At 55.5% G+C, this 72,089-nt stretch overlaps 1 protein-coding gene and 1 pseudogene across 1 annotated transcript; both read right to left on the bottom strand.

Annotated features, from left to right (window-relative positions):
- Window positions 1-9,517, bottom strand: part of LOC133358253 (arf-GAP with GTPase, ANK repeat and PH domain-containing protein 3-like) — a 15,501-nt pseudogene extending 5,984 nt beyond the window's left edge.
- Window positions 9,518-16,713: 7,196 nt separating this feature from the next.
- Window positions 16,714-54,878, bottom strand: LOC133358409 (uncharacterized). Its single transcript, XM_061576735.1, has 14 exons — window positions 50,735-54,878; window positions 29,396-29,451; window positions 26,609-26,737; window positions 26,241-26,324; window positions 25,765-25,866; window positions 24,257-24,463; window positions 23,471-23,579; window positions 23,229-23,336; window positions 22,416-22,621; window positions 21,157-21,247; window positions 19,323-19,695; window positions 18,778-18,973; window positions 17,759-17,866; window positions 16,714-16,966 (listed from the first exon to the last, which is right to left on the bottom strand). The coding sequence occupies exons 1-14, from the start codon at window positions 53,136-53,138 to the stop codon at window positions 16,844-16,846; spliced, it is 4,296 nt and encodes a 1,431-aa protein (XP_061432719.1). The 5' UTR covers window positions 53,139-54,878; the 3' UTR covers window positions 16,714-16,843.
- Between the last annotated feature and the right edge of the window lie 17,211 nt (window positions 54,879-72,089).

Here is a 72,089-nt window from a genome sequence, read left to right as displayed (position 1 = left end):
AACGGCGACCCCGGAAGAACAGCGACTCCGAAAGAACAGCGACCCCGGAAGAACAGCGACCCCGAAAGAACAGCGACCCCAAAAGAACAGCGACCCCGAAAGAACGGCGACCCCGGAAGAACGCCGCCAACGCGTAATGTTCATCGGGCTCAAAATCCCCTCCCAATCTCTCTGCATTGCCAAATGTGGAACCCTTTACAAGCAACAACAACAAAAACACGCAATCCGGACAGGTCCCGAGCGAATCTCAGCCTCTACTCGGCCTTAATTGAGTGCCTGGTGCGGTGTGTTCAACATCAGCGTTGGAGAGACAAAGACGGTCCGGCGTGGTGGCCTTCGTGGCCGGTTGCTCGTTCACTGAACTTGCCCCAACAGTCTGTTGTAGGTTCGATTTAAAGCTTCTTTCGTGACTGCAGGGATTCATCTCCTTGGTTCTTTCGGTAAAGTCACGTAGAAGGGAAAATAAAAACAATAAAAATAAAACATAATAAAATCATTCTCACGACGTTTCGGCCACAACGCAAGCAGCCGTCCTCGGGCGCTTGCGTTGTGGCCGAAACGTCGTGAGAATTATTTTATTATGTTTTATTTTTATTAGTTCATTATTTCCCTTCTACGTGACTTTACCGAAAGAACCAAGAAGATGAGTCTGTTGTAGGTCGGTTGTGTCCCCCGTGTAGGTTGTGTTGTGTGTCTGAGCTTGTGCGCGAGACAACTTAAGGCACATTTTCCCCCACCCTAATGAGCTCGGTGGCTTTGAAGTCGCGTTCAATTAATCGTGAGCGTGTGTGTGTGGATCCGAGCCTGTGTGTGTGTCCTAGTGTCTGGTGTGTTTGTGTGAGTGTCTGTGTGTGTGCGAGTGTGTGTGTGTCTGTGTGTGTCCTAGTGTCTGTGTGTGTTTGTGTGAGTGTCTGTGTGTGTGCGAGTGTGTGTGTCTGTGTGTGTTTGAGTGTGTGAGTGAGTGTATTTGTGTGTCTGTGTGTGTTTGTGTCTATGTGTGTGAGTGTCTGTGTGTGTGTGAGTGTCTGTGTGTGTGAGTGTCCGGGTGTGTGCGAGTGTCTGTGTGTGTGTGTGTCTGTGTGTGAGTGTCTGTGTGTGTGAGTGTCTGTGTGTGAGTGAGTGTCTATCTGTGTGTTTGTGTCTGTGTGTGAGTGTCTGTGTGTGTGCGAGTGTGTGTGTGAGTGTCTGTGTGAGTATCGTGTGTTTGAGTCTGTGTGTGTGAGTGTCTGTGTGTGAGTGAGTGTCTTTGTGTGTCTGTGTGTGTTTGTCTGTGTGTGTGAGTGTCTGTGTCTGTGTGTGTGAGTGTATGGGTGTGTGCGAGTGTCTCACCTGGTCTGTCGCTCCGAGCATCTTCGCCGGTTAGAATCATTTAGGCTGGCCTGCCTACGATCCATCCTGGGTTTAACCAGGCTGGATTGTGTGAATAGCTCACAAATCCTTGAAAGATCTGTGCAAAGTCCCATCGGTGAGCTCCTCCGGCAGGCAAGGCTGCGTTGGCTGGGCCATGTAGACCGCATGCCCAATCACCGCATGCCTAGACAGCTTTTGTTCGGCCGGATCGAGGGGGCTAAACGGGCGCGGCACGGGGGAGAAGAAATTGAGTGATGTGGTACAAGATGACGTGGAGCTGAGTGGACTTGCCGATGACTGGTACCAGCGGTGTCAAGATCGGCCTCTGTGGAGGAGGCTCATGAAGGACGCTGCTGGGCAGTTGGAGGCAGTCGCCCTCCAACAACAACAGAGGGCGAGGAGCGACGCTCATAACAACGAGCGGAGCGCCAGGTGACTAAAGCACAGCAAGTTGGCACAGTAGGGGGCACAGGTGGTGCATCAGCCAGTCATCTCGGTCATCTCAGTCAGTCGACCCGTGGCACCTGGGTCTGCCCCGTGCCCTCCTGCCAGCGGGCGTCGTGGTGACGTCACCGCCACTTAGTGGCGAATGGCGCTTGTTGTTGTCTGTGTCTGTGAGTGTGTGTGCGCAACGAACCGGGCGACCCGAGTTCTATTCCCGCTCACGGCCACCACCGGTGAAGATTATCTGAACCGGTCCTGGGCCTCTCCTAGGTGGACTCAGCCTCAACTGAGTACCTGGAGCATCTTTGCCGGTTGGAAACATTTAAGCTGGCCTGCCTGCGATCCATCCTGGGTTTAACCAGGCTGGATTGTGTGAGGAGCTCACAAATCCTTGACAGATCTGGGCAAAGTCCCATCGGTGAGCTCCTCCGGCAGGCAAGGCTGCGTTGGCTGGATCATGTGCAAACATCGTGTGCTCTATGCATGTACGCTGAACTTCTTTTGCACCGTACGTAGCCAGCCGCGCTAACCGGAGGTGCGGGGGAAGGAACAACAAACCAAACACGCAAAAAAAATCTCTTCTCAAGAGACGAGTTTTGTTCATGTGGATGACGACGATTTTAGAGTGCGTCACGGCTCCCACAGCGGCTTCCTAATATTGGAAGGGGGGGGGGAGAGCGTTCCAGACGGCCGCGTCGCGCATCTGACAGCGTTCGATTGGCTCGTCGGACCCCGTCGCATGCGCGGTAACTCTCGGCACGGCACCTGCCCCGAACAAAATTTTGACAAAAAATAAAAAGTCCGTTTCGGAATATCCGAGAGGGGATCTTTGTCCTTTGGTGCGAGCGAGCGAGGCTCAGGAATGTCTCTTAATTAATCCGTCCAGCGGAGGTAAGACGCAGACTCGCACGTGGCTCGCGCGTGTGTGTGTCTGTGTGTGGGTGTTGGTGCGTGTGTGTCTGTGTGTGGGTGTGTGTGGGTGTGTGTGTGTGGCCTAAGTGGGCTGTTTGTAGAAAACTCTCACGGAGATACGGTGCAGTCCAATTGATGTGTTCATTTTTTTCCCTCTCTCTCTCTCTGCGTGTGTTTCCTACGCAGACGTCTTAATTGGTCTCAACCACGCAAAAGATGTTTTGAGATAAAAGGCAGAAAAAGCACGCGGTGGTTTTTTGTTGTTGTCCGATTTATTTTCGCCTGCGTGACACTTGAAAGCACACCCACACACACTCACACACAGACGTACACACATACACTCACACGTACGCACACACAGAGACGTGCGCACACACTACACGTTGACACACTCACACGTACACACACACGTGTACACAGGTATAGTGCGTGTGTGTGTACACCTGTGTATATATGCCTCGGGGCTCTGCGTAATTGCCAATTTCCCTCGCACCACGTGGACGAGGTCCCAGCTGACGCGCGCAATGGACGCGAGCAGCACGAACGGGTGAGTGGTGACGGGTGCACCTAGCCTGGCACGCGGTTAGGGGCCAGTTCGCGTGTTGGTTTCGTGAACAGCGACCGAGCAGGTAGCTACCTAGTAGCTAACAACCTAACAGGTGCCAATGAAGACCTTTCACACGGCTCAATTAATTGGAAGCAGCGTTTGTAATGATCAGCGAACTCGCTCCACACCTGAGTTTGATCCCCGGTCGCGGCAAGCATCGGTGGTGGCGAGCTGGTTCTGGGGCCATTGACCCGTCTGGTGAAGTATGGTCAAACGACCCCCTCCATGACCGACACGCCGTGGTCGTGGGGGGAGGGGTGGCTTCATCCAGCAGTGGACTGAGAAAGGACTGCAAGTTAGCAATATCTAATTAGATAGAATGTCATTTGCATTTTCATCATCATGGTGGCTAGGAGATGTTAACTCCCTCGCCTGGTCTACAGGAGGTGGTGGGTTCGATCCCGACCCTGACGCCTGCTGCTGTATATTTGGAGTTTGCGTGTCTCTCTCATCATCATGGTGGCGAGGAGATGTTAACTACCTCGCCTGGTGTGCATGAGGTCGTGGGTTCGAACCCGACCCTGACGCCTGCTGCTGTATATTTGGAGTTTGCGTGTCTCTCTCTCTCTCTCTCTCCGTGTTCACGTGAAGTTTTCCCCGGTTCCTCCGGTTTTTCCCCTCCACATTTGGAATCGGCATCACCACGCGTGTTAGAGTATTTGGCTGCTGCTATACATGTCCACGTGATGACGATGATCGTGACTAAGCCACTTTCGTTGAGCCATCTTTTGCGGCCAGGTCGCTTCTGAGAAAGAGCTCCACAGGTGAGTGGGCCTTACCCGCTAACATGAAACATACACATTTAGCATTCTCAGGAAGAACGTAATCAACCAGGTAGGGTGTTGACTGTTATGTTTTCCGACTCTCTGTTGTATTACATTACATCTCTAAGTATACTAGATTTGTGTTTCTATTTCATTTTACCCGATGACGATTGCTTGCGTTGCAATCGAAACGTCGTATGCTCGTATTTCATTTATTATTTTCTCTTTATACGTGACTTTACCGAAAGAACCAAAGAGTAATTCCTGCAGTCACGAAAGCTCCAAATTAAGTTTACATTATGGTGCCAGTTTATAAAGTCAGCGAGCCAGTACAGCACGGCACCTTACCAAGTTGAAATTACGACGATTATCTCAAGACGCAGCGTGGAAGAGTAGGCCAAAGCACCCTCCATCTCTCGAGATATGCTCACCGCAACAACACGGCAGCAAACGAATCCGCGCGGTCGGCTTTGCGTACGGTGCGAAAGAAGTCCAGTCGGACCTAACGTTTCTCACCACGCACCAACTTTCACCCAGTGTTGAGAGTTAACCCCTACCTGGGTTCGCACCCTGACCCAGGTCGGCTGGCAGCTCGTGGTGTCCCGGGGTTCGATCCGCTCCCGGCGTCTCCTCGCCGTGGTGTCGGCTCTGTCTCTTCTCGTGCCCTCAACGGCAACATCAGCAGCAGCAGCATCATCATCATCAGCAGCGTCGTCATCAGCATCTTCCCAGCAACATCATCATCATCATCAGCTGCAGCTGCAGCAGCAGCAGACGCGTCTACTTAGCCCTGTCGTCGCGGCCCGTTCCGCCAGCAATGCCGGTGAGCCACGCGTACGGGTTCCGAGTCCTAGGCCGGGTCTAAGGCAATGTAATTGTTGATTTGTGTGTGTATATATAGATGTGTGTGTGTGTGGGGAGCGGTAGTGTAGTGGTTAGCGCGCTGCGCTATGAACCCGGCGACCCGAGTTCGATTCCGCTCACGGCCAACACCAGTGACGATTATCTGAACCGGTCCTGGGCCTCCCCTAGTCGACTCAGCTTCAAATGAGTACCTGGTGCGGTGTGTAAACATCGCCACTAGGGAGACAAAGGCGGTCGGGCGTGGTGCTGGCCAGATATTTGTGTGTGTATGTAGAGATAGAGATTTGTGTACGTGTAGAGAAACATTTGTGTGTGTGGGTAGAGAGAGATATTTGTGTATGTAGAACTAGATATGTGTGTGTGTATGTCGAGAGAGATTGTGTGTGTGTAGAGAGAGATATGTGTGTGTGTATGTCGAGATAGAGATTTGTGTGTGTGTGTATGTCGAGATAGAGATTTGTGTGTGGATATAGAACTAAAGATTTGTATATGTGTAGAGAGAGATATGTGTGTGTATGTCGAGAGAGATTTGTGTGTGTATGTCGAGAGAGATTTGTGTATGTATGTCGAGAGAGATTTGTGTGTGTATGTCGAGAGAGATTTGTGTATGTATGTCGAGAGAGGTTTGTGTGTGTATGTCGAGAGAGATTTGTGTATGTGTAGAGAGAGATATGTGTGTGTATGTCAAGATAGAGATTTGTGTGTGTATGTAGAAATAGATATTTGTGTGTGTGTATGTCGAGAGAGATTTGTGTGTGTGTAGAGAGAGAGATATGTGTGTGTATGTCGAGATAGAGATTTGTGTGTGTATGTAGAAATAGATATGTGTGTGTATGTCGAGAGAGATATTTGTGTGTGTGTAGAGATTTGTGTGAATGTAGAATTAGAGATTTTGTCGTGAATGTAGAATTAGAGATTTGTGTGAATGTAGAATTAGAGATTTGTGTGTGTGTAGAAATAGAGATTTGTGTGTGTATGTCGAGAGAGATATTTGTGTGTGTGTAGAGATTTGTGTGAATGTAGAATTAGAGATTTGTGTGTGTAGAATTAGAGATTTGTGTTGAATGTAGAATTAGAGATTTGTGTGAATGTAGAATTAGAGATTTGTGTGAATGTAGAATTAGAGATTTGTGTGAATGTAGAATTAGAGATTTGTGTGAATGTAGAATTAGAGATTTGTGTGAATGTAGATTAGAGATTTGTGTGAATGTAGAATTAGAGATTTGTGTGAGTGTAGAATTAGAGATTTGTGTGAGTGTAGAATAGAGATTTGTGTGAGTGTAGAATTAGAGATCTGTGTGAATGTAGAATTAGAGAGTTTGTGTGAATGTAGAATTAGAGATTGGTGTGAATTAGAGATTTGTGTGAATGTAGAATTAGAGATTTGTGTGAATGTAGAATTAGAGATTTGTGTGAATGTAGAATTAGAGATTTGTGTGAGTGTAGAATTAGAGATTTGTGTGAGTGTAGAATTAGAGATTTGTGTGAATGTAACTTAGAGATTTGTGGAGTGTAGAATTAGAATTTGTGTGAATGTAGAATTAGAGATTTGTGTGAATGTTAAAATTAGAGATTTGTGTGAATGTAGAATTAGAGATTTGTGTGAATGTAGAAGTAGAGATTGTGTGAATGTAGAATTAGAGATTTGTGTGAATGTAGAATTAGAGATTTGTGTGAATTGTAGAATTAGAGATTTTGTGTGAATGTAGAATTAGAGATTTGTGTGAATGTAGAATTAGAGATTTGTGTGAATGTAGAATTAGAGATTTGTGTGAATGTAGAATTAGAGATTTGTGTGAATGTAGAATTGTGTGATGTAGAATAGAGATTGTGTGTGTGTAGAGGTGTGTGTGTGTAGTAGAGATGTGTGTGTGTGTGTGTAGAGGTGTAGAGGTGTGTGTGTGTATGTAGAGATGTGTGGTGTAGAGGTGGTGTGTGGTAGAGGTGTGTAGAGGTGTGTGTGTGTGTAGAGGTGTGTGTGTGTATGTGTAGAGTGTGTGTGTGTGTGTAGAGAGACAACGCCTTCGTTTGAGTGGCACAGCTCACAAGAGCGGTGCACACGGAGCGATGCGAGAGAGAGAGAGGGAGGGGGCTAGCCGCGCTAGAGGTGCTGAGGGATCACGGGAGGGGCTACAGGGGGAGGGGAGGGGCTACAGGGGGGAGGGGCTACGAGGGGAGGGGAGGGAGGGAGGGGAGGGCTACAGGGGGGGAGGGAGGGGAGGGCTACAGGGGGGGCGGAGGGCTACAGGGGGGGAGGGGAGGGGCTACAGGGGGGGGGGAGGGGCTACAGGGGGGGGGGGGGAGGGGCTACAGGGGGGGGGGGGAGGGGCTACAGGGGGGGGGGGGAGGGGCTACAGGGGGGGGGGGGGCTACAGGGGGGGGAGGGGAGGCTGCCTTGATCCACAGACTGTAGCAGGAGGAGCGACGAGGCTGTTTGCGTGGCGCGGCTCAGCGCTGGGCTTGTCCACGTTACCATGTCCGAGGATGAGAGCGGGGACTGACTCTCGAAACGTAACAGAACTGAGGTTCATTTAAAGAGCAGTCGACCGACAACCTCCATGACTTTACATTTGAAGCGTCCCCTAGGTCGACTCAGCCTCAAAACGAGTACCTGGTGCGGCGTGTAAACATCGTGACTGGGGGAGACAAAGGCGGTCGGGCGTGGTGCTGGCCACCCACCCCCTCGTGTGCCGTTCCGGCCTTCATAGGTGCTCGCTAACAGCACTTGCCCCAACAGTCTGCTACAGGCTATACGGGGATCTTTGTCTTTGGGTGGGTGGGTCGGAGAGCGGGGGGAGGAGAGTGGGTGTGGGTTGGTGGGTGGAGCTGGGTTGGTGGTTGGGGTGGGTGAGTGGATGGGGGTGGTTGAGTGAGTGAGCGAGCGGGTGGGTGGGTGAGTGAGAGGCGGCGGGTGGGTGAGCGAGCAAGTGGGTGGGCGAGCGAGGGAGTGGGTGGGTGGTGTGAGCGGGTGGGGTGAGCGAGCAAGTGGGTGGGCGAGCGAGGGAGTGGGTGGGTGGGTGAGCGAGTGGGTGGGCGAGCGAGTGGGTGGGTGGGTGGGCGGGGCGGGCGGGCGAGCGAGCGGGTGGGTGGGTGGGTGGGCGAGCGGGTGGTGGGTGGGTGGGCGAGCGGGTGGGTGGGTGGGTGGGCGAGCGGGTGGGTGGGTGGGTGGGCGGGCGAGCGGGTGGGTGGGTGGGTGGGCGAGCGGGTGGGTGGGTGGGTGGGCGAGCGGGTGGGTGGGTGGGTGGGCGAGCGGGTGGGTGGGTGGGTGGGCGAGCGAGTGGGTGGGTGGGTGGGCGAGCGGGTGGGTGGGTGGGTGGGTGGGCGAGCGGGTGGGTGGGTGGGTGGGCGAGCGGGTGGGTGGGTAGATGAGTGAGTGGGTGGATGAGTCAGTGGATGGATGAGTGAGCGGATGGATGAGCGAGTGAGTGGGGGTGAACCTGTGCCTCTTGCCCACAGGCTCAGACATCAACCCCGAGTGGTATTTCGGGCGAGGTGTGAGACCGATCGGGGCGCTTCGGGAGGCGAACCGCCCCTCCACTCGGACTCCTTGGGGGTCTGCGAGGCCTCGGGGGGCCTGTGGGGCGACTCGTGGCGGGGGGCTCCAGTCCACGGACCCCGCTGGGGGTGCTGCTTGCCCCGGCCCCTGCGGCGCCTCGACCTGGGGTCGAACCCCGGCGGGCGGGGTCGAAGGGAGGTCGCAGGGTACGATGGGTAGGGAAGAGGGGCGACACCGGGGATCGACTCCCGACTCGCGTGCATGGGCAGTGTTGACCTGGGTGGGGGGGCCGTGTGGGGGGGGGGGGGGCTGTGTGTGGGGGTGGGGTTGTGTGGGGGGGGGGTTACGTGGGAGGGGAAGGCAATGTCCCTAGGGTGCACATCGAATCGAGGCGACCGCCCCGTGCCCCGCGCCTTGGGGGGAGGGGGAGCGTTTTGACGTCGCGGTGTCTGATGTACTACTTCCGGTTTAGTTGGAAGGCGTTGGGGGGCGGGGCACGCGGTGGGATTTGCCCCCCCCCCCCATGGACGGTCCTGCACACACCTGTACACAGGTGTACGCCTCGTCACCTGTACACAGGTGTGCATGTGTATAGGTGTACACCTGTACACCTGTACACCTGTACACAGATGTACACCTCGTCACCTGTACACAGGTGTGCATGTGTATAGGTGTACACCTGTACACGTACACAGGTACGCATGTGTATAGGTGTACACCTCGTCACCTGTACACAGGTGTGCATGTGTATAGGTGTACACCTCGTCACATGTACACAGGTGTGCATGTGTATAGGTGTACACCTCGTCACCTGTACACAGGTGTGCATGTGTATAGGTGTACACCTGTACACCTGTACACAGGTGTGCATGTGTATAGGTGTACACCTCGTCACATGTACACAGGTACGCATGTGTCAAGGTACGCTGGGGCGAGGATGGCCGGGGTCTGTGATGTTGCTTCGTGCTCTCGCTCTATATTTATATTCGCTCACTACTATTGTTTAGCCGGCAAGACCATCACCCAAGTCTCACTCATCGTCTAAAGGTTGCTGCTATAGCAAGTGGTCACAGTCGGCATGGGGGTATGGGAGCCGTGGGGGTCCCTGATCGAACGCCGCCGCCTCGCAACGGGGCAGCTCCTCCTCGAGGGGACGTCACGGGGGTCTTTAACGTGCAACGACGGCATAGGCCAGAGGTCGCAAACGGGTTTTGATTCCTTACCCGTACCCGGCCGCACCAGGGTCGCAAATGGGTACCCGTAGCCGTACCCGCGGGTACGGGTACCCGGTCCCTACCCTACCCGAAATGAGTGACAAACGGTTACTCACCAGTGACTCACGGCCTTTACCCGTACCCGTACCCGGCCGCACCAGAGTCGCAAACGGCTACCCGTACCTGGCCGGGTACGGGTAACCGGGTATCGGGTAGGGTACGGGTATCGGGTACCCGGTTGCGACCTCTGGTGTAGGTTTCGCCCCGTGAGAGTCACCCAATGCGTGTTGTGGGAATAGGAGCACTTGTTTAAACTGCAGGGGGAATCTGATGAGCTGCAAAGCTCTTGATTTCGTCACGGATGTCCAGTTGGGGGGGCGGCTAAGAACGTTGCCAACAACAAACATCAACAACAACAACTCGATAGGAGCGCGAAGTACAAGACGGGTAAACAGATCACCCAAACTCTTTGATTCTCGCTGTAGTTTTCACACCTGATGATGATTGCTTGGTTGCAGTCGAAACGTCGTGATTGAATTTAGTTATTTCTAATTTTTATTTTTCATTTTATTTTATTATTTTTGTCACCTACGTGACTTTTACGAAAGAGCCAAAAGACAAATATGCCCCGTAAACCCTCAACAGACTATTGGGGCAAGTGCTGCAAGCGAGGCAAAGCACATATGAAGGCCGGCACGGCACACGATGGGGTGGGTGGCCAGCCCCATGCCCGGCCGCCTTTGTCTCCCGAAGCGGCAGGTAGACTACTCGTGTTGAAGTCGAGTCGACCAACAAAGACAAAGATCCCCAGTGTAGTCTGCAGCAAACTGTAGGGGCAAGTGCTGTTAGTCGACCAACAGACACACACGCACACCCATCCGCATACAGACACAAAGACACAACAACAACAGCTCCCGGTGGACTTTAGAGTCGTCCTTGGAATCCTTGAACCTTCGCTTGGTGTTGCTTCCACCCACAACGGACCCCCCCCCCACCCCCTTCGCCCCCCCACTCGCCCCCCCCCCCACTCGCCCCCCCCCCCCCCCCCCCACTTGCCCCCTGTGCTTCGCCCTATGGCACTCGGACTCGATTCCACCTCTAAATAACGCAGCCCGTCCCGTTCATAGACGTCTGCATGTCCGTCTGTGTGTCTGTGGAGTGTCTTTGTCTTTCACGTCGCCTTGTGAACAATTGTCCATCAACCCACGGTACCTGCCCGCGGTCTGCCCCGTGACCTCCTGCCAGCGGGCGTTCGACACTTCACGTGGCCTTAAAGTGCACCTAGCCTGGCACAAGCTAGGTGCCTGCCTGGGTATTTTGCGCCATCGGACACTCCACCCCCACAACTCACAATCGGTGATGGGGCAGTTGTGGAGAGAGTGGAGAGTTTCCCATACCTGGGCAGTGTGCTCATGACCGGCTCCGGTTTGCCAGCAGAGGTCTCACTCCGAATCAGTCGAGCGGCATTCTCTTTTCATCGGTTGCGTAATGCTGTGTGGAAGCTACCTGGTCTGTCGCTCCACACGAAGCTTCAAGTCTTCTCGGCCACAGTCATTGGCCTCCCTTATCTACGCTTGCGAAACGTGGACCCCCCTAATAGAACATCTTCGCCGGTTAGAAACATTTATGCTGGCCTGCCTGCCTACCTACGATCTATCCTGGGTTTAACCTACAGGCTGGTTGTGTGAGAAGCTCACAAACCCTTGAAAGATCTGGGCAAAGTCCCATCAGTGAGCTCCTCCGGCAGGCAAGGTTGCGTTGGCTGGGTCATGTAGCCCGCATGCCCAGCCAATAGCCACGTGTCGTTTACGCGACAAACCTTTCTAATCGGGCTGTGTCCGACGGCGGTGGGTTTAACCACACGTTTATATTTACGAGATCGAAACCCCCACCCTCCCACTCCTTTCCAAAAAAACCCGTCCATGATGAAACCATTGTTGGGTTTGACGGCCGCCCAATGATGAAGATGATGATGGGTGGTGGTGTTTCCACTCGGTGTATTGTCGGAGGAGGCTCAACGTCAGAGGCCGGCACTAAAGGCCACCCGGGAAAACGCCCGTGGCCCCGTGGGGCCTTGCAGTCAATGCGAGACGGATCGCCGCGGTTGTGAGAGACACATTCCGACATTGTACGCAAATTTTATATGCAAAAAAAAAATGACCCAGACGCACAGCCGGACGCAACTCTCACTGCACAGTCAGGGCGCAGAGACGGCGAGAGGCAACGGGAAACAAAACATCGACAGCGAATCATCATCATCACCACCATCTCATGTCTACAAACCGCACGGTAATAATCATCATCATCACCATCATAATATAAAAAAAACGCGCATAAAGACGAGAATCGATTCCCCGGAATCGTGGCAACACGCCGTATCGCCGGAATCGATTAATTCACCAAGTGTCCCGATTAAAACAGAGATGTAGGAGCAGCCCTACAAGCGCTTCGCTCGCGCCACTGCTGGTCGGAGGGGCGCCCACGAGCGTTAAGCTCTGCGAGGAAAGCCTCCACCGGGGGGGGGTATTCGGCCTACTCTTTCCACGCCGGTCGGTACGTCGTGGAAGAGGTGGCAGTGCCCGCAGTGGACCCCCCACCCCACCTGCCAATACACTGTCAGTAGGGCACCCATTTCTACTGCTGAGCTGACAGAGGAGGTGGGTGAGTGGGTTGGATTAATGAGTGGGTGGATAAATGAGCATGGGTGAGTGAGTGGGTGAGTGAGTAGGTGGGTGGGTGGAGGGGGGGGGGGTGAATGAGTGGGTGGGTGAATGAGTGAGTGGGTGGATGAGTGAGTATGGGTGAGTGGGTGAGTGAGTGGGTGGGTGGATGAGTGGTTGGATGAGTGGTTGGATGAGTGAGTGGGTGGGTGGATGAGTGAGTAGGTAGGTGGGTGAGAGAGTGAGTGGGTGGGTGGATGAGTGGGTGGATAAGTGAGTATGGGTGAGTGGATGAGTGAGTGGGTGGGTGTGTGAGTGGGCGGATGAGTGGGTGGGTGGTTGAATGAGTGGGTGGATGAGGACATGGATGAGTGAGTGAGGGGATAAGTGAGTGGGTGGATGAGTGAGTGGGTGGGAAGGTGGATTAGTGAGTGAGTGAGTGTATGGGTGGGTGAATGAGTGGGTGGTTGAGTACGTGGGTGGGTGAGTGGGTGAGTATTTACAAAACTCGCACCATTGTTTCAACTGCCGCACCGGGAGATCGAATGGAGCCGGACTAAACCAAAGAAGCTCACGGCAGCAGCAGCAGCTGAATGTGCGATAAAAGTTAGACACCAACGGTGTTGTACAGTACCATGATAGTGCACCTTTAAAACACGCGTTTCCGTCACCCAGAATCGACTTACAAACTGCACTCGGTGCGCAGAATCTTGAAACCCTAACAACGAAATAAATACATCTTGCAGTCGAAGCAACTTTATCGTTTTTTGAGTTTAACACGTCGGCTTTCGCGACCGATATCATCCACGACAGAGGTTTTTTTTATATTTACGCGATCGGAGCCCCAAAAAAAACTCTCTTCAGAATGTATCCTTGGAATTCCCCATTTCATGTCCGCCGATTCTCCCATGTCCACAGCGGTGCTGCTGGCGGTTGTTCCCGGCTGCTCCTGAAAGTCCCAAAGGCAGCGGTCGAAGGCAGTTCCACCGATTCATCCATTGATCATCACATCACCATGAGCAGCATCAGGAGTCTTGGTCAATCCACCGCTGGATGATGAAGGACACCCTCCACCAAAGAGTTCCTCTCGCGATGTGAAGCGCCGCCCGTGACACCCGCAGTGGATTCCCTTTTCACCGCTCCCACGGACGCGTTCCCACGGACGCGTTCCACACCGTTTCCATTTCAGACGTCGTGTTCCTTGTTTTTGCCCGTCGGGTTTAATTCAGCCGCGTGGGGCGTTTGGGGGCGGGCGAGCGGGCGGGCAGCGCGTGCCCCCCATCCACGTTGGTGACAATTCCACGTTCCTTTGGCGGGGTTAAGTCCCGTTAAAAAAAAGTACGAAAAAGTTTAGGAAAAATACATCTGTTGAATTCGCGCACATTGGTTCGTATTTTAAGGGACACGAACAACGGAGGAGAAATGATGGGTTGAGTCACCCCCCCGCCCCCTCCCTTCACACACCCCCCACCCCCATCCAACCAGGATTTGACCTTACGACCTTTGCAGGTGTTGATAGTTCGACTCCAGCACCCCCGCCACGTGGTCAACCGCCATTGTGATCGTCGTCATCATCGCCACCACAGATGTGTCGACATATTTCTGGTCTGTCATTCCACCCCCCCGACACCTTGCAGTCATGGGGATGGGGGGGGGTTTGTTTGACCATACTTCACCACGCCGGTCAACGTGGGCGGGGGGGGGGTACGGGCACGCGGGGGTGCGTACCAGGCATCGCTCGCCACCGACGTTGGCCACGATGCGCCAACTGCTGCACCACCGCTCCTCCCTCTCCTCTCACCATCGACACGGATAAGAGCCCCTGGTGTCTACAGGGTAGGTCCCCCGCGCCCCAATTGACCCGGACCCCTGGCGTGAGTTCTGTTCCTTTGCATATTCATTTGCGTTTTAAATAGAGCTAAACTTGAAAAAAAGAGGACGTTTTATAAAATTCGATAGGTGGGGTGGGTGGGGGGGGGGTGGTCACGAGATATCTGGACCACCCCTGGACATCGACACCGCTCCACCACCGCTCCTCACCCCCCCCCCTCCACCACCCCCCCCCCCCAGGAGTGTGACCCCCCCCGCCCCCCACCCCCGGGGCGAGAGGGAGCAGGCGGAGGTTGCTGGACCTGCGGGACGAGGTGGTGAGGGTGACTCTAGTCGAGGTGGTGAGGGTGACTCTAGTCGAGGTGGTGAGGGTGACTCTAGTCGAGGTGGTGAGGGTGACTCTAGTCGAGGTGGCGAGGGTGACTCTAGTCGAGATGGCGAGGGTGACTCTAGGCGAGGTGGCGAGGGTGACTCTAGTCGAGGTGGTGAGGGTGACTCTAGTCGAGGTGGTGAGGGTGACTCTAGTCGAGGTGGTGAGGGTGACTCTAGTCAAGGTGGTGAGGGTGACTCTAGTCGAGGTGGCGAGGGTGAATCTAGTCGAGGTGGCGAGGGTGACTCTAGTCGAGGTGTGAGGGTGACTCTAGTCGAGGTGGTGAGGGTGACTCTAGTCGAGGTGGTGAGGGTGACTCTAGTCGAGGTGGTGAGGGTGACTCTAGTCGAGGTGGTGAGGGTGACTCTAGTCGAGGTGGTGAGGGTGACTCTAGTCGAGTTGGTGAGGGTGACTCTAGTCGAGGTGGCGAGGGTGACTCTAGTCGAGGTGGTGAGGGTGACTCTAGTCGAGGTGGCGAGGGTGACTCTAGTCGAGGTGGTGAGGGTGACTCTAGTCGAGGTGGTGAAGGGGGCTCTAGTCGAGATGGTGAGGGTGACTCTAGTCGAGATGGCGAGGGTAACTCTAGTCGAGGTGTGAGGGTGACTCTAGTCGAGGTGGTGAGGGTGACTCTAGTCGAGGTGGTGAGGGTGACTCTAGTCGAGGTGGTGAGGGTGACTCTAGTCGAGGTGGTGAGGGTGACTCTAGTCGAGGTGGTGAGGGTGACTCTAGTCGAGGTGGCGAGGGTGACTCTAGTCGAGGTGGCGAGGGTGACTCTAGTCGAGGTGGCGAGGGTGACTCTAGTCGAGGTGGCGAGGGTGACTCTAGTCGAGGTGGCGAGGGTGACTCTAGTCGAGATGGCGAGGGTGACTCTAGTCGAGGTGGTGAGGGTGACTCTAGTCGAGGTGGTGAGGGTGACTCTAGTCGAGGTGGTGAGGGTGACTCTAGTCGAGGTGGTGAGGGTGACTCTAGTCGAGGTGGTGAGGGTGACTCTAGTCGAGGTGGTGAGGGTGACTCTAGTCGAGGTGGTGAGGGTGACTCTAGTCGAGGTGGCGAGGGTGACTCTAGTCGAGGTGGTGAGGGTGACTCTAGTCGAGGTGGCGAGGGTGACTCTAGTCGAGGTGGTGAGGGTGACTCCAGTCGAGGTGGTGAGGGTGACTCTAGTCGAGGTGGTGAGGGTGACTCTAGTCGAGGTGGCGAGGGTGACTCGTCGAGGTGGGCGAGGGTGACTCCAGTCGAGGTGGCGAGGGTGACTCTAGTCGAGGTGGCGAGGGTGACTCTAGTCGAGGTGGTGAGGGTGACTCCAGTCGAGGTGGCGAGAGTGACTCTAGTCGAGGTGGTGAGGGTGACTCTAGTCGAGGTGGTGAGGGTGACTCTAGTCGAGGTGGTGAGGGTGACTCTATTCGAGATGGCGAGGGTGACTCTAGTCGAGGTGGCGAGGGTGACTCTAGTCGAGGTGGTGAGGGTGACTCCAGTGGAGGTGGCGAGGGTGACTCTAGTCGAGGTGGTGAGGGTGACTCCAGTCGAGGTGGCGAGGGTGACTCTAGTCGAGATGGTGAGGGTGACTCTAGTCGAGGTGGTGAGGGTGACTCCATTCGAGGTGGTGAGGGTGACTCCATTCAAGGTGGTAAGGGTGACTCTAGTCGAGGTGGTGAGGGTGACTCTAGTCGAGGTGGTGAGGGTGACTCTAGTCGAGGCGGCGAGGGTGACTCTAGTCGAGGTGGCGAGGGTGACTCTAGTCGAGGTGGTGAGGGTGACTCTAGTCGAGGTGGTGAGGGTGACTCCAGTCGAGGTTGTGAGGGTGACTCTAGTCGAGGTGGTGAGGGTGACTCTAGTCGAGGCGGCGAGGGTGACTCTAGTCGAGGTGGTGAGGGTGACTCTAGTCGAGGTGGCGAGGGTGACTCTAGTCGAGGTGGCGAGGGTGACTCTAGTCGAGGTGGCGAGGGTGACTCTAGTCGAGGTGGCGAGGGTGACTCTAGTCGAGGTGGCGAGGGTGACTCTAGTCGAGATGGCGAGGGTGACTCTAGTCGAGGTGGTGAGGGTGACTCTAGTCGAGGTGGTGAGGGTGACTCTAGTCGAGGCGGTGAGGGTGACTCTAGTCGAGGTGGTGAGGGGGGCTTTAGTCGAGATGGTGAGTGGGGCTCTAGTCGAGGTGGTGAGGGTGGCTCTAGTCGAGGCGGTGAGGGTGACTCTAGTCGAGGTGGTGAGGGTGACTCTAGTCGAGGTGGTGAGGGGGGCTCTAGTCGAGGTGGTGAGGGTGGCTCTAGTCGAGGTGGTGAGGGTGACTCTAGTCGAGGTGGTGAGGGTGGCTCCAGTCGAGGTGGAGCGGGCAGCCTCAGTCGCCCTCGGGGCAGCCGTGGGCGAGCAGGACGTCGACACACAGGTGGCTGTGTGCGGCACGGGCGCGCGCCAGCGCCGTGACACCCGCAGCATCGCGACGGCGCACGTCGGCGCCATACTGGGGGGGGGGGGGAGGGGGGGGTGTGAATTAAAATGAATTAAAATTAATAAAAAGTTACGTTATTATCATTTTAATTTTGACCGGGTGAAAGTCCAACCACGGCTGCTATGGAGCGAGCGCTCTTGGTCGCGTGTGAATTTCTATCGCAGGCAAACCACGACCTCCTGTACACCAGGCGAGGGAGTTAACATCTCCTAGCCACCGTGATGATGATGATGTGAAAGATACGCAAACTCCAAATATGCAGCAGCAGCAGGCATGAGGGTCTGGATCGATCGCACGATCTCCTGCATACCAGGCGAAGTAGTTAACATCTCCTAGCCACCGTGATGATGATGAGAAAGACACGCAAACTCCAAATATACAGCAGCAGCAGGCATGAGGGTCGGGATCGAACCCACGACCTCTTGCATACCAGGCGAGGTAGTTAACATTTCCTCGCCACCATGGTTTGAGGCCTGAGCAGTTTGTGTGTGTGGGTGTTTAGTTCTTGCCCTCACCCCGCACCTCCGATTACCACGGTTGTCTATGTACGGTGGTGCAAAATAAGTTCAGTGTTCATATATATATATGTACAACAGACTGCAGGGGCAAGTGCTGTTAGCGAGCACCTATGAGGGCCGGCACGGCACACGAGGAGGTAGGTCGCCAACAACCACGCCCGACCGCCTTTGTCTCCCCAGTGGCGATGTTTACACACCGCACCAGGCACTCATTTGAGGCCTAGTCGACCTAGGGGAGGCCCAATCGTCAAACGCGCAGACGGGCGCAGCCGCGAGGTTTCCTCACCCAGATGAGGAGCTGCGTCGTGACGACGTCCCCGTTCGCGCAGGCGAGGTGAAGGATGGGCTCCCCGCCAGGCCCGTCACGTGACCCCCCCGCGCACGCCTCATTCACCTGGCACGTGCACGCGGGGGAACCACGCGGTTCATCATGGCCGCGTCGGGGAGGGTACGGAGCAGGGCACCGCCCAGAGCTTGGTGGTTAAGGGTCGAACCCTGGGACTGGACGTCGCTTACGTTCGCAATGGCCACGTCAGAGATGGCGGCTCGGCTTGTGAGTGACCTCACACGCGATTGAGTGAGTGAGTGATCGAGTGAGCGAGTGAGTGGGTGATCGAGTGAGTGAGTGATTCAGTGACCTCGTGAGCGAGTGATCTAGTGACCTCACGTGCGAGTGAGCGAGCGAGTAGGTGAACGAGTGACCTCGTGAGCGAGTGATCTAGTGACCTAGTGACCTAGTGACCTCACGCGCGAGCGAGTGACCTCGTGAGCGAGTGATCGAGTGATTGAGTGACCTCGTGAGTAAGTGATCTAGTGACCTCACGTGCGAGCAAGTGAGTGGATGAGCGAGCGAGTGAGTGGGTGAGCGAACGAGTGGGTGAACGAGCTAACAAGTGAGTCAGCGAGTGAACAGATGGGCAAGCGAGCCGGCGGGCGGGTGATATAGTGATCTCGCGAGCGAGTGAGTGGGCGAGCGAACGAGTGGGTGAACGAGCGAACAAGTGAGTCAGCGAGTGAACAGATGGGCAAGCGATTTGGCGGGCGGGTGATATAGTGATCTCGCGAGCGAGTGAGTGGGCGAGCGAGCGAGTGAGTGGGCGAGCGAGTGAGTGGGTGAACGAGCGAACAAGCGAGTCAGCGAGTGAACAGATGGACAAGCGATCTGGCGGGCGGGTGATATAGTGATCTGGCGAGTGAGTGGGCGAGCGAGCGAGTGAGTGGGCGAGCGAGCGAGTGGGTGAACAAGCAAACAAGTGAGTCAGCGAGTGAACAGATGGGCAAGCGATCTGGCGGGTGGGCTGGCACCTGCTCGCGCTCGCTGTGAGCCAGCAGCAGCGCCACGGAGCGCACGTCTCCGGCAGTGACGGCGCTGGCGAGGCGCGTGCCGAACGCCGCACCGGGCGACGACGGCGACGATGGCGGCGACGGAGGAGGAGGAGGCAGCGGCGCCAGGAAGAGGCGCTCACGGTACTTGTCCCAGATCCAGCGCTCGCGTTCCTCCCTGTGCCGGTCGGTGGGGGGGGGGGGGGAGGGGGTCACGGGGTCACGGGGTGCCACGGGGTCACGGGGTTGCACACCGAGCATCGCGATTGCCCACCCCCTCCCACGTGCCACCCAGACAGGGCTCGTTAAGCGACTCGCTAAAACGTCCCGATGCAGAGCGAGACCCCTTCTCGAGACTCGGCTCTTTCTGGGGAAGACAAAGGCGGCCGGGCCTGGTATTGCCCACCGCACCCCCGCAGCGTTCATTAGGAAGGAGGAGAGAGGGAGGAGGAGGAGAGAGGGAGGAGGCAGGCGGCAGGAGGAGCAGCAGCAGCAGCAAATTCGCCATCGTTGAACGCCTCCCTCACCTGCTGGAGTCGGCACGCGGCTTCCTTCTGTGTCCCCTCCCTCCCTCGCTGCGTCCAGCGGCAGTGGTGGCGGCCGTGCCAGCGCTCGCATCGGCGGCGTTCGCGTCCGCCTTCGTCGCCCCGGTTGTGGTGTTCGCGCCAGCATCGGTCGTTGTCGTTGTCGTCGCAGCGGCGGCAGCGGCGTCGAGGGCGCCCTCCCAGACGCTGTTGGCGAGGCGGTTGCCCATGGCGGTGAGCACGGCGGCCAGCTCGGGCGGCCAGTAGTCCAGCTGCAGGGAGCGCACGCGCGACAGGTGCGCGCCCAGCGCACGGTGCACGCCGCAGCACGAGATGCACATGAGGGCGCCCAGGTTGAGGCTTGCCCAGCTCGGGTCTACACACACACACGCAAGTTAATACACACACATACAGGGGTAAATACACACACACATACACACATGGGTAAATACACACACGGGTCTAAACACACACACACACACACACGGGTACACACACACACACGCGCACGCACGCACGGGTTATACACACACAAACACACACATACACACACGGGTCTAAACACGCACGCACGGGTAAATACACACACACCATACACACACGGGACTACACACACACACGGGTCTACACACACACACGGGTAAATACACACACACACGGGTCTACACATACACACACGGAACTACACACACACACATACACACACGGGTCTACACACACATACACACACGGGACTACACACACACACACGGATAAATACACACACATACACACACACACGGGTCTACACACACACGGGTCTACACACACACACACATGCACAGGTAAGTACACACACGCACACGGGTCTACACATACAGGGGTACACACACACGCACGGGTACACACACACACACGGGTCTACACACACACACATGCACAGTTAAGTACACACACACACGGGTCTACACACACACACGGGTCTACACATACAGGGGTACACACACACACACACACGGGTCGACACATATAGGGGTACACACACACACACGGGTCGACACATACAGGGGTACACACACACACACGGCGCAACACAAGATGCACATGAGGGCACACAGGTTTAGGCTCACCCAACTTGCGTCTACACACATACACAAAGATCCCCCGTATAGCCTGTAACAGACTGTTGGGGCAAGTGCTGTTAGCAAGCACCTATGAAAGCCAGAACGACACACGAGAGGGTGGGTGGCCAAAACCACGCCCGGCCGTCTTTGTCTCCCTAGTGGCGATGTTTACACACCACACCAGGTACTCATTTGAGGCTGAGTCGACCTATGGGAGGCCCAAGACCCGGTTCAGATAATCGTCACCGGTGTTGGCCGTGAGCGGGAATCGAACTCGGGACGCCGAGTTCGTAGCGCAGCGTAGCGCTACCCGTTACACGACCGCACAGGTGCAGACACACAGGTACATGCACACACAGAGGTATACACACACCACACAGGTACATACATACACACACAGAGGTACACACATGTGGAGACACAAACATAAGATGATGACGACGACGACGACGACGATCACAGTGACAATGACGGTGATGATCATCATGATGATGACGATGCTCAAGATGATGACGATGATCAAGATGATGACAACGGCGGTGACGACTACGGTGGTGACGGTGGTGGTGATGACGGTGGTGGTGACGACGGTGGTGACGACGGTGGTGACAACTACGGTGGTGATGGTGGTGGTGACGACGGTGGTGGTGATGGTGATGGTGGTGATGGTGGTGGTGGTGACGACGGTGGTGGTGACGGTGGTGGTGGTGGTGACGGTGGTGGTGGTGTCGTACTGGGAAGGCCGCAGTCCACGCAGCGCTCGTTGCCCGGCACGCTGCGGATCTCCTCGATCGTCCGCTGCCGTCGCTGCAGCTCCTGGGGCGACTGGGGTCACGTGCACAAGGTCACAAGGTCACGTGCACGGGTCACAAGGTCACGCGCACGGGGTCACAAGGTCACGCGCACGGGGTCACGAGGTCACGTGCACGGGGTCACGAGGTCACACGCACAGGGTCACAAGGTCACGCGCACGGGGTCACGAGGTCACGCGCACGGGGTCACGAGGTCACGCTCACGGGGTCACAAGGTCACGTGCACAGTGTCACAAGGTCATGTTTACACGGGGTCACACAAGGTCACGCACATACCACGCCGATGGTCTTGTACCACGACGATGCCGCTGAGTGTGATGGGCGGCGATTGGGAGCGTGTGACGGCGAAGCGCGGCAAGGTTTCGTCGCCGTTCGTTATCGTCATGACTGCTGCCATCCCCGCCTCGCATCACGCCACGCGTCGTACCAGCAGCGTCACCATCGCCACCACCATCATCATCGTCATCAACCACCCTCCTCTTCATCATCAAACTCCCTAACCAGTCGTCACCAACCACCCCCTGCCCTCTCCCCCCCTGCCACCCCCCTCCGCCCAATACCAGCAGCGTCACCATCACCACCATCACCACCACCACCATCGTCATCACCATCAACCACCGTCCTCTTCATCATCAAACTCCCTCAACCGTCATCACCAACCACCCCCTGCCCTCTCCCCCCCTGCCACCCCCTTCCGCCCAATACCAGCAGCGTCACCATCGCCACCACCATCATCATCGTCATCAACCACCCTCCTCTTCATCATCAAACTCCCTCACTCGTCATCATCACCCACCCACCGCCCTCTCCCCCCCTGCCACCCCCCTCCGCCCAATATATCATCACCACCACCATCACCACCATCACCACCCACCATCGTCATCATCACCATCAACCACCCCCCTCTTCATCATCAAACTCCCTCACTCGTCATCACCAACCACCCCCTGCCCTCTCCCCCCCTGCCACCCCCCTCCGCCCAATACCAGCAGCGTCACCATCACCACCACCATCACCACCACCATCGTCATCACCATCACCATCGTCATCACCATCAACCACCCTCCTCTTCATCATCAAACTCCCTCACTCGTCATCATCACCCACCCCCTGCCCTCTCCCCCCCTGCCCCCCCCCTCCGCCCAACACCCCCCACCCCCCCCCGCCCCCCCCCCCCGTACCGGTGCGGAGCGTGCGTCCCCTCCCCCGCCGCTGCTGTAGGACTGGAGGCTGGCGAAGATCCTCCCCTCGATGGCGGCCACCCAGGCGCCGCGCTCATCGCCGCTCGCCGCCTCGAAGTGCCAACTCTCTCCCGTCAGAGACACCACGGTGAAGTCGCACGGGGACGGCGGCGACGCCAACGACGACGACGACGACTCCTCTCCGTCTGGGTGGGGGGTAGGGGGGGTCATGTGGTCACGTGGTCACGTGGTCACGCCAACGTCATATGAGGATGGTCACGGATGGGACACACACTTGGGGTTATGGGGTCACATCGAGGGTGGCCGCGTTGAGTAGATCGAGGGGACAAGAGGGGTCACGGGGGTCGTGGGGTCAAGATTGGGGTTACAGGGTGTCGAGAGGGGTCATGGTGGTGTCGAGAGGGTTTACGGGTTCTTGGCAGGTTTTGAGTAATCAGGGAGTGGGGTGGGTCGCAGGGGGTTGAGAGGGGTTGCGTTGGGGGTCGCGTTGGGGGTCGCGTTGGGGGGTCGCATTGGGGGTCGCATAGGGGGTCGCGTAGGGGGTCGCGGTGGGGGTCATGGTGGGGGTCGCAGTGGGGGTCGCAATGGGGGGTTGCGGTGGGGGTCCGCAGTGGGGGTCGCGTTGGGGGTCGCGTTGGGGGTCGCGTTGGGGGTCGCGTTGGGGGTCGCGGTGGGGGTCGCGTTAGGGGTCGCGGTGGGGGTCGCGGTGGGGGTCGCGGTGGGGGTCGCGGTGGGGGTCGGCGGTGGGGGTCGCGTTGGGGGTCGCGTAGCGGTTCGCGGTGGGGGTCTCACGGCGTCTGTGTCTCCGCCGCGTGGCGACGGGCGACGCCGCGGGGTCCTGCCTGAAGCTGCCCCCGGACAGGCTGGGGCTGGACCCCACCGTGTCATCCGACGCGCTGCCTGCTTCACACACATACACACACGACGACGACGATCAACAAGGAAGAACAACCGTGCACACGCCTGGATCCTTGCAACGCTCCGTCGCCCCGGCGTGGCCGAGCCGACCAATGGGCACGCGCGCCGCTGCCTACCGGCTCGGCCGGAGCGGCCGTGGCCGTCGCTCCCCGGCACCGCCGGCTCGGGGCTCGCGGCGGAGACCGCCGGGGGGCTGCAGGAGGACGGCAGAGTCGGGACACGTGCCTGGAGGGGAGGGAGGAGGGGGGGGGTCATGTGGGAGGGGTCACAAGGTCAAGGAGGCGAGGTCCAGAGGGGTTGGTGGGTGGGGGTGCACTCTCGTCGACGCTTCGCCAATTCGTCGCGAGCAGGGCCTGCGATTCCACCTCCTCCTCTCCCTACCCTCCCTCATCCTCCTCCTGCCATCCATTCCTCCCCTCTTCTTCCTCATCCCCTTCTCATCTTCCTCCACTCATCCCTTCTTCCTCCTACCGCTCTCCCCCCTCCTCACCATTCTCCCCTCCCCGATCCTCATTCCTCCTTCCCTCTTCCTCAATGCTTCCACCTCCTCCATCATTAATTCTCCTCCATCCTTCTCCTCCTTCCTCCTCCTCCATCCTTCCTCCTCCTCCATCCTTCCTCCTCCTTCATCCTTCCTCCTCCTTCATCCTTCATTCTTCTTCATCCTTCCTCCTCCTCCATCCTCCTCTATCTTTCATCCTCCTCCATCCTTCATTCTCCTTCATCCTTCATCCTCCTCCATCTTTCATCCTCCTCCATCCTTCCTGCTCCTTCATCCTTCATCCTCCTCCATCCTCCTCCATCTTTCATCCTCCTCCGCCTCACTGCCATTCCTCCTCATCTTATTCTCCCCCCAACGCCCCCCCCCCCACTCCACCCCCTCCGCGCCCGCCCCCCCTCACCGTTGGCGGTCGCGTTGTGGGCTGTGGCCCCGCTCTCGTCTCCGGCGAGGTGGCTGCCTCTGGGGCTGGGGGCCGGGGGGCCGTGGGGGGCCGCGGGGGCCGAGGAGGAGGAGGAGGCGGAGGTGGCCCGGGGGGGCGGGCCCCCGGCACCTTCACGGTGGTTCCCAGCAGCGCCACCTCCTTGCCGTGGATGTTCTGCATGTAGTCCTGGGGGAGGGGGGTGGGGGTGGGGGGTGTTCCCTGATCAATCCACTGCTGGATGAAGATCCCTGCCAAGTCCCCGTCGTGCATCGTGGTCCGGCGATGCAGCAGTCCACAGCGAGATGGTCACAGAAACCAGTGGCGTAGTCGAGGCGGGAGTGGCATGGGACCTAGGCCCTGTGAGACCCTGGGGCTCTGGGGGACCCTGGGAGACCCTGGGCCCTGGGACCCTGCACCCTGACCCTGGAGACCCTGGGCTCCCTGGAGACCCTGGGCTCCCTGGTGACCCTGGGCCATGGAGACCCTGGGCCCTGGAGACCCTGGGCTCTCTGGAGACCCTGGGCTCCCTGGAGACCCTGGAGACCCTGGGCTCCCTGGAGACCCTGGGCTCCCTGGAGACCCTGGGCTCCCTGGAGACCCTGGAGACCCTGGGCTCCCTGGAGACACTGGGCTGGGCTCCCTGGAGACCCTGGGCTCCCTGGAGACCCTGGGCTCCCTGGAGACCCTGGGCTCCCTGGAGACCCTGGCTCCCTGGAGACCCTGGGCTCCCTGGAGACCCTGGAGACCCTGGGCTCCCTGGAGACCCTGGGCTCCCTGGAGACCCTGGGCTCCCTGGAGACCCTGGGCTCCATGGAGACCCTGGGCTCCCTGGAGACCCTGGGCTCCCTGGAGACCCTGGGCTCCCTGGAGACCCTGGGCTCCCTGGAGACCCTGGGCTCTCTGGATGCTGCACCCTCCACCCCTGGACCCTAGTGCAGGGGTCGTCATCACCTTCTTCGTCATCGCTCTGAATAGGCCCCACGAGGGGGGGAGGGGGTGCAGGGTGAGGATGGGGAGGAGGATGACGATGCACGTATAAACGTTGAACTTCTTTCGCAGCGTACATGGCCAACCGTGCTGATCGGAGGTCCGGGGATGAAGAGGCAGTGGAGGAGGATGAGGGGTGTAAGATGATGATGATGAAGAGGATGATGATGATGATGATGAAGTGGAGATGGAGGAGGAGGTGGAAGGGGAGGATGGCGAGGAGGTGGACGAAGAGGTGGATGAAGAGGTGGACGAGGAGGTGGATGAGGAAGTGAACGAGGAGGTGGACAAGGAGGTGGACGAGGAGGTGGACGAGGAGGTGGACGAGGAAGTGAACGAGGAGGTGGACAAGGAGGTGGACGAGGAGGTGGACAAGGAGGTGGACGAAGAGGTGGACGAGGAGGTGGACGAGGAGGTGGACGAGGAGGTGGATGAGGAGGTGGACGAGGAGGTGGACAAGGAGGTGGACGAGGAGGTGGACGAGGAGGAGGGAGTCTCACGTGCAGGCTGGGGTAGTATGTGAGCAGGCCCTCCTCGCACAGAGTCACGTACTTCTTCTTCCACTCCTTGTTCAGGGTGCCGCCCCACTTCAGCAGGATGCCCTGTGGGGGGTGGGGGGTCACGGGGTCAACAGACTGCGCATGGCGACCGTCCACCCGTACCCACGTGATGCCCGAGCAGCGCTCGTCAAACGAATCGGCGCAGCATCCCGGCGTGGCAAGGCCCTCCTGTCAGGGAGTTTTGAGACTCAGTGGAGGAGAATTATTTTGGGGGGGGGCAGAGGGGGGGGGACAAAGGCAGCCGAGCGTGGCGTTGGAGGGGGGCGGAGTTCATGGCTCGAGCTCGAACTTCCACCGCGGCCGTCGTGAACCCCACGACCCCACGGGAGGCACCCCCCCCCCCTCCCCCCCCCCTCCCCCCCCCCCCCCCCCAGGGCTCGAAGCCACCGAACCTCCCAAGCTCAGCAGGGCCCCACCTGCTTGACGGGGATGGCGCGGCCGCTGCCGATGCAGTCCCCCCCGGCCGCCGCCCGTCGCTCCTTCTCCACGTCGCTGTTCCTCTGCGCAACGCCACGGGGGAGGTGGGCGGGGGGGGGGTGTTAGAACGGTGCGGTGTTACAATGGGGAGTGGCGTTAGAACGGTACGGTGTTACAATGACGAGTTAACACAGTGCGGTGTTACAATGGGGGGGGGGGGGGGGGGTTAGAACGGTGCGGTGTTGCAATGGGGGTGACGTTAGAACGGTGCGGTGTTAAAATGGGAGGATGATGAGGAGGATGAGGAGGATGAGGAGGACGATGATGATGACGATGACGATGAGGAGGATGATGATCGCGTCGTTACCGTGAAGATGTTGGACCGTCGCTTGGGCACCCTGCGGGCGAGCGTGGGGGTGGGGGCGTCCCCCCCCCGCCCCTCCGCGGGCCCCCACTCGCCCCCGCACAGCGAGTGGGCCGACAGACAAGCCGGGGACTGTGACAGACATCGACATCGTCGTCATCGTCATTGTGATGTCATCGTCGACATCGTCGTCGTCATTGTGATGTCATCATCTACATCAGTCATCATCTACACCATCGTCGTCATTGTGATGTCATCATCGACATCGTCGTCATCGTCATTGTGATGTCATCGTCGACATCATCGTCGTCGTCATTGTGATGTCATCATCTACATCAGTCATCATCTACACCATCGTCGTCATTGTGATGTCATCATCGACATCGTCGTCATCGTCATTGTGATGTCATCGTCGACATCATCGTCGTCGTCATTGTGATGTCATCATCTACATCAGTCATCATCTACACCATCGTCGTCATTGTGATGTCATCATCGACATCGTCGTCATCGTCATTGTGATGTCATCGTCGACATCATCGTCGTCGTCATTGTGATGTCATCATCTACATCAGTCATCATCTACATCATCGTCGTCATTGTGATGTCATCATCTACATCATCGTCGTCATTGTGATGTCATCATCTACATCATCGTCGTCATTGTGATGTCATCATCTACACAATCGTCATCGTCATTGTAATGTCATCATCGACATCGTCGTTGTCATTGTGATGTCATCATTGACATCGTCGTCATCGTCATTGTGATGTCATCAGACATCGTCGTCATCGTCATTGTGATGTCATCATCTACATCAGTCATCATCTACATCATCGTCGTCATTGTGATGTCATCATCTACATCATCGTCGTCATTGTGATGTCATCATCTACATCATCGTCGTCGTCATTGTGATGTCATCATTGACATCGTCGTCATTGTGACGTCATCATCGACATAATTTGTATGTCATCATCTACATAATAATTGTTGTTATCTACATAATCATTGTTATGCCATGAACATCATCATCATTGTGACGCCATCCTCTACATCGTCATTTTTGTCATTATTATTATTATCAATATCGTCGTCATTGTTCATCATCTACATCGTCGTCATCAGTGTAATTATTATCATCCTCGACATTATCACCTTGATCATCGTCGTCATAAGTATCGCTAATGCTGTGTATGTGGAGTTTGCGTGTCTCTCTCTCCCCGTGGTCGCGTGGATTTTTCTCAAGGTCCTTCGGTTTTTCCCTCCACATTTAGAATGGACATCACCACGCGTTGAGAGCATTTGGCCACTGCTATAAATGCCCACGTGATGATGATGACGATGACGATGATGACGATGACGACGATGACGACGATGACGACGATGACGATGACGACGATGACGATGACGACGATGACGACGATGACGACGATGACGACGACGACGACGACGATGACGACGATGACGACGACGACGACGACGACGACGATGATGACGACGACGACGATGACGATGACGATGATGACGATGACGATGATGACGATGAGAAGCCCACTTCGTTGAGCTATCATTCGTGATGGCCAGGTCGCTTCTGAAAAATAGCTACGTAGCAGGCTCAGCAGGAGCTTACCTGGTTAAAAAAAATAAAAATTGCTTCGTAAAAAAAGATATTGTTGAGCTTAAATGTTCTTAAATCTCTCGGTCGCTGTCCAGCGAGTGATACGAATGGCTAAACGATAGTCATTCGATGGGCAGGTCGTGTGTGGTGGGGTAAAGTGTGGGTACTGCCACCACTCCCCCCCCTGGCCCTCGTAAAATTAAATAAAAAAATAGTTTAGGTTCTTTAGAATGTGAATCGAGTATCGCTGTGTATGATGTCCACCAGGAGGCGAGCGGTGATACTGAGAAAAATATTTCATTTGTAATTGATCAATATTAGCTTAGCAACAGAGACAAACACCAACCGCACACACACAACCACACACTGAAACACTCACACTCACTTTCTCGCACACACACACACTCAATCACTCACACACGCACACACTCATCACACTCACTTTCTCAGGCACACACACGCACACACTCATCACACTCACGCACACACACGCACACACTCATCACACTCACTTTCTCACACACACGCACGCACACACTCATCACACTCACTTTCTCACGCAACACTCTCTCAATCACTCACACTCACTTTCTCGCTCATACACGCACACACAAACTTGCACACTCACCTCGTTTGTACTCACACCGACACTCACTCAGTCAATCACTCACTCACACCGCTCGCACACTCACTCACTCACTTCACTCACCTCACTCACCACACCCCCATACTCACACACGAGACAAAAATCCCCCGTGTAGCTTTGCTGTTAGCGAACAGCGCCTATTAAGGCGGGAACGGCACACGAAAAGGTGGGTGGCCAACACCACGCCCGGCCGCCTTTGTCTCCCAAGTGGCGATGCTGACACACCGCACCAGGTACTCGCTTGAAGCCGAGTCGACCTAGGGGAGGCCCAGCACCGGTTCAGATAACTATCGTCACCGGTGTTGGCCGCGTAGCGTGGTGACGCTAACCGCTGCGCCACCGCTCCCTACGCACACGCGCGCGCACACAGCCCCGTGCACGTGTGTTTGCCATCGCTGCAGATAACGAACGCAGGAGGTGGAGTTCGTGGGTCAGACGAGGTGAAGGTTTGGACCTGATGATCCGAAGTGCGGGAGGGGTGGTGGTGGTGGTGGTGTGGAGGGAGATGGCTCGCCAACTCACTGCGTTTGCCAGGTTGGAGCCATCGTGCGGAGCGGAGCCGGGGAACGCGGAGAAATCTGGAAGAGGGCACACAGACGACACGGACACACGCGGTTACAATCGCCGCCCCCCGCTGAAGGTGTGCGAACATGCAGGTACTACACATGTGTAGTAGCTACTACACATATGTAGCTACTTGTGCTACTCGGAAAATCCGGCATTGCTCTCGACTGCGACAATAATCAAAGGGACAGGAACCGCACGGCCACGCGGAGTCTTTGAGCTGCAGTGAACCAACGATGACGCCGATCAGAGACGTGACTGAATGTCTCACGCTGGCTATTGTTCGCAAATTGCACCCAATTACATCAAGATCACCCCACTCCCCCCACCACCCCCTGCTTCAAGCCAGAGGCCCGGGGCTCGAACCGTCTGACAAAAGCGGCAGTCCCGCAATTGCCAACTCGTTGGCGGAAGGGCCTCCACTAGAGTGAACACTGCAGAGCCCCTTTTATATATATATAGCGTCCTTGGTCTACTCTTCCTCGCTGGTCAGACGTCTCGGAAGAGGTGGGAGGAGCACCCACACTCGACCCCACCATGCTCGGCCTGCCGATCGACGCGTTGGGAAGGGCCCCCTCTGTGCTGCACGTCGCCTCGTTAGCATCTCGAGGTGCAAGAGCGATCACAGGGTGCCGAGTGCGAGCAGCACGCATCAGTGGCTGCGCTGATGCCACCGGTGGTCAATTCCACGTTCCTATGGTGGGGACAATTCATCTTGCACCGCGTGGTGCGGCCTCGTGATGTGGTACTCGTTTTACCGACCCCCCCAGACGGTGGTGGAGGTGGTGGTGGTGATGGTGAAGATGGTGGTGGTGGTGATGATGACGGTGGTTGTGAAGATGGTGGTGGTAATGAAGACGGTGGTGGTGGTTGTGAAGACGGTGGTGGTGGTTGTGAAGATGGTGGTGGTGATAATGATGACAGCGGTTAAGATGGTGGTGGTCGTGAAGGTGGTGGTGGTGGTAGTGGTGATGACGGTGGTTATTAAGATGGTGGTGGTCGTGAAGATGGTGGTGGTGGTGGTTGTTGTGAAGATGGTGGTGGTGGTTGTTGTGAAGATGGTGGTGGTGGTTGTTGTGAAGATGGTGGTGGTGGTTGTTGTGAAGATGGTGGTGGTGGTTGTTGTGAAGATGGTGGTGGTGGTTGTTGTGAAGATGGTGGTGGTGGTGGTTGTTGTGAAGATGGTGGTGGTGGTGGTTGTTGTGAAGATGATGGTGGTGGTGGTTGTTGTGAAGATGGTGGTGGTGGTGGTTGTTGTGAAGATGGTGGTGGTGGTTGTTGTGAAGATGGTGGTGGTGGTTGTTGTGAAGATGGTGGTGGTGGTTGTTGTGAAGATGGTGGTGGTGGTGGCTGTTGTGAAGATGGTGGTGGTGGTGGCTGTTGTGAAGATGGTGGTGGTGGTGGCTGTTGTGAAGATGGTGCTGCTGATAATGATGTTGATGACCTTGACGATGTTGCAGGTCGTAACGATTAATAATGACTGATTATGACGTTGACAAGTCTGATGTTTCTGATGATGATGATGATGATGATGAAAAACTATGACGATGTTGATGCTGGGTGGTGATGATGAAGACGACAGTGATGATGATGATGGTTGGGATAATGGCGACATGACAACGATGTTGACGATAACAAGGACGATGGCTACAATGACGTCTATGATATTTTTTTTATTCATTGGACGTGTTCTTGTTATTTGCCAGCAGCAATAACAAAAAACCTGTCCAACCTCGTGCACATCCCGTGTCACCTAGGAGTGGCTCTGAACACGTGTTCAACCTCCCCCCTCCCCTTCCCCTCCCCCCACACCTTCCACCCCCCCACCCCTCCCGACTCACGCTCACCACGCCACGCCTGACCACCCATCCATCACAACCCCCGTCTAGCCATAACACAGACTGTTGGGGGCAAGGGCTGTTAGCGAGCACCTATTAAGGTCGGCAGACACAGCGGAGACGTTCACAGCTCTGGAAATCGGGGACGCGGTTAAAATGAATTGAAAATCTGCAGCCCGCACCGTCTTGAATAGGAAGGGTTTGCTTATTTAAGGCTGAGTCGACCTAGGCGAGACCCAGAACAGATACACATTTCGCTTCGCCTCTGATGGTAGCCGTGGGTTCGGGGGATCTAACTTTAGGTGGGCAAGATCGAAGCACAGTGCGCTAACCACTGCACCACCGCTCCGCACCCCCCACCAACACACAGAGAAAACCACCACCACCCTCTAATTTCACAACTCCCACTGCTACAATTTCTTCCAAATAAGGGTCACAGAGTCTCATTATTTGCTTATTTACGTCTGCAACCACGTGGAGAATTGAAAAGAAATCCAGTTCCCAGGCCTTATATAGCACTTTGGCAAAAAGGGTAACATGGGAGAAAGATCCCCCGGGTAGCCTTTAACAGACTGTGGGGGCAAGTGCTCTTAGCGAGTAGCACCTATAAAGGCCGGCACGGCACACGAGGGGAGAACGTGACCAACACCACGCCCGGCCGCCTTTGTCTCCCTAGTGGCGATGTTTACACACCTCACATAGGCACTCATTTGAGGCCGAATCGACCTAGGGGAGGCCCAGGCACGGTTCAGATAATCGTCACGAACCCGGCGACCCGAGTTCGATTCCCGCTCACGGCCAACATCAGTGACGATTACCCTGAACCGGTCCTGGGTCGACTCAGCCTCAAATGAGTAACCTGGGGCACTGTGTAAACATCGCCCTTATGGGGAGACAAAGGCGGCCGGGCGTGCATGATGGCCACCCACCACCTCGCGTGCCGTTCCGGCCTTCACGAGGTGCTGCTCCCTCGCTAACAGCACTTGCCCCAAAAGTCTGTTGAGGCTACACGGGGGATCTTTGGTGGGGATGTTGGAGGTTAAGATGAGGTACAGGGGGGTGGGGGGTCGTGGTGGAAATGTGGGGGGATGAGGGGGGGGGGCTGCATAATAAATAAATAATTAACCGCGCAGGAATGTTCAAGCGGGTCATGACCTCCACATTTCCACGGTCAGGCATTTAACTCCACACAGACACACAACAACAAAGGTCCCCCGTGTAGCCTTCGACAGGCCGCAGGGGCAAGTGCTGCGAACCAGCAGCAGCAGCACCCTATGAAGGCCGGCACGGCACACGAAAGCGATCGGTAGTAGCCAGCACCCACGCCCGGCCGCCTTTGTCTCCCCCGACGCTGATTTCTACACGCCGCACCGGGCCACTCGTTTGAAGCTCCATCGAGCGAGTTGGTTTCGCTCAGGAGGGCCAGACGCGAGCCCAATGATTTGGTAATGTCAAGGGGGCTTTGCTCACAGACTCATAATTGCTCAGGTTGGCTTGGAGCCTCAGACATGAGTCACACACAAAGGCAAAGATGCCCCCCCCCCCCGTATAGCCCGAACAGACTGTAGGGGCAAGTGCTGTTAGCGAGCAGCACCTATGAAGGCCGGCACGGCAACCCAAGTGGGTGGGTGGCCAGCACCACGCCCGCCCGCCTTTGTCTCCCCAGTGGCGATGTTTACTACACACCGCACCAGGTACTCATTTGAGGCCGAGTCGACCTAGGGGATGGAGGCCCAGGACCGGTTGAGAGAATCGTCACCGGTGTCCGTGGCTGTGAGCGGGAATCGAACTCGGGTGGCCGGGTTCGTAGTGCTAACCGCTGCACCACCGCTCACACAAGGACAGTTGCTGCCACATCGCTGCCTCAAGACGTCACGGACGACTTCAACTCGCAAATCCCCGCGCCGCAACCGCACGGTACTCGCGGGAGAGAGAGGACGACTCAGAGAGAAAGGACGACTCATAGAGAGAGAGGACGACTCGGAGAGAGAGGACGACTCGTAGAGAGAGAGGACGACTCGTAGAGAGGGCGGTGGGGGGTGGAGGCGACTCAGAAGGCGCTACGGGAGGAATTACCACAGTCGAGGAGCGGGAAGGCAGCAGCAGCAGGAGCAGCAGGAGCAGCAGCAGCAGGAGCAGCAGCATCAGCAGGAGCAGCAGCAGCAGGAGCAGCAGCAGCAGGAGCAGCATCAGCAGCAGGAGCAGCAGCAGCAGCAGGAGCAGCAGCAGCAGCAGCAGCAGGAGCAGCATCAGCAGGAGCAGCAGCATCAGCAGGAGCAGCAGCATCAGCAGGAGCAGCAGCATCAGCAGGAGCAGCAGGAGCAGCAGCAGCAGCAGCAGGAGCAGCAGCAGCAGGAGCAGCAGGAGCAGCAGCAGCAGGAGCAGCAGCAGCAGGAGCAGCAGCAGGAGCAGCAGCAGGAGCAGCAGCAGCAGCAGGAGCAGCAGCTGCAGCAGGAGCAGCAGCAGCAGGAGGAGCAGCAGCAGCAGGAGCAGCAGCAGGAGGAGCAGCAGCAGCAGCAGCAGCATCAGCAGGAGCAGCAGGAGCAGCAGCAGCATCAGCAGGAGCAGCAGCAGCATCAGCAGGAGCAGCAGGAGCAGCAGCAGCAGGAGCAGTAGCAGCAGCAGCATCAGCAGGAGCAGCAGCAGCATCAGCAGCAGCAGGAGCAGCAGTAGCAGCAGCAGCAGGACCAGCAGCCGGCAAGACCAAGAGCTAACCCAAGCTCTGCGGTCCCCCACATATCGAGGTGTTATCGGCCCAATTAAATAACGAGTTGGTTGTACGTGTGGGAGGACGCCGGGAGCACCCGACGGCAAATCCACGCCTTGTGCGAGGGCGCAACGCTCTATCCCGTGCACACGGAACAGGTGTGTACGGGGTAGCAATGATGCACGACTGGCAAGTGATGAACGAGCAGACCGTTTCACGACAGATGTACAACATATTCTTAGGTTTTTTCGGTAAAGTCACGTAGGTACAAAATTCAAATTAATAAAAGTAAAATAAACACAAGCTTCCGTCTTCAGGTGTACACCATTGTGCACACAGCTTCGTTTAGGCTACACGGGGGATCTTTGTTGCTTGAGTCTGCGTTGTTACGCATGGATGTGGAACTTCTTGCGCGCCATACGTAGCCGACCGGGCGAATCGGAGGTTGGTGATGGCGGTGGCGGCGGTCAAGGTGATGGTGGCGGAGGTGATGATGGTGGCGGTGATGCTGATGGCGGTGGTGATGGCAGTGATGGTGGCGATGGTGGCGATGGTGATAGCGGTGGTGGTGGCGTTGATGATGCTGATGGCGGTGGTGATGGCGGTGGTGGTGACGATGGTGATGATGGTGGTCGTGGCGGTGATGCTGATGGCGGTGGTGATGGCGGTGATGGTGGTGATGGTGATAGCGGTGGCGTTGATGATGCTGATGGCGGTGGTGATGGCGGTGGTCATGGCGGTGGCGGTGATGATGGTGGTCGTGGCGGTGATGATGGTGGTCGTGGCGGTGATGATGGTGGTCGTGGCGGTGATGCTGATGGCAGTGATGGTGGCGATGGTGATAGCGGTGGTGGTGGCGTTGATGATACTGATGGCGGTGGTGATGTCAGGGATGGTGGCGATGGCGGTGTCGGTGGTGATGGTGGTCGTGATGGCGACTATCACCCCCCACCCAGCCCCCCCCCCCACCACAACCCCCCCACCCTCGTCTCACCGCCGCCGCGTGCCGAGACTCGCACTGACCACGGGACACGCAGAGCGATGCCACCGGACGGGTTTGTGGTCGGCTGGGGCGCATGCGGGGAATGCGCGGCCGAACAGAGGAGTCGAAGAGAGGAGGGGAGGGGGCAAGAGGGGGGGGGGGCGAAGAGAAGAGGGGGGGGGGGGCAGTCGTAGGAGTTAAAAGCCACGTTCAGACATCCCCGGTTTGCCCGAGACGGCCCCGGTGAGGTTCCAGAAAGTCCGTGCAGCGTCTCGTCTGCGCCAGTGGTGGTGTCCCCGGCGTCGTTCCTCCTGGTGTATGAACCCTCGATTCCAATCCACATGTCACGTGTTTGTTTATGTATTTGACACGCGGCCGTGACGAGGCGCTTGCAAGATGCGACCATGTCCCGTCCAGTGCTCGCCTCGCAGCAGAGGTCGCAGACGGGTTTTGATTCCTTACCCGTACCCGGCCGCACCAGGGTCGCAAACGGGTTTTGATTCCTTACCCGTACCCGGCCGCACCAGGGTCGCAAATGGGTACCCGTACCCGGCCGGGTATGGGTACCTGTTCCCTACCCGTACCCTACCCGAAATGAGTGACAAACGGTTACTCACCAGTGACTCACGGCCTACCCGTACCCGTACCCGGCCGGGTACGGGTACCCATTCCCTACCCGTACCTGTACCCTACCCGAGTGACAAACGGTTACTCACCAGTGACTCACGGCCTACCCGTACCCGGCCGCACCAGAGTCGCAAACGGCTACCCGTACCCGTACCCGGTCGGGTACGGGTAGCCGGGTATCGGGTAGGGTACGGGTATCGGGTACCTGGTTGCGACCTCTGCCGAGCAGCACTGGCTTCCGTTGTGCCCAACGAAGACTTCGTCGTGAGGGTCACGCTCCTTACACACACTCACACACGAAGCTTCGCTCGCCACAAATTAACCGCAGCACCTCGCTCCTCATCTAGTCAAGGAGCATCAACCATCGTCACGCGACACTCGGGGTCATCCTCGGTGGTCACCGCGTCGTGGTGCTTTCAGATGCGCTTCTGCGGCCGTCTGGAACGCTCTGCCCTTCCGATATTAGGAAGCTACTGGGAGCTGTGCACTGTCAATGTAGATGATTGAAAAAAACGAATTTCTTTAGAACTGCGTTTCGTGTTAAGATTGTTCTACCCCTGCACCGCCGATTCAGCACGCTTGGCCACGTCCGGAAGGGCAGAGCGTTCCAGACGGCCGCAGAAGCGCATCTGTGGGCGGGGCTACCTGGGCAGTGGGCGGGGCTACCTGGACAGTGGGCGGGGCTACCTGGGCAGTGGGCGGGGCTACTTGGGTCCTGGGCGGGGCTACTTGGGTCCTGGGCGGGGCTAGCTGGGCAGTGGGCGGGGCTACCTGGGCAGTGGGCGGGGCTAGCTGGGCAGTGGGCGGGGCTACCCGAGCTGTGGGCCACAAGGGGGGGGGGAATAACAAAGCGGCCAGGTTGGTAGGTGGATAGTTAGGTCGGTAGGTGGGTGGGTGGGTAGGTCGGTAGGTGGGTGGTGGGTGGGTAGGTGGGTGGGTGGGTGGGTAGGTGGGTGGGTGGGTGGGTAGGTGGGTGGGTAGGTGGGTGGGTAGGTGGGTAGGTGGGTGGGTAGGTGGGTGGGTAGGTAGGTGGGTGGGTAGGTGGGTGGGTGGGTAGGTGGGTGGGTGGGTAGGTGGGTGGGTGGGTAGGTGGGTAGGTGGGTAGGTGGGTAGGTGGGTAGGTAGGTGGGTGGAGAGGTGGGTAGGTAGGTGGGTGGGTAGGTGGGTAGGTAGCTGGAGAGGTAGGTGGGTAGGTGGGTGGGTGGTTGTGTTGCTCTGTGGGTGCATCGCCACCACGCCGGCACTCCTCCTCCGTCTGCGAGGGTGTCGCCCATGGCTGCTAGAGGGTCCCGCCCGGCGCGTCGGGGAGGGGGGGGGGGGGTCCGAGAAGCCGCACGGAGACGTGGGAGAAGCCCAGAGAGCAGCGGAGAAAATCCCCCCCCCCCACATCCCCCCCCCACACCCCCCACATTCCCCACCCCCCACATTACTCCCCCCCCGACATCCCCCCACCCCCACATTACTCCCCCCCACATCCCCCCCACCCCCCACATTCCCCCCCCACCCCCCACATTCCTCCCCCACCCCCCCCCCACATTACTCCCCCCCCCCGACATCCCCCCCACCCCCCACATTACTCCCCCCACATCCCCCCCACCCCCCACATTCCCCCCCCCCCCCCCCCCCACATTACTCCCCAGATTAGAAGGTGGATCGGATCAGGGTGCGTGGGGGAGGCGTCTGGGGAGAGGGGGAAGGGGGGAGGGGTGTCTGTGGGGGAGGGCGGAGGGGGGGGAGGGGTGTCTGGGGGAGAGGGGGGTCTGGGGGGGAGTGGGGGGAGGGGGGTCTGGGGGGGAGGGGGTGTCTGGGGGGGTGTCTGGGGGGGGAGGGGTGGGTGTCTTGCCGTGCTTGCCCCTTGTGAGCCACCGAGGAGTGTGGACAATGAGTGACACAGACAGAGGCGAGGCCAGAGAGAGTGGGAGAGACGGGGGAGAGATAGGAAGAGAGCGGGAGATACGGGGAGAGGGGGGGGGGGAGAGAGTGGGAGATAAGGGGGGGGGAAGAGAGAGAGAAAGTGGGAGATACTGGGAGATGAGAGAGAGTGGGAGATACGGGGGAGAGAGATAGAGGGAGAGGAAGATACAGGAGACGACAAAAAAGAGATCGAGTGGGAAGATGGAGGAGACAGAATCAGAGACAGTATCAAATACACAAGAGAAAGGGGGAGACAGTGGAGACTGCCCCAGAGGGGCAGAGATGGAGACAGAGACATTGGGGTGGGGGGGGAATGTCACGGAGAGAAAGTGATGAGAGACAGAGGAAGACTGACAGAGGGAGACAGACAGGGGGAGAGACACAGACAGAGAGAGAGAGAGACGGGGTGGTGGTGGAGGAGGTGACGGTACTAAGTTTTTTTTTTGCCGAAAGAAAAATGCAACGAAATATAAAATCACCGCAGCGGGAATGGATGGGTGATGGGTGAGGGGTGGGCGAAAATTTAAACAAACAAAGTGAACTCCCACACGCACCCCGAGCCAATTCTGGCTCCACCTCCACGGAGTTGGGGGTTAATCAGCCACGACACTAAACCACGTCGGGTAAGTATGGTCGTGAATAGCAAGCTGGCTAAGTTAGACGGTAGGTTAGTAATAATAAGGGGTTTCCCATCATTAGACCTTCTTTGCCAGTACCAAAATATAATAATAGGGTTTGTCCCCTTTTTTCTGGCAACAAAACTGGAACCTTTTTACAAGGATTCATGTCTGCATTAACCACAATACTTGCAGTCAAAATGCAAACAAAAACACACTATGATAACACTGGTCACACTTTTTCTGGCATAAGGTATTCCAACGGTTTTAAGGTAGTTTTGGGGTGCTGATTCCAAATATGGCATCAGTTTTTGTCTATCACATCAGGTTTTTGAGATATCAAATATTGCATTTTCAATAAAAACTGCAGAAGAAAAATATTAAATGAATGTGGATATCGACATAAAATGATATTATAAACACACTATCCTAAAAATACAGCACCATATTTTAACACTAAAGCAGTCACTGACTCGCAACAACTTGCAATCATAAGTGACAGAGTTAATTTCGGGTAAACTCAATGAAAATGGGGTATGCCGATAGCATAAAAATGAGATGTGATAGAGCAAATCTGAGATCAGATTTGAAATCAACACCCTGAAATTAGTCTAAAACAGCTGCAAAAGTCCAAGCCAGAAAAAATTTGTTTTTTTGTTGACCAGTGTAATATATGCATTGTCCTTGAAACTGATTGGTCCATACCAAAGGGACGGCTTTCTTTTGAGCCTCGACCCAATTGGTGCTCGACCAGAGGACGCCAAAAGGCGTACAGCTCAAAGACAATGCACTATCAAAGTAATGAGGGCTCGGGGTGAGCATCTACGTCATTAGGCCTACTTTTCCAGTACCAACATATAATAATAGGGCTTTTCCCCTTTCTTCTGGAAACAAATCTGAAACCTTTTACAAGGATTCATGTCTGCATTAACCACAATACTTGTGGTCAAAATGCAAAACAAAAAACACTCTGATAATATATGCATTGTCCTTTAAACTGATTGGTCCACACGAGAGACGGCTTTATTTTGAGCCTCATGTGAATTGGTGCTAGACAAGAGGACGCCACAAGGCGTTTTTTTACCACAATAAGGTTTCAAAACTGAAACCTTATTGTGGTAAAAAGGTTTCAGTTTTGTTGCCAGAAATAAAGGGGGAAACCCCCTATTATTATATTTTGGTGCTGGCAAAGGAGGTCTAATGAGGTAGGTTCGTCGTCTGCAGATTGGTTGGTACGTAATTGTGTGCCTGGGTTAGTGGTCGGGTGGGTAGACAGGTTATTAGGTATGCATGTCGGTATGATGCTTCTACTGTTGTGGAGTGACTCATGCAGTCAGCTATGGCTGCAGGGTTTGGTGGTACATATTGTTTATGTCGTTTATTTGTGCAATTTCGGTCACAGTTCCTATGATCACTGTTACATTGCTTTTGTGGCTTTATTTTGGTGATTTCGAAAAGTGTATTGGTTTGGCCATGTTTGTTTGTTGTAGTACGGAGTTAGAATGATGGCTTTAATCTAAGTTGTCTTGCGGTTGTTGTTGTTGTTTGACTTGCATCCCACTGGGATTTTTGCACAGCGTTGGTGTAACGGTGCTTTTTTTTCCTGGAAGACTTTGCAGTTTTTTCCGGGATTTTTCTGTTTGCGCATAGTCACTTTAAGATGTTTTCTTGTTCATGTTTTTGTTTTTTGTTTGTTGCGGTTGCACCCGATTCAAGAGCCGAATGGCTCACATGGCTACACCTAATACATGAAACTGAAAACTGATAGAGATCAGGTTGAGTAAGCAAGTGGATAAGTAGGTACACGTGGTACTGTTGGTACTCACTTGAGTGGGTCGGTGGGGTTTGTGGAAAGTTGCTTGGGTAAGCGAGGAAGTGGGCATGTTAGTAGATAGACGAGTCAGCAGTTAAAGAGGTATCCCTCACCGATGGTTTAGTGTTGTGTCTGTGTGTTTGGGTGATTTATCTTCTTGGTTCTTTCGGTAAAGTCACGTAGAAGGGAAATAATACAATTTGGGTGATTTGTTAACCCTTATTGTACTTTGCATTCCTATCGGTGTTCTTGTACTGTTCGTTGATGTAACGTTCTGAGCCCGTGCCCCCACTGGACATCTGTGAACAAAAAAGAGCTTTATAGCTAATCGGATTCCTCCTGCAGTTTCAACAAATATTCCGATTCTGATGCGACCCGGTCACTGCTTCTACCCCCGCCACCAAGTCCACTCCGCCTCAAATGAGCACAGCCGGTGCGGTGTGTGGTAAACATCGCCACTGGGGAGACAAAGGCGGCCGGGCGTGTTGCTGGCCACGCCAACCCCCTCGTGTGCCGGCCTTCATTAGGTACTACTCGCTAACAGCACTCGCCCCAACAGCATGTTTGAGCCTATACGGGGGATCTTTGTCGTTGGCGATGCACGCAGGCGGCCGGACTCGTGCGGAGATCACGACATTGATCGTTCGTCTTCGACTCCTCCGCGCGAAAGCCTCAACCCCGAGTCTCGAGTCTCGAGACGGCGTGGGTCGCGTGCGTCGCTCGCCCACCGTGCGGTCCCCCGATCGAGGCCGGGTTGTGTGTTTTTATCCCTGCACTTGGGCCAGCCCAGCGGTTACACGCCGCCACCCGCTGCACTCCACGGCACGTCTGGATAAGTAAGACGACGAGGCGCTTGCACGACGTTCTCTGGCACGTGGTCGTGATGGGGCTCAGTTGCACGGTCCGACCGCGTGGCATTGGCTTCTGGTTGCCGAACGAACATATTTGTTGCAAGGGCGGCACTCATTACAACAGAGCCGTAATTATAATATACATTGGGGGGGGGGGCATATCCCCAATATTAGGGGGGGGACATGCCCCCCCAAATATTCTCAAAACGTCCCCCCCAATATATTGCTAACAAATATGTATTGCTATGCTATGTAAATAAAAAAAAACTATTTGCTAAACCTTGGCTACAATATTTGGACTGGTCTTCATATAAAGCAACGCATAGTTTTCTGTTTATATGATTGTGGTTGTACTTTATGAATGCCTAATCTCTGCCATTACATACAATGAAATAATAAATGGTTTAAAAAAGATAAAACAGAGCAATGTAATACACTATTAGACATTGTAAAAAATAAATAAAAAGTCCATCCCGTGTGCGAGTGATTTTTTAAAAATATTTTAGGCAGGAAATGAGTTTTCAAATTTTGATATTTTTCTGGGTTGGGACCCCCAGACACCCTGGAAGATTTGATCCCCCCCAATGTTGACTCCACGGCTACGGCCTTGCATTACACACACACACACGCGCCTGCACACACACACACACAAGGCGCTTGCCACAAATGAACCACAATGCCTCGCTGCTCGTCTCGTCGTGGCAGCATGAAGCATCGTCACGTGACACTCCGCTTGTTCTAGCAGCAACAGCGGGCAGCGTCTGTTGGCTACCGAACCATCGAACGAAGGCGGTGGTCATCCCATCGCTCGGCGCTTCCAGATCCGCTTCCGCGGCCGTCTGGAACGCTCTTCCCTTCCGAGCATGAACCGTCAACTTTTCAAATATAAATTTAAATCGAATTTCTTGAGAAGCGGTTTTTTTTTTGCCGCGCCTCCGATTGGCACGGTTGGCTACGTACGGCGCGAAAGAAGTTCAACATTGCATTACTACCTCGCCTGTGTATAGCAGGCGAGGCAGTGAGCATCTCTCGCCCGGGTTACATCAGGCAGGCCCCACCCCGAGCATGAATATCACTCGCTCTATCCCACCCTGCCCCCTGAGATAGGCATCAGACAAGCCGCGGGGAGCTGAGTGGTGTGTAAATGCTTGAACTATTTTTAAAACCACACACACACACGTGTGACGGCCAGGTTTATGGGCCAGAATGTGCCCAATCTCGTTCGAATCTCGGAAGTTAAGCAGAAGCAGCATCAGTAGCACCAGCACCAGCAACATCAACAGCATCAGCAGCATCAGCAACATCATCAGCAGCATCAGCAGCAAAACAGAAGTTTGGGGGCTTGGGTTGTGAGGTTGGCAGGCTGAGAGATGGTAGACACAGCAGTGGAATTATTGAATCCATCTGTGTGGAGCGTTAAGTGTATGTGTAGTGGATTTTCTTTCACCCAGATTTTTTATTATAATTGGTCACTGGGTGTAGGGGTGGATCATTGACCAGGGCGGATAAGTGATGATCATGATGATGATTGATTATCATGTTGATGCTGCGGCTGCTGCTGATGACGATGATTATGCTGATGGTGATGAATACTAATTATTTTATTTCAGATTATCAATACTGTAATGTTGATGGTGTTACCGATGATGATGATGACATTGCTGATGATGATGACAGGGCTGATATCAGAATCAAATTGTTCATTTACACTGGAGGAATCCGATGACCTATAAAGTTATTTTTCATAGAAGCCCAGTAGTTTCACAGATGCCCAGTAGATAACGATAACACTTCTCAACCCGGATTCGGCACTCGATCATGTGCCCCCCCCCCCCCGATCTCACAGCCGGTGTCACCACCACCGCCGCCGCCACCCCCCTCTTCAACCTCATCAATCGCCAGCACTCGTCAACTCGAGTGGCCTCCAAACTAAACGTGACATCACCATCGCCACCATCGCCGCCGTCGCCACCACCACCACCGTTATCATCACGACTCGCACAACATAGAACGACTATCATCAACCACCACTATTCATTACGATCATCAGCACTACCATCACCATTGCCACCATCGTCACGACTTGCACAACTATCACCATCACCGAAAGACAAAGATCCCTCGTGTAGCCTTAACAGACTTTTGGGGCACGTGCTGTTCGCGAGCAGCACCTAATGAAGGCCGGCACGGTACACGAGGGGGTGGGTGGCCAGCACCACGCCCGGCCGCCTTTGTCTCCCCAGTGACAATGTTTACACATCGCTCCAGCTCCTCATTTGAGGCCGAGTCGACCTAGGAGAGGCCCAGGACCGGTTCAGACAATCGTCACCAGTGTTGGCCGTGAGCGGGAATCGAACTCGGGCCGCCAGGTTTGTAGTGCAGCGATCTAACCGCTACACCACCGCTCCCCACACACAACATGCAACTATTACCGACATCACTATCATTACGAACCTAAGCACCACCATCATCACCAGCACCATCACCACGACTAGCACAACCACATCTATCACCATCACCAAAAGATAAAGATCTCCCGTATAGCCTTTAACAGACTGCTGGGGCAAGTGCGGTTAGCGAGCGCCTATGAAGGCCGGCACGGCACACGAGGGGGTGGGTGGCCAGCACCACGCCCGGCCGCCTTTGTCTCCCTAGCGTCGATGTTTATTACACACCGCACCGGATACACAATTACAGTAATTGGAGGCCCGGGACAAGTGCGGACACAACTCGACACTGTTATGAGCCATGGCCGTGATTGTGGTGCGGTGTGCAAACAGCTGCACCACCACTTACGCCTCCCCTTCTCCAAAACCCCAGCCCAAGGGCTTGAACCCAGGGTGGTCTTGAGAGTGCTGGTTCAGACGCCAACAACAGCCACCACCACACTTCTTCGTCTTCCTGAGATACAGCTGCCCACAGAGCTCGCATCCAGCATCCAGCATCGCAGGCGTGCCGGCTGAGAAACACCAAACACTCGTCATGCTCCTGAGATGCAGCAAGCCACCAGGGATCGAACCCAGGTTCCTATTAGGTGCTGGCGCATCTACCCCCTTAGCACCCATAATCCCCGTGAGATATTCTTAGGCTTTTTCGGTAAAGTCACGTAGGTAAAAATTAAAATTAATAAAAGTAAAATAAAAATTAAATGAAAATCACGACGTTTCGGAGGCAACACAAGCTTCCGTTTTCAGGTAGAACCGTTACAGCACGATAGCTGTATCAAGTAAGAGAAATTCAAAGAAACAGCAATCGTGCTGTGACGGTTCCACCTGAAGACGGAAGCTTGTGTTGCCTCCGAAACGTCGTGATTTTTATTTTATTTTTATTTTACTTTTATTAATTTTAATTTTTTACCTACGTGACTTTACCGAAAAAACCTAAGAATATGAATCCTTGCAGTCACGAAAGATTCAAATCTAGAATCCCCGTGAGAGTCAACCAGAAATTGAACCGAGGTTTCTCAGGTGTGCGTGTCCTGTCACGACTCGCATGCATCATCATCATCGGCCTCTTTTTTCTCAACGACTCCTTCAAGACTCCTCGTCACAGCGGTTGAACTCAGGTCCTTGAAGGCGCAGGGGGCTCAGTTTCCCGACACACACACGCGCACGCTTATAGCAGTACAGCAGTAGTAGGGCAGTAGTAGGGCAATGATATCGTTACACCTGTGCAACAGTAACCGTATAATCCGCGTATTGTTTCCCTAACTCGCTCTGTAATCGCGCTCAGGTCGGTGTAAACACAGTCGGCCCGAGCCAACTTTCGCCGCACGGGAGTTACAATTTAGGGGCCGGCCATAAATGACGTCACGCGATTTGGACGATTTTTTACCCCCCCCCCCCTTCGTCACACGGCCCCCCCCCCCCCACTCAAATATGACGTCACAAAGGTCTGCGCCCCCCCCCCCAAATAAAACATGCTTCAAATCGATTTAAACTAGTGTCATTGTAGTGCGTATGTAATGTGGCGCTGCACTCTGATGTTGTAGGAGAAAACATTTTTATTAAAAAGTTTATTTCATTAAATAGAACGTGTTGTCTATATTTATTTAAAGTTGCGCATCTTGATTTAACGTCACATTTCTCAACCCCCCCCCCCCCTCGTCACACATCGTCACAAATGTCTGACCCCCCCCAGATGCGTGACGTCATTTATGGACGGCCCCTTACCACCACGAGGTGTGGTCTTGTTAACGCAACATCATCGTACGACGCGATTGCTTTCGCACAGATTCACAACGATAATCATTATGATTACACTGGTCAACACACTTTTTTCTGGCATAAGGTATTCCAACGGTTTCAAGGTAATTTTTGGGTGCTGATTCCAAATCTGGCATCAGTTTTTGTCTATCACACCAGGTTTTTTAGATATCAAATATTGCATTTTCAATAAAAACTGCAGAATAAATATATTAAATGAATGTGGATATCTACATAAAATTATATTATAAACACACTGTCCTAAAAATACAGCACCATATTTTAACACTAAAGCAGTCACTGACTCGCAACAACTTGCAATCGTAAGTGACAGAGTTAATTTCGGGTAAAATCAATGAAAATGGGGAATGCCGATAGCATACAAATGAGATGTGATAGAGCAAATATGAGATCAGATTTGGAATCAGCACCCTGAAATTAGTCTAGAACAGCTGCAAAAGTCCAGGCCAGAATTTTGTTGTTGTTGACCAGTGTTATTAATGATGCACATGCATTTGCAAGGAGCCTTGTAAGAATGAGGACCAGGAAAGGCCCAGGAAGACGGAGGAGCTGAATCGGACTAAGCCGACTTCAAGGAGGAGCGGGTTTCAAGTCGAGACTTAAAAGCCCTCGCGGCATCGTCGGGATGCACGAGGTCCCAAGCGGAAGGGCATCGCTCAAACCGTGGCACACGGACACTGACAAGCCACCGCTCACCCCCCCCCGCTCAGCCCCCCCCCCCGTTCAGCCCCCCCGCCCCGCTCAGCCCCCCCCCCCCCCCCGCTCAGCCCCCCCCCCCCCGCCCGCTCAGCCCCCCGGAGTCGAAGTTACGCACACAAAGGGGGAGGGGGGCAGAGTCTGCAGATCCGAACTAACCTTGAGAAGGGGGTTATTTTTCGATTTAAAGCTTTCGTGACTGCAGGGATTCATCTTCTTGGTTCTTTCGGTAAAGTCACGTAGAATGGAAATTAAAATAAAATAATAAAAATTATTATTAATAATAAAATAATAAAAAAATTTTATGTTTTATTTTTATTTTTTTATTATAAAAAAAATATTTTATTATGTTTTATTTTTATTATTTTATTATAAGATAATGATTTTAGAATGTTTTATTTTTATTATTTTATTATTTACATTCTACTTGACTTTACCGAAAGTCGCTTCATTTGCTGTACTCTGTTGTTGCTGTCATTTTTGGTTGAAGATCACCCCCTGCCCCCCACCCACCCACCCCCATCAAAGTCTGTCTGGAGTTGACACCCAGCACGGTTAAAATAAAGAGGTTGTTTTTATTTTGGGGGGGGGGGGAGAGGTGGTTAGAGCGCGTAGGATTTACGGATGATATTGGTCGCGAAAGCGGACGTGCTCAACCAAAAGAAACACACTTGAAACAGTTGGATCGCTTCAACCTCTCACAGAAAGAGAGAGAGGCACACCCAGAGCCCTAGGTGTTGAACCCAGGCCGCTCACGTGTGCTGGCTCCGTGACCGCACACATTCAAAACACGTCCTCGTTCATCATCCACCTTTCTAAAGACTCCGAACTCGGAAAATCGAACCGCTCACCGCACCTCACCGCACCGCGCTCACCACTTCTTGCCACAACTCCACTCACCACACCGCCGCTCATCACACCTCACCACAGCAAGTGCCACGCTATTCTCCGTGCGAGGTTTCCAACTGGATTCACCGTCTCGTGGCACGGCGTGGCACGGCGTGCCGAATCCCAGCTGTGTCGGCTGCGGTGTTCCAGACACGGACATTATGACCTGACACCCACACACCAACCCACACACCCACCCACACACCCACACACACCGCACCCACACACCCACCTACCTACACACCAACCCACCCATCCACACACCCACCCACCCATCCACACACCCACCCACCCATCCACACACCCACACACCAACCCACACACCCACCCACACACATACCCACCCACCCACCCACACACCAACCCACCCACCCACACACCAACCCCGCACCCACCCACACACCAACCCACCCATCCACCCACACACCCGCCCACACACCCACCCACCCATCCACACACTCACACACCCATCCACACACCCACACACCAACCCACACACCCACCCACCAACCTACCCACCCACCCACACACCAACCCCGCACCCACCCACACACCAACCCACCCATCCACCCATCCGCCCACCTACACACACACCCGCCCACCCACCCATCCACACACCCACCCACACACCCATCCGCCCACCCACACACACACCCGCCCACACACCCACACATCCACACACCCACCGACTCCTACCCACCCACCCACACACCAACCCACCCACCAACCCCGCACCCACCCACACACCCACACATCCACACACCCACCGACTCCTACCCACCCACCCACACCCCAACCCACACACCCACCCCGCACCCACCCACACACACACCCACCCACACACCATATCACCCACAGACCCATCCACCCACCCACACACCCACCCGCCCACCAACCCACCCACACACCCACCCACACACCCACCCACACACCATATCACCCACACACCCATCCACCCACCCACACACCAACTCACCCACCAACCCACCCACACACCCACCCACACACCCATCCGCCCACCCGCCCACACACCCACCCACACACCCATCCGCCCACCCACACACCCACCAACCCCGAACCCTTCCCCGGCTGCTCCGATTAGAACGGTTGGCTACGTACAGTGCGAAATAACTTCAACATACAAGCATCGATTTTTAGTTAAAACTTCCGTGACTGCAGGAATGCATATTCTTTGGATCTTTCGGTAAAGTCACGCAGATATAAAAATAAAGTGAATAAATGATGACGACCGCTTGTGTTGCGATCGAAACGTCGTGCTATTTTTATTCACTTTATTTATATTAATATTTTCTATCGAAGTGACTTTACCGAAAGATCCAAACAATATGCATACAAACCCCATACCCACCAACAACCATACCCCCCACCAAACCTACCCATACCCACCCAAACCTACCCCATACCCACCCACCAAACCAACCCCATACCCACCCACCAAACCAACCCCATACCCACCCACCAAACCAACCCCATACCCACCCACCAAACCAACCCCATACCCACCCACCAAACCAACCCCATACCACCCACCAAACCCACCCATACCCACCCACCAAACCAACCCCATACCCACCCCCAAACCAACCCCATACCCACCCACCAAACCAACCCCATACCCACCCACCAAACCAACCCCATACCCACCCACCAAACCAACCCCATACCCACCCACCAAACCAACCCCATACCCACCCACCAAACCAACCCCATACCCACCCACCAAACCAACCCCATACCCACCCACCAAACCAACCCCATACCCACCCACCAAACCTACCCCATACCCACCCACCAACCAACCCCATACCCACCCACCAAACCAACCCCATACCCACCCACCAAACCAACCCCATACCCACCCACCAAACCAACCCCATACCCACCCCCACCAAACCAACCCCATACCCACCCCACCAAACCACCCATACCCACCCACCAACCAACCCCATACCCACCCACCAACCAACCCCATACCCACCCACCAAACCAACCCCATACCCACCCACCAAACCTACCCCATACCCACCCACCAAACCACCCCATACCCACCCACCAAACCAACCCCATACCCACCCACCAAACCTACCCCATACCCACCCACCAAACCAACCCATACCCACCCACCAAACCAACCCATACCCACCCACCAAACCAACCCCATACCCACCCACCAAACCAACCCCATACCCACCCACCAAACCTACCCCATACCCACCCACCAAACCAACCCCATACCCACCCACCAAACCAACCCCATACCCACCCACCAAACCAACCCCATACCCACCCACCAAACCAACCCCATACCCACCCACCAAACCAACCCCATACCCACCCACCAAACCAACCCCATACCCACCCACCAAACCAACCCCATACCCACCCACCAAACCTACCCCATACCCACCCACCAAACCAACCCCATACCCACCCACCAAACCACCCCATACCCACCCACCAAACCTAACCCCATACCCACCCACCAAACCAACCCCATACCCACCCACCAAACCAACCCCATACCCACCCACCAAACCAACCCCATACCCACCCACCAAACCAACCCCATACCCACCCACCAAACCAACCCCATACCCACCCACCAAACCAACCCATACCCACCCACCAAACCAACCCCATACCCACCCACCAAACCTACCCATACCCACCCACCAAACCAACCCCATACCCACCCACCAAACCAACCCCATACCCACCCACCAAACCAACCCCATACCCACCCACCAAACCTACCCCATACCCACCCACCAAACCAACCCCATACCCACCCACCAAACCAACCCCATACCCACCCACCAAACCAACCCCATACCCAACCCACCAACCCTGTTAAAAATTGCTTCACAGCTCATCAGATTCCTCCCCAAGTGTAAACAAAGATACTGACCCCTACCCACCCACAGACCCCTACCCATCAACCCCCTGTCCACCCACTCACCGACCCCTATCCACACAAACGCTTGCTCGCTCACTCACTCACGCTGATCATGATCATCATACAAAGGGACCCCCCCCCCCCGCGAAGGTTGGTGGAGTTTGCCAGCACCGCGCCCGGCCGCCTTTGTATCCCCAGTGCCGATGTTTGCCCAGAACGCGCCAAGAACTATCGTCTTTGAGGGCCGAGTCGACCTAGGCGAGGTCCGAGCAACGGTTCAAGATTTTCGATGGACAGCGCGCTAACCGCTGCGCCACCGCTCCCTCGCTCGCCCACTCAGTGGTGGCGCTGGACAAAGGTAAACGAAACGCAAAAGGGGTTTAGGGGCCCCAAGTAGCTCACGAACTATAGGGGGGTGGGGGTGGGTGCAGCACACAGATTATAATCAAACTCGAACGTTGATCCTCAGAACAATGAATACATCCGAAGTTATCATTGTTCGGTGCGTATGCAAGAACTTCTTTCGCACTGTACGTAGCCAGCCGTGCTCATCGCCGGGAGGTGCGATACATTAACGACCGCTCAGCTACGAAGGGTCATGGCCCGAAACGTCGCGTGCGTCGGCACCGCACAGACGCGGCACGGCAAACACGGGGACATTCCCTCCCTTCGTGATGTTGGCACTCAAAAAAATAAAAAAATAAAAAATAATTTTAAATAATCCCTGCCCCCCCCCTCTTTACTCACCCGACAGCGGACTGCTGTCAACCACGTCACAACAACAACACCACGTCACAACAACAACAGCACCACGTGGCAACAACAGCACCACGTGGCAACAACAGCACCACGTCACAACAACAGCACCACGTGGCAACAACAGCACCACGTCACAACAACAGCACCACGTTGGCTTGTCAGAGGCTAGTGGAGGTGAGAACAATCACCGATGACGCTACCCCAGCACGACCACGCTACGTTCTGGAGGAGCGAGCGAATGCTCCACTCAGCTACCCCAACACGACCACGCTACGTTCTGGAGGAGCGAGCGAATGCTCCACTCAGCTGCCGTGTGTGAATGGCTCACGACATTAAAAAAAAGCTGCGACAATCGATAACTTTTCTTTTCCAAAACTGCACGCGCAAGGCACCAAAAACAAAACGGAAGAACCCGACAGAGGTTTTCATCTCTCGGGGGAGAGTGGGGGGGGGGGCGCTCACCGTGGGCTGGAGAGGCAACCTCCGTCTCGCCGACACCACCTCGGTCACCTTCGTGCACCACCACGATGATGGTCGGCCTCGGGTCGGCGTGACCTCGCGGGGTCACGTCGACCCCGACCTCTCCAGCCGGGCCACCCATCCGCGATCCGGGTGACGATGATGCAGCAGCAGCAGCAGCAGCGGCGGCTAAAGCTGCCGACGACGACGAGGAGGAGGTTTCCGCCGCACAAGCCGTCGTCGTCGGAGTTCCATCTCCGTCTTTACGCACGAAGATTCTGCTGAGCAGCCTCCTGATCCTCCCGTCGTGGTGCGTCGCGCCGAGTGAGCCGGGGCTCCCCAAGACCGCGTCAATCTCGTGGCCGTCCCAGGTCTTGTTCCTGCCCTGGCGGTCTCTGGAACGCCGCGAGAAACGCCGCTGAAGAAACGAGGCCGATGCCGACGATGCCGACGATGACGGCGGCGGTGGCGATGATGATGATGATGACGGGGAGGAGGAGGTGGTCGTGCAGGTGATGTCGGAGGCGGCGATCGTTTCGCCTCCGCAGCCCGTCTGGCGAGGCCCCAGTCCGTTGTGCGAGGCGCTTCCGTTGGCCGCCCTCGGATCCGCCGTTGTCCACATTCGCCTGCCGAGGACAGGAGAGCCGCACGGGCTGCCTGCTCCGTGCGGCCTGGGCCGGCCGCCACCACCACCACCGCTGCCCTTGAGTCGGAAGCTGAAACTCTTCCTGATGAGTCCCACAAACTTCCACTCCCCAGCCTGCTGCTGCTGCTGATGATGATTGCTACAGTTCTGGCGCTGTTCCCCGTTGTTGAGGGTTCCATTACTGCCATAGCGGTGGGAGTGATTGTGATGGTGGTGGTGACATCCATCATCACGATGATCACGAAGAGGCGTTGAGTGCGCATTCGGCCGTTGCTCCTCAACACGACCTGGGGATCTGCAGGTGGCAACTTCTTCACGACGTCCACCATCACCACCATCACCACCACCGCGTCCTCTCGCAGAGGTTCCGCGCGCCTTCTTGAAGCTGGCGCTCAGAGCCACGAGACGTCGCGCGAACCTCCACGGATCTGCGCCCTCTCTCCTCGTGTCGACGGGAGGCTTTTCGGGCCTGGTGGTGGGCTCCACCATGAGGCTCATGGGCCGGGTCCTCCTCCTCTGCGCTGCGCCTGCACCAGCGCCATCATCCGCCGCAGCGCTGCCACGACGCAGGATCTCTGCGTCGATTTGACAGGTGAAGGACGATGCTCTGTGACGACGAATTGGCGCTGCGACATCGTCGCCACCACCACCACCGCCAGCACCACCACCACCACCAGCAGCAGCAGCAACACCGACAGCACCGACAGCGGCTGCATCAGTGGCGGGTGTCCCACAGGTGCCGTGCCTCGCGAGGTCTCCCTCTGCCCGGCTGCTTGCTCCCGATAGACAGATGCTCCGTGGACGTCGAGGCGTGGGGCTCTTCGCCGGAGGCTCGGGTATGCTGCGGAGTCCGCCGCTCGCAAGCTCCGGGTGGCTGTACAAACTCGCAGGACGCGGCCGAGGTGCTGTCTGCTGATGCTGCTGACGCCGGTCACCGCGTTGCTGCCGCTCAAAGCTACTTCTCCTCAATCTCACGTCCTGCTGCTGCTGCTGCTTGAGACCTCCTCCCATGATGGTGGTGGTGGTGGTCTCGCCCCGCGTGGCGTCTTCAAGGCCGAGGCATCTCGCGGTCACGCTGCCAGTCGACGACTCTGCCGACGAGCCCGTGTCAGACTCAGCCTTGTTCAGGAGCTCTGCTCTCATTCCTACTCCCGTTCGGATCTCCTCCTCCTGCTGCTGCTCCTCCTGCTGCTGCTGCTGCTCCTCCTGCTGCTGCTGCTCCACGTCTCTCTCCTGCTCCTCTTCCTCCTGCTCCACGTCTCTCTCCTGCTCCTCCTGCTGCTGATTCACGTCTCTCTCCTCCTCCTCCTGCTGCTGCACGTCTCTCTCCTGCTCCTCTTCAACCTCCTCCCAGCCCTGCTTCTCAACCTGCCCCTCCACTTCTCCCTCCTCCACCTCCTCCTCGTCGATCTCTCGCTGCTCCTCCTCCTCTTCAACCACCTCGTCCTCCGCCTCGCCACCCCGTGGGGCACCAAAATCCTCTCTCCAAGACGGACACTCCAGGTCTGCGCAAAACTGCCCGATCACTTCCGTCCACGCATTGCGGCTGTTCTGCAGAATCTCGAGCGCGAAGTTAGACTCGCGCAGTGGACCCTCGTTCTGCTCCACCTCCTCGCCGTTCTCCCCCTCCTCTTCCTCCTCCTCCTCCTCCACCTCCTCCACCTCCACCTCGTCCTCCTCCTCCTGCCACCCGACCACGACGGTCTTCGCCGTGTCGCTGCGACGTTGTGCCTCCAGGTCTCGAGATGTGTCCACTCTCATCGATGTCGCGACAGCATCCGCAAGACCATCATCGATGCGAGGGCCGCGTGCGTCTCACTCTCTCACGACGTCCCCAAACTCAAGAGTTTGCTGCGCAGAAACACGTTCGCGCTTCGTGATGTTTAACTCTGCCGGGTTAACAATTCGTTTCGGATCTAGGGCCCGAATTGTTGATGACGGCCGCAAAGTTTCTCTCTATCGGGACGAACAACACGGAACTTCCGTGACGTCAAGGGCGCACGTGGGCGACTCGAGAGGGAGCGGTGCCATCTCGCTGCGCCAGAGGTCGTCCCGCGGATGACGAGGAGGAGTTGCGCTTCAGGGTGGAGCACTTCAGGGTGGAGCACTTCAGGGTGACGCACGTACCCCTCTGTGCCCTCTTAGCGGTGTCAGACCGATGCTCACACACGGACACACGCACCCATCTGGCTCTCGGAGCTCGTGTTCACGCAGAGGGACGTTGATTCATCTTCAACGCACGACACCTTCTCACCGACAAGCCGCATTGCCCAGCTTGGTGAAGTATGGTCGAGCACCACCCCCACAACGGCGCTCATTCACCAAGCCACAAAGGTGGAGTTGCCGGACCGGACTGGGATCGTTTCCTCTGCCTTCCTCTTGGGGTCCAGTCTCTCCACCACCGACAACACCACCCTCTCAGACTAAAATAATCTAGCACAAACTATTCGTGAACTATATTAACAACATATATATATATAGAAGTCTTCTTGAGCAGTAAACAACTCCGTCGGTCTTGTGTCTTCACGCGACGGGGAAATGAAGAGGAGGAAGCCGAGACGAGCGGCTCGGCACTTACTGCGTTTGCAGAGTCATCGCCACCACCACCACCGTCGTCGTCAACATCGTCACCACCATCGTAAACATCACCACCACCGTGGCCTTCAGAGAGACGCACAAGGGAACTTCTGCGCGTAACTCATTTCATATGTCCTCGTCTGAATCATCATCAGCAGCAGCAGCAGCGTCGTCATCATCATCTTCATCATCAGCAGGACTCTCTGGTTGTCACTGGAACATCGTCACCCCTCGTCCCATCCTCGCCTGCGTCACCAGCAGCGGACGACGGCGGAAGAGCCCCCGATGAAGGTAGAGGACTTCAACGATGACGGCGATGATGATGACGACTTCACCGTTACGGTCAAGGTGGCTACGTCCCTTGACGATGTCGTGACTGTGGCACCGGCCGCGCGCGAAGAGAGATCCCAGCTGTAAGGCGCGTGTGAGTGCGCGTGTGTGTGAACGTGTGTGTGTGTGCGTGTGTGTGTGTGAACGTGTGTGTGTGTGTGGGAACGTGTGTGTGTGTACGTGTGTGTGTGTACGTGTGAGTGTGTGTGTACTTGTGAGCGTGTGTGAGCGTGTGTGTGTGTGAACGTGTGTGTACGTGTGTGTGAACGTGTGTGTGTGTGAACGTGTGTGTGTGCAGGCGCTCGCCAACACCAGCACTTGCCCCAACAGTCTGTGAAGGCTATCTATTATGGGGAAGCATCTCCTGTCGACGTGTACCACATCTGTAGCGATGTGGGTGTGTGTCTCTAAGCGTGTCTTAACACAGCACTTGCCCCAACAGTCCGCTAAGGCTATACGGGGGGTGGGGAGGGGTGGGACCGAGGCTCTTTGTCTTTGTTAACACTTCAGCCAGGCTGCGCAGATTTCTTTCGCCAGATCTGCTGCTGATGATGAAGATGACGACGCCGCTGTACGCGTGGTGCCGGGGTTCCTTCTCGATTGTGGCGACTGGGATCCGGGCGGGATCGAGTCTCTGGCTAAGGGCGGGGCTGTGGGCGAGGGGCGGGGCTGTGGGCGAGGGGCGGGGCTGTGGGCTGAGGAGGGGTGGAGTTTGGGAGTTTGTGTGGGAGGAGCGGTGGGGGAGCGGTTAGCGCTACATTGCGCTACGAAACCGGCGACCCGGGTTCGATTCCCGCTCACGGCCAACACCGCCAGTGACGATTATCTCGAACCGGTCCTGGGGCCTCGCCTAGGTCGACTCCGCCTCAAATGAGTACCCTGGTGCGATGTGTAAACAGCGCCACTGGGGAGACAAAGGCGGTCGGGCGTGGTGCTGGCCACCCACACCCTTTGTGTGCCGTTCCGGCCTTCATAGGTGCTGCTACTCGCCAACAGCACTTGCCCCTACAGTCCGTTACAGGCTACACGGGGGATCTTTGTCTTTGTGGAGGGAGGGGGTGGAACAGAGTTGGTGAGTGGGGGCTTCATAATGATTCACCCCCCCACACACCAAAGACAAAGATTCCCCCCACCCCGTATAGCCTCTCCACTGTTGGGGGCAAGGGCTGTTAGCGAGGAGCAGCGCCACCTATGAAGGTCAGAACACCGCGCCCGGCCGCCTTTGTCTCCCAAGTGCTGATGCTTACGTACACCCCACCACGTACTAGTTTCAAGGCCGAGTCGACCTAGGGGAGGCCCGGGTGCAGGGGTTCGGGTTATTTGTCCCCGTTGCGGGGATTAGAACTCGGGCAGCCGAACTCTGCCCGCGGGGTTCATAAGGCAGTGGGTGCGCTAACCGCTGCGCCACCGCTCTCCCACTCCACCCCTCTCACCCACCCACCCACCCCCTCTCACCCAACCCCCTTGCCACCTTCTCATCTCGCCAGCCAATTCGATGAATGATGCACACAAACAAAAACACATCCAGTGATGGTCTAGGCCACGCCGTGTCGGGCATGGAGTTGTTTCCATTTAAAGCTTCTTTCGTGACTGCAGGAATTCATATTCTTGGTTCTTTCGGTAAAGTCACGTAGAAGGGAAATAATAAAATAGTAAAAATAAAACAATACAATTCTCACGACGTTTCGGCCACAACACAAGCAGCCGTCCTCAGGTGAAAAAACAGAGCTGTTGGAAAGACAGCGTCCCAATGAATCAATTTATTTCTTTTATTTTATACCTACGCTGTCTTTCCAACAGCTCTGTTCTTGACCTGAGGACGGCTGCTTGTGTTGTGGCCGAAACGTCGTGAGAATTGTATTGTATTATGTTAAATGTTTATTGTTTTATTATTTTCCTTCTACGTGACTTTACCGAAAGAACCAAGAACATAGAGTTGTTGTTATTTTTGCTGGACCATACTTCACCACGCCGGTCAATGCGTGTCGGTGAAGGGCAGTGGAGGGTTAGGAAGGGGGGGGGGCAGGATTGAGTTCTACCATCACCCGCCACTGATGGTAGCCGTGAGCCGGGAATCCAACTCGGGTTCCTAGATTTGCTCATAACATGTGCCGCGTGGCGCTCGCTTAGCCTAACCACTGAACCCAACCACTTAACCCAACCACTAACCCAACCACTTAACCCAACCAATGAACCCAACCAATGAACCCAACCACTGAACCCAACCACTTAACCCAACCACTTAACCCAACCACTAACCCAACCACTTAACCCAACCACTGAACCCAACCACTGAACCCAACCACTAACCCAACCACTTAACCCAACCGCTTAACCCAACCGCTGAACCCAACCACTTAACCCAACCACTAACCCAACCACTTAACCCAACCAATGAACCCAACCACTGAACCCAACCACTTAACCCAACCGCTAACCCAACCACTTAACCCAACCAATGAACCCAACCAATGAACCCAACCACTGAACCCAACCACTGAACCCAACCACTTAACCCAACCACTTAACCCAACCGCTAACCCAACCACTTAACCCAACCAATGAACCCAACCAATGAACCCAACCACTGAACCCAACCACTGAACCCAACCACTTAACCCAACCACTTAACCCAACCACTAACCCAACCACTTAACCCAACCACTGAACCCAACCACTGAACCCAACCACTAACCCAACCACTTAACCCAACCGCTGAACCCAACCACTAACCCAACCACTTAACCCAACCACTGAACCCAACCACTGAACCCAACCACTAACCCAACCGCTTAACCCAACCACTGAACCCAACCACTGAACCCAACCACTAACCCAACCGCTTAACCCAACCACTTAACCCAACCACTGAACCCAACCACTAACCCAACCGCTTAACCCAACCACTTAACCCAACCACTGAACCCAACCACTGAACCCAACCACTTAACCCAACCACTTAACCCAACCACTAACCCAACCACTTAACCCAACCACTGAACCCAACCACTGAACCCAACCACTAACCCAACCGCTTAACCCAACCCTGAACCCACCACTTAACCCAACCACTTAACCCAACCACTTAACCCAACCACTAACCCAACCACTTAACCCAACCACTAACCCAACCACTTAACCCAACCACTGAACCCAACCACTTAACCCAACCGCTAACCCAACCACTAACCCAACCACTTAACCCAACCAATGAACCCAACCACTGAACCCAACCACTTAACCCAACCACTTAACCCAACCACTAACCCAACCACTTAACCCAACCACTGAACCCAACCACTAACCCAACCACTTAACCCAACCACTAACCCAACCACTTAACCCAACCGCTTAACCCAACCGCTGAACCCAACCACTTAACCCAACCACTTAACCCAACCACTGAACCCAACCACTGAACCCAACCACTTAACCCAACCACTTAACCCAACCACTGAACCCAACCACTTAACCCAACCACTTAACCCAACCACTGACCCAACCACTTAACCCAACCACTAACCCAACCACTGAACCCAACCACTGACCCAACCACTTAACCCAACCACTGAACCCAACCACTTAACCCAACCACTGACCCAACCACTTAACCCAACCACTGAACCCAACCACTTAACCCAACCACTTAACCCAACCACTTAACCCAACCACTTAACCCAACCACTGACCCAACCACTTAACCCAACCACTGAACCCAACCACTTAACCCAACCACTTAACCCAACCACTTAACCCAACCACTGACCCAACCACTAACCCAACCAATGAACCCAACCACTGAACCCAACCACTTAACCCAACCACTTAACCCAACCACTGAACCCAACCAATGAACCCAACCACTGAACCCAACCACTGAACCCAACCACTTAACCCAACCACTGACCCAACCACTGAACCCAACCACTGAACCCAACCACTTAACCCAACCACTAACCCAACCGCTTAACCCAACCACTGAACCCAACCACTTAACCCAACCACTGAACCCAACCACTTAACCCAACCACTTAACCCAACCACTGAACCCAACCACTGAACCCAACCACTAACCCAACCGCTAACCCAACCACTAACCCAACCACTTAACCCAACCACTTAACCCAACCACTGAACCCAACCACTAACCCAACCACTTAACCCAACCACTTAGCCCAACCACTTAACCCAACCACTAACCCAACCACTAACCCAACCACTTAACCCAACCACTTAACCCAACCACTTAACCCAACCACTTAACCCAACCACTAACCCAACCACTAACCCAACCACTAACCCAACCGCTAACCCAACCACTAAACCCAACCACTTAGCCCAACCACTTAACCCAACCACTAACCACTAACCTAACCACTGCACCACCGCTCCACCGCCGATTAACGATAACGACTACGCATCTCCAATGAGCACTGCTGACTACGTACGGTGCGAAAGAAGTTCAACGTACACACATGCGACGGCTGGCCTTGGCTCACCACGATGTGTCATATCGTGTGGTGAGTTTGGGTCGTCTGTGCACAGATTCGTTACCCCATTGGATCGCTGGCCTGTTTGTTACTGGCCGTTTGGTGTCTGTGGAGGGGGTAGGGGGGGGGTCTCTGGGCTGTCGCGTAGCAACTGCACGAACAGCCACGCGGTGAACACGGGGCGATTAATCGATTCCTGTTCGGCAAGTGGCCGGGTAAGTGCTGGGGTGAGTGGTGGCGCGAGTGGCATGTGTATACTTTGTGTAAGTGTTGTTGGGTTAATGTTTGGGTGAGTGGTGGGGTGAGTGGTGGGGTGAGTGGTGGGGTGAGTGGTGGGGTGAGTGGTGGGGTGAGTGGTGGGGTGAGTGGTGGGGTGAGTGGTGGGGTGAGTGGTGGGATGAGTGGTGGTTTGAGTGGTGGGGCGAGTGGTGGGGCGAGTGGCATGTGTATACTTGGTCTAAGTGTTGTTGGGTCAATGTTTGGGTGAGTGGTGGGGTGAGTGGTGGGATGAGTGAGTGGTGGGATGAGTGGTGGGGTAAGTGCTGGGGTGAGTGGTGGGGTGAGTGGTGGGGTAAGTGCTGGGGTGAGTGGTGGGGTGAGTGGTGGGGTAAGTGCTGGGGTGAGTGGGATGTTTATACTTGTAAGTGTTGTTGGGTCAATGTTTGGGTGAGTGGTGGGGGAGTGGTGGGATGAGTGGTGGGATGAGTGGTGGGATGAGTGGTGGGGTGAGTGGTGGGGTGAGTGGTGGGGTAAGTGGCATGTGTAAACTTGGTGTAAGTGTTGTTGGGTCAATGTTTGGGTGAGTGGTGGGGTGAGTGGTGGGGTGAGTGGTGGGATGAGTGGTGGGGTGAGTGGTGGGGTAAGTGCTGGGGTGCGTGGTGGGGCGAGTGGCATGTGTATACTTGGTGTAAGTGTTGTTGGGTCAATGTTTGGGTGAGTGGTGGGGTGAGTGGTGGGATGAGTGGTGGGATGAGTGGTGGGATGAGTGGTGGGGTGAGTGGTGGGGTGAGTGGTGGGGTGAGTGGTGGGGTGAGTGTTTGGGGTGAGTGCTGTCTGCTGGGTGAGCGGGGTGAGTGTTTGGGGTGAGGTGAGTGTTGGGGTGTGTGCTATGTGCTGGGTGAGTGCTGGGTGAGTGTTGGGGTGAGTGCTGGGTGAGTGTTGGGGTGAGTGCTGGGTGAGTGTTGGGGTGAGTGCTGGGTGAGTGCTGGGTGAGTGTTGGGGTGAGTGTTGGGGTGAGGTGAGTGTTTGGGGTGAGGTGTTTGGGGTGAGGTGTTTGGGGTGAGGTGTTTGGGGTGAGCGAGGTGATGGCGTGGTTTTGAAAGTGCCCCTGCACCTCCACGTTCTTGGAATTACAGAGGACCCCAAGGTAAGTGATGTGGGTGGGGGGTAGAGGGTGGGGGGTAGAGGGTGGGGGGTAGAGGGGAGGGGGGTAGAGGGGAGGGGGGTAGAGGGGAGGGGCTGGGGGGGTGCTGGGTGGGGGAGGAAAGGCCAGTGTAGACAATTCAGCATCAGAATCTTTATTCATACCGGAGAAATGCGCACGGGTTGAGGAAAGGGAGGTTCTCATCCAGCAGTCGATAGGACACGTGCACTACGGCAGGTACAACTACACAAAGACAAAGATCCCCCGTATAGCCTTAACAGACTGTAGAGGCAAGTGCTGTTAGTGAGCAGAACGGTACACGAGGGGGTGGGTGGCCAGCACCACGCCCGACCGCCTTTGTCTCCCCAGTGGCGATGTTTATACACCGCAACGGGTACTCATTTGAGGCTGAGTCGACCTAGGAGAGGCCCAGGACCGGTTCAGATGATCGTCACTGGTGTTGGCCGTGAGGGAATCGAACCCGGGTCGCCGGGTTCATAGCGCAGCGCGCTAACCGCTACACCACCGCTCCCCCCCTACACACACACACACGTACTACAAAGACTCCACAGCCTTCACAGACTGTTGGGGCAAGTGCTGTTAGAAAGCAGCTACCTACGAAGGCCGGCACGGACACACGAGGGGGCGGGGTTGACCAACACCACGCCCGGCCGCCTTTGTCTTCCCAGTGCACACACACACACAAAGACAAAGATTCACCGTGTAGCCTTAACAGACTGTTGGGGCAAGTGCTGTTTGCGAGTAGCGCCTATGAAGGTCGGCACGGACACACGAGGGGGTGGGTGGCACGGCCACCACGCCCGGCCGCCTTTGTCTCCCGAAGCGGCGATGTTTACTACGACGCCGGCAACAGGTTACTCGTTTGAGGCCGAGTCGACCTAGGCGAGGCCCAGGACCCGGTTTAGATGATCGTCACCGGTGTTGGCCACTGCGGCACAACAACACAATCGGAATGCACAAAGCCAAAGGGGTCCCCACCTCCGCGTAGGCCTCAGACTTTTTGGGGGCAAGTGCTGTCAGCGAGCACCTATTAAAAGTCGACACAGCGCACGTGGTGGGGGGGGGGGGGGTTGTGGCCAGGATCACGAGACCCCCTCCCCCACATCTCACCCCTGGTCCCCTCCCCCACAAACCCCCCCCTCCCCCCACAGCTTAAGATATTCACCTGAAAACAGCTCCCCGAAGACGTGAAAGCGCATTCCACATCTCGGAAAGGTGAAAGGTCACCTAGGAAGTAATTTCTCAAGTCCCCCCCCCCCCCACGCACGCACCCCCCACGTACCCCCCACTCGCAGCCCCCACTCACACCCCCCACGCACCCCCCACGCACCCCCCACTCGCACCCCCCACTCGCACCCCCCACTCGCAGCCCCCACTCGCAGCCCCCACGCACCCCCCACGCACCCCCCACTCGCAGCCCCCACTCGCAGCCCCCACGCACCCCCCACTCGCAGCCCCCACTCGCAGCCCCCACTCGCAGCCCCCACTCGCAGCCCCCACGCACCCCCCTCGCACCCCCCACTCGCACCCCCCACTCGCACCCCCCACTCGCAGCCCCCACTCGCAGCCCCCACTCGCAGCCCCCACGCACCCCCCTCGCACCCCCCACGCACCCCCCACTCGCACCCCCCACTCGCAGCCCCCACTCGCAGCCCCCACTCCCACTCGCAGCCCCCCCCCCATCTCACCATAACTCACCCCACCCCCTCCCAACCAGCTACATGAACTCACAACCGCAACATCGTGGGCCATGATCAATCCACTGCTGGATGAAGGCCATCCTCGTGCAACGCTCGCCACCCAGCTCATTCTTTCACGCACCACTCACCCAACTCATTCCTTCACGCGCCACTCAGCTCATTCCTTCACGCACCACTCACCCAACTCATTCCTTCACGCGCCACCCAACTCATTCCTTCACTCGCCACTCAGCTCATTCCTTCACTCGCCACCCAGCTCATTCCTTCACGCGCCACCCAGCTGATTCCTTCATGCGCCACCCAACTCATTCCTTCACGCGCCACCCAGCTCATTCCTTTACGCGCCACTCAGCTCATTCCTTCACTCGCCACCCAACTCATTCCTTCACGCGCCACCCAACTCATTCCTTCACGCGCCACCCAGCTCATTCCTTCACTCGCCACCCAACTCATTCCTTCACGCGCCACACAGCTCATTCCTTCTCTCGCCTCCCAACTCATTCCTTCACGCGCCACCCAGCTCATTCCTTCACTCGCCTCCCAACTCATTCCTTCACGCGCCAGCCCCAACGCAACAAAGATCCCCCGTATAGCCTTAACAGAGTGTTGGGGCAAGTGCTGTTAGCGAGGAGCAGCACCTGTGAAGGTCAAGAGGAGGTTGAGTGGCCAGCGCCACGCCCGGCCGCCTTTGTCTCCCCAGTGTCGATGTTTACCACACACCGCACCGGGTACTCATTTGAGGCCGAGTCGACCTAGGGGAGGCCCCGGACCAGTTCGGAGAATCGCCACCAGGTGCTTGTGGTCGTCGTGAGCGGGAATCGAACTCGGGTCCCCGGGTTCGTAGCGCAGCACGCTAACCACTGCGCCACCTCTCCAACGGTTTAAAGGATCTGACCCCAATATTAATTCTAGATTTGAAGCTTTCGTGACTGCAAGGATTCATATTCTTAGCTTTTTTCTGTAAAGTCACGTAGGTAAAAAAAAGCTTGTGTTGCCTCCGAAACGTCGTGATTTTTATTTTATTTTACTTTTATTAATTTTAATTTTTTTTATCTACGTGACTTTACTGAAAAAAACCTAAGAATATGACCCCAACATTTCAAACGAAGCAGCATCCTCCTAAAACAACAAAAAGTATTGATGATGGGGCAGAGGCTTTTTCCTCGGCAAATCAATAAATAACCTCTGTCATATTCTTTGGTTCTTTCGGTAAAGCCACGTAGGTACGAAACAAAATAAAGGACGACGTTTCGGGCGCAACACACAAGCGCCCGAAACGTCGCGATTGATTTCATTTTCTACCCACGTGGCTTTACCGAAAGAACCAAAGAGCATGGATTCCTGCAGTCACGAAAGCTTCAAATCAAGATTGAACCTCCATCATCATCATCAGTCGATTATTACCTCTCCCACAATGCATCATTAATACCCGAGTACATTACAGGCGACTCATCATGACCACCCACCGGTCAACCACAGGCAATCAGGTTCAGAGGTCACTTAACCGGGCTGAACAACGATCCAACTCCCTCGGCTGTGTTAACGATTAGACAATTATTAGCCGTGTAACATCCATCACACCCCTACCACAACCCCAACCCACCACGGCCCCCACTACAACAACAGCAGCAGCAGCAGCAGCCACCATCCGCCACCAGCAAACAGTTATTTTCCCCACTGGCACATCCGAGCCAGCTCGGTACGGGTTGTGTTTTGTTCCACTGCAGGCGTTAGCCGAGCAGAGGCGTAAACATGCGGGATAGAGGCTGCGACCGTCCGGCCAGGGTCTCGGGTTATGATGCGTTCATTGCGATTGACGTCAGACAGTAAACCGTGACAAAACAAGGACAAAGATCCCCCGTATAGCCTTAACAGGCTGTTAGAGGCAAGTGCTGTTAGCGAGTAGCACCTATAAAGGCTGGCACGGCACACGAGAGGGTGGGTGGCCAGCGCCACGCCCGGCCGCCTTTGTCTCCCAAGTGGCGATATTTACACACCGCACCGGGTACTCATTTGAGTCCGAGTCAACCTAGGGGAGGGCCCAAGACCGGTTCAGAATAATTTGGCCACTGGTTCTTGGCCGTGAGCGAGAATCGAACCTCGGGTCGCCGGGTTCGTAGCGCAGCTAAAGCGGCCGACCGCTACACCACCGGCTCCCAAACTCACACACACCGCGTTCCCCACACGCGCACACGCACACACGCACGCACACACGCACAAGAAGCGAGTAACGAGTGAATGTGACGAGGGAAGGAGCTGTGTGTGTGGGGGGGAGTGAGTGAGTTTGAAGGAGTGCGAGCGAAAAGCAACGCTCCCGTTACATCGGCAGAGGTGATGACCGCCTTGGCAGGGGGTGGTGGAGTGAGTAGCATCAATCTAGCAGCGGGGTGACTACGGGCTATATTGTGCAGGCACTCGGGAAACGAGAAGCTGTGTGTGGAGGAGGATGAGGAGAGTCTCCCTGTGTGTGTGGGGGTGTGTGGGCTAGAGTCGCGGGGTATGCAGGCAGCACTGTACGAAGGGGAGGGTGGTGGTGAAACCGCGCTGGCAAATCTTGCCAAACTCGCTCCGAGGTCTCACAGAGAGAGAGAAAGAAACAACATAATTACTGATCCCACAATCACCGCCACCACCACCACCAATCACCCCGTCTCCACTCTTACTACGCGAGAGCCCAACCACCCTGGGCTGCGAAGCGTCCACCCGTGGAGTTGTGTCCGCCTCGAACGGTATTCGCAATGGGTGGTGTCCACCACCGCGGGAATTGTCCACCGCGGGAATTGTCCACCGCGGAAATTGTCCACCGCGGAAATTGTCCACCGCGGAAAAATGTCCACCGCGGAAATTGTCCACCGCGGAAAAATGTCCACCGCGGAAATTGTCCACCGCGAAAAAATGTCCACCGCGGAAATTGTCCACCAAGGGAATTGTCCACCAAGGGAATTGTCTACCAAGGGAATTGTCCACCGCAGAAATTGTCCACCGCAGAAATTGTCCACCGCGGAAATTGTCCACTGCGGGAATTGTCCACCACGGCCAGTGTCCACCACGGCCAGTGTCCACCAAATGTTTCCTGGACATCTGTGAAAGCGCGATGTATGTCTCATCGGATTCCTCCAGTCCGAACAAAGATTCCGATTCTGTTTGGCTGTGGCCACGAGAAAGGGAGACACCCATTAACAACGTTTAGGGGCAAAAAATTCGCGATGTTCGTCTGCATGGGTTCCTCCCCCCTCCCTCTCTCGCCAGCGAGGGAGGTTGCGTGAACACCAACTTGGCTGACGATGGGGGCAACACGGTGGCTAGGAGATGTTAACTACCTCGCCAGGTGTGCAGGAGGTCGTGGGTTCGGCCCAGGCTCTGACGCCTGCTGTGTATTTGTAGTTTGAGTGTCTCTCTCTCATCATCACGGTGGCTAGGAGATGTTAACTACCTCGTCAGGTATGCAGGAGGTCGTGGGTTCGGCCCAGGCTCTGACGCCTGCTGTGTATTTGTAGTTTGAGTGTCTCTCTCTCATCATCACGGTGGCTAGGAGATGTTAACTACCTCGCCTGGTGTGCAGGAGGTCGTGGGTTCGGCCCAGGCTCTGACGCCTGCTGTGTATTTGTAGTTTGAGTGTCTCTCTCTCATCATCACGGTGGCTAGATGTTAACTACCTCGCAAGGTATGCGGGAGGTCGTGGGTTCGATCCCGACCCTGACGCCTGCTGCTGTATATTTGGAGTTTTCGGTGTCTCTCTCATCATCATCACGATGGCTATGAGATGTTAACTACCTCGCCTGGTATGCAGGAGGTCGTGGCTTCAAACCCGACCCTGACGCCTGCTGCTGCTGTCTATTTGGAGTTTTCAGTGTCTCTCTCTCTCCCCGCGGGCGCGTGGATTTTTCTCTGGGTCGTCCGGGTTTTCCCCGTCCACATTTGGAACCAACGTCACGAGTTTAGAGTTTTTGGCTGCTGCTGCTGCTAAAGATTGCCACGTGCTAATGATAAGCTACTGAGATCAGCCATTACTTGCGATAGCCATGTGCCATCTCAGTGGGCCTCATCTGGTAAACATAATAGCACAGGTTGCTTTAGTTCAATTGGCAACTCGATTTTAAGTTTTCAAAAGCACGATGAACACAGTTTACTGATACATTTCGATTTAAAGCTTTCGCGACTGCAGGGATTCATCTTCTTGGTTCTTTCGGTAAAGTCATGTAGAATGGAAATAGTAAAATAATAAAAATAAAACATAATAAAATAATTCTCACGACGTTTCGGCCACAACGCAAGCAGCCGTCCTCAGGTGAAGAAACAGAGTTGTTGGAAAGACAGCGTAGGTATAAAATAAAATAAATAAATGGATTCATTGGGACGCTGTCGTTCCAACAGCTCTGTTTCTTCACCTGAGGACGGCTGCTTGCGTTGTGGCCGAAACGTCGTGATAATTATTTTATTATGTTTTATTTTTATTATTTTACTATTTCCATTCTACGTGACTTTACCGAAAGAACCAAGAAGACAGTTTACGGATGTTAAAATGAACACGTGACTGACACGGCGTGGCTCATCATCACCACGTGGGAATTTACAGCGGCAGCCAAATAACTCTAAACGCGCGGTGATGTTGCTTCTAAACATGGAGGGGGGGGGGAACGGGGTACCCGGAAAAAAATCCACGCGACCACGGAGAGAAAGAGAGACACACGCAAACTACAAATACACAGCAGCATGCGTCAGAGTCTGGGCCGAACCCACAACCTCCTGCACACCAGGCGAGTTAGTTAACATCTCCTAGCCACCGTGATGATGAGAGAGAGAGATACGCAAACTCCAAATACACAGCAGGCGTCAGAGTCTGGACCGAACCCACAACCTCCTGCATGCCAGGCGAGGTAGTTAACATCTCGTAGCCACCGTGATGATGATGATGGAGAGACACGCAAACTACAAATACACAGCAGGCGTCAGGGTCGGGATCTAACCCACGACCTCCTGCACACCAGGCGAGGTAGTTAACATCTCATAGCCACCGTGATGATGAGAGACACTCAAACTACAAATACACAGCATGCGTCAGAGTCTGGACCGAACCCACAACCTCCTGCACACCAGGCAAGGTAGTTAACATCTCGTAGCCACCATGATGATGCTGAGAGAGAGAGAGAAACGCAAACTCCAAATATACAGCATCCGGCGTCAGAGCCTGGACCGAACCCACAACCTCCTGCGTACCAGGCGAGGTAGTTAACATCTCCTCTTTGGTGGTGGGGGGGGCTAGGGAGGGAGTCTTCGTGGGGGGTTGAGTGTGATGGGGCCTTGAAATCCTACAGCGGCTGCCAGCTGCGTGACGTCAGCCTCATCGCCACAGTTCAGCAGCAAGCTCCTCGCGCCCGCGACAGGCGCGGGGAGTCGAAATTCATGAATCCACTCAATACCCACAGACAACCGTTCCCTTAATAATAGGCTGTTTTATTCTTAAGTTTTTTCGGTAAAGTCACGTAGGTAAAACATTAAAATTAATAAAAGTAAAATAAAATAAAAATCACGACGTTTCGGAGGCAACACAAGCTTCCGTCTTCAGGTGGAACCGTCACAGCCACGACAGCTGTATCAAGTGAATGAGAGATTGCAGGAGCTACCACTCCATTTATATAATGGTTGGAGAGGGGGAGGGGGAATAATAGGCTTTTACCCTTTCAACTGGTACAAAACTGACACCTTTATAAAAGGGATCATGTTTGCAATAACCACAACACAAGCAGTTAAAATGCAAACAAAAAGAAAAAACTCTGAAAATTTTCGATTTAAAGCTTTCGTGACTGCAGGGATTCATCTTCCTGGTTATTTCGGTAAAGTCACGTAGAAGGGAAATAATAATAAAATAATAAAAATAAAACATAATAAAATAATTCTCACGACGTTTCAGCCACAACGCAAGCAGCCGTCCTCAGGTGAAGACCAGGTCTGTCGGGGAGACAGCGTCTGAATGAAACAGCACCACGCTTGGAGCGTATATTTAAGCTGGGTTGGAAGGGGGGGGAAGGGCGCCTTGATAATGATAATGATATGCACTGTCCTTGAAGTTGATTGGTCCACACCCGAGACAGCTTTCCTTAGAGCCTAGTCTCCATTGGTGTTGGACCAGATGACGCCAAATGGCGTGCCAATCAACTTCAAGGACAGTGCATATCATCATCAGAGTTGTTTATTTTGTTTGCATTTTGACTGCTTGTGTTGTGGTTATTGCAAACATGATCCCTTGTATAAAGGTGTCAGTTTTTGTACCAGTTGAAAGGGTAAAAATCCATTACTATATTTTGCCACTGGTAAAGGAGGTCTCATAGTGTAAAAACCGTTCCCTTCTCAGTATGTGTGTTGGTGTGTACGTTGAACGTATTTCGCACCGTACTTAGTCAACCTGCGCTAATCGGCGGTGCGGTGGAAGGACAACAATCTAAACACACATGAAGCCAGTTCTAAAGAAATTTGTTTTTCAATGTAGATGATGATGATGGTGGTGATTTAAAAGCGAGCAGCTCCCAATGGCTTCCCGACATCGGAAGGGAAGAGCGTTCCAGACGGCCGCAAAAGCAGCGCGTTTGAAAGCGCCGCGCGATGATGCGGTGGCCGCCGCCTTTGTCTAGAGACAATGTATGTAACACACCTGGGGGGGGCAGGGTAGGGGGGGCAGGGTGGGGGGGGCAGGGTGGGGGGGGCAGGGTGGGGGGGGGGGGGGGAGAGCAGGGTGGGGGTGGGGGATGTGCAGAATGTTCGCGGTTCGAATTCCAGAGGCCGCCCGGATTAACACCGCGCGGGTTGTACAGCCATCACCAGTCCCACACTGGAAGTGATAAGATGTGTACGGACTGCATACGTAGCCAACCGTGCTAATCGGAGGTGCTGATGCCGCCGCAGACGCTGCTGCTGCTGCTGCTGATGATGATGATGATGATCACCACGTGGCTGGTGTTCGAGGCAACATCTACCTAACACGTCCTGCTGCTGCTGCTGCTGGCCCGTTGAGTCCTTGGCATATTGGATGGTGCCAAAGTTGGGATCGCACCTGTGGCAAACCATTGCCCCAAACCCTCCCACCCGCAGGTGACTGCGAAAACGTGGCAGGACCCTCTTGAAAACAGTCACGAAACTCGCCTGGTAGGACAGGCGCGAGTTGAATGAACGACACCATGAGGCGCGAGTTGAATGAACGACACCACGAGGCGCAAATTGAATGAGCGACACCACGAGGGGCAAGTTGAATGAACGACACCACGAGGGGCGAGTTGAATGAACGACACCACGAGGGGCGAGTTGAATGAACGACACCACGAGGCGCGAGTTGAATGAACGACACCACGAGGGGCAAGTTGAATGAACGACACCACGAGGCGCGAGTTGAATGAACGACACCACGAGGCGCGAGTTTAATGAACGACACCACGAGGCGCGAGTTGAAGGAACGACACCACGAGGCGCGAGTTGAAGGAACGACACCACGAGGCGCGAGTTGAATGAACGACACCACGAGGGGCGAGTTGAATGAACGACACCACGAGGCGCGAGTTGAATGAACGACACCACGAGGGGCGAGTTGAATGAACGACACCACGAGGGGCGAGTTGAATGAACGACACCACGAGGCGCGAGTTGAATGAACGACACCACGAGGGGCGAGTTGAATGAACGACACCACGAGGCGCGAGTTGAATGAACGACACCACGAGGGGCGAGTTGAATGAACGACACCACGAGGCGCGAGTTGAATGAACGACACCACGAGGCGCGAGTTGAATGAACGACACCTAAAAAACCAAACCACCACCGCCACCACCACCACCTGGCCTGGCCACATTCCTGGCGCGTGGTCTCCGAGGAGGGGAACTCGAAGGAGCGACTTTCCTATCCCACGCGATAGACACACACAGGTACACAGGTACGCACACACGCAGGTACACAGGTACACACAGGTACGCACACACGCAGGTACACAGGTACACACAGTTACACACACACAGGTACACACACACACACACAGGTACACACAGGTACACACACACACACAGTTACACACACACAGGTACACACACACACACACAGGTACACACAGGTACACACACACACACACAGGTACACACACACAGGTACACACGCACACACACAGGTACGCACGCACACACACAGGTACACACGCACACACACAGGTACACACGCACACACACAGGTACACAGCTACACACGTACACAGGTACACAGGTACACAGGTACACAGGTACACAGGTACACAGGTACACAGGTACACAGGTACACACACACAGGTACACACACACAGGTACACACACACAGGTACACACACACAGGTACACAGCTACACACACATACAGGTACACACACACAGGTACACACACACACAGGTACACACACACACAGGTACACACACACACAGGTACACACACACACAGGTACACACACACACAGGTACACACACACACACGCAGGTACACACACAGGTACACAGGTACACACGCACGCACACACGCACACACGCACACAGGTACACACGCACACACACACACACAGGTACACACACACAAACGTACACACACACAGGTACACACGCACACACGCACACAGGTACACACGCACACACACGCACACAGGTACACACACACACAGGTACACACACACACAGGTACACACACACAAAGGCACACACAGTTACACACGCACAGGCACACACAGGTACACACAAGTACACACACAGGTACACACGCGCCCCATCACACCCGCGCGCGCCTTCCTTGCGAGCCACGTCACCCCATCTCTCAGGCTAATTAATTAATTATGTCATTGACGGAAGACACCCGCTGTCTTGGTCCTCCCTGTTACCAAGGCATTGGTAAAACAACAAACAACATCAACAAACAACAACAACATTAAACTCCCACCAGCAAGGCAAGTCTACAACACTTTGGCAAGAACCCTTCTTAGAAAGGGGGGTCATGAGACTCTGCGTGCCTTTCCCGAGTAAACAATAATACGTTCTAGTAATAATTGTGATCGCTATAAATTATTATTTTAATACATTGTCATTGTAATTATCATCACCAACGTAACTCCAGCACTTTCATCCTTCGCTACAATGGAACAACAGCAGCGTGGTCGACACAGCGCCCGGCGCAATTGCACCGCCTTCGCACTCGATAGCGAGCGCCCATGAGCTCGGGTGAGTGGCTGGGTGAGTGGCTGGGTGAGTGGCTGGGTGAGTGAGTGGGTGAGTGAGTGGGTGAGTGAGTGAGTGGGTGAGTGAGTGGGTGGGTTAGTGAGTGGCTTGGTTAGTGAGTGGGTGGGTGAGTGAGTGGGTGGGTGGGTGAGTGAGTGTCTGAGTGGGTGGGTTAGTGAGTGGGTGGGTTAGTGATTGGCTTGGTTAGTGAGTGGGTGAGTGAGTGAGTGGCTGGGTTAGTGAGTGAGTGAGTGGGCGAGTGGCTGGGTTAGTGAGTGGGTGAACGAGTGGCTGGGTTAGTGAGCGAGTGGGTGAGCGAGTGGGTGGGCGAGCGGGTGGGCGAGCGAGTGGGCGAGCGAGTGGGTGGGTTAGCGAGTGGGTGGGCTAGCGAGTGGGTGGGTTAGCGAGTGGGTGGGTTAGCGAGTGGGTGGGTTAGCGAGTGGGTGGGTTAGGCGAGTGGGTGGGTTAGCGAGTGGCTGGGTTAGCGAGTGGGTGAACGAGTGGCTGGGTTGGCGAGTGGGTGGGTTGGCGAGTGGGTGGGTTGGCGAGTGGGTGGGTTGGCGAGTGGGTGGGTTGGCGAGTGGGTGGGTTGGCGAGTGGGTGGGTTGGCGAGTGGGTGGGTTGGCGAGTGGGTGGGTTGGCGAGTGGGGTGGGTTGGCGAGTGGGTGGGTTGGCGAGTGGGTGGGTTGGCGAGTGGGTGGGTTGGCGAGTGGGTGGGTTGGCGAGTGGGTGGGTTGGCGAGTGGGTGGGTTGGCGAGTGGGTGGGTTGGCGAGTGGGTGGGTTGGCGAGTGGGTGGGTTGGCGAGTGGGTGGGTTGGCGAGTGGGTGGGTTGGCGAGTGGGTGGGTTGGCGAGTGGGTGGGTTGGCGAGTGGGTGGGTTGGCGAGTGGGTGGGTTGGCGAGTGGGTGGGTTGGCGAGTGGGTGGGTTAGCGAGTGGGTGGGTTAGCGAGTGGGTGGGTTAGCGAGTGGCTGGGTTAGCGAGTGGGTGAGTGAGTGGCTGGGTTAGCGAGTGGGTGAGTGAGTGGC

This window comes from Lethenteron reissneri, chromosome 61, assembly GCF_015708825.2.
Source record: "Lethenteron reissneri isolate LAM-NWPU_2019-01 chromosome 61, ASM1570882v1, whole genome shotgun sequence".
Lineage (NCBI taxonomy): Eukaryota > Metazoa > Chordata > Hyperoartia > Petromyzontiformes > Petromyzontidae > Lethenteron > Lethenteron reissneri.
This window is presented reverse-complemented; position numbering and strand designations above follow the sequence as displayed.

Bases quoted from the DNA above. Each gene is read 5' to 3' on its own strand.
- LOC133358409 (XM_061576735.1), bottom strand. From the start codon at position 53,138: ATGAGAGTGGACACATCTCGAGACCTGGAGGCACAACGTCGCAGCGAC. The intron at 26,738-29,395 runs GTGAGTTGGCGA...TGTCTGTCACAG, and splicing joins GCTCCAACCTGGCAAACGCA to TCCCCGGCTTGTCTGTCGGC. The intron at 25,867-26,240 runs GTGGGGCCCTGC...CACCCCCCACAG, and splicing joins GCGCCATCCCCGTCAAGCAG to GGCATCCTGCTGAAGTGGGG.